The following is a 72089-nucleotide window of genomic DNA, read 5'->3' as shown; positions in this document are numbered from 1 at the left end:
CAAACCCTTAGCTTCCTGATGCAGAAATCAGATCTATCTCTCTACCTACAATAGAATATGGTGATAGATACCCCCGCCCCAAAGTCAAAGCAGATAACCGGTTACTTCTTCCTTTTTCCTGCCTCTCCCATACTCCGACCCTCAGCACCCCAAAACAGGAAGAGATTCTCTGCAAAGCGCATTGTCCCTTGAACCGTTTCGTATAGCAGATCTGGGCTTCAGTTGAAACAATTAAAACATCCCCGTCTGAAAAACCTGTTATTTGTGCACAGCAGACCGATTTACTATCTTCACTAGTTAATTGGATGGATTTATTTTGATACCTTTACAAAGTAATTAGGTCTTTATTTGTTGGGGTTTGAATTTTTGAACTAAGGGGTGTTTTACTCTCTTCCCAAATTACGGATTGAACTAATTTTGGGACTCGAGTTCATTAGGTTCACATTTTACTAGCTAACATCCCCCCACCTTTTTCCCCAGGGAAGTTAGACAGCTCGGGGCAGATCCATTGTCAAGAGAGCTCTGATAATTGACACCAGATGAGAATCTGCACCCTAGAAATCGGCACCTTAATCCAAGGGAGACGCCTAAGAGCAATGGCTGGGGACCAGACACCAGTTCTAAGGTTCCTCATTTCTGACACCATTAGGTAGAAAACGTACAAACCCCGGGTGCCCATATCTGTAACTAGTTTCTAACTGGAGAATAACAATCCAGACGGTTTGATATGAAAAAAGAACGGCTTGAATTTACAATCTGTTTGGCTAGAAACTTCGACGCAGTTTGGTGCTATCGCTCACAAACTAGTCCGAACCTGGATGCTAGTGTGAACAGGTTTGCTCTGCTTCTCTATGCGCACACCGCATCTTGGACCGCATCTTCTCTTCTTTGGGTCTGAAGATTGATTCCCTGTCTTCTCTAGAGCTACCAGAGGGCAGCTTTTTTCTTTTAGCCATGCAGGACAGGCAGTTTCGGTTATATTGGACTCAGCCTGCTAGAAGCCTTGGATACATATTGCCTAGACTTAGAGCTTACTTTGTAGCGGGAAACTGTTGCTCCTTGGACTGAAAAAGTGACCTTTAGTGGACAATGGGGCTTAATACCAATGGGTCACTTTTCCCACCTGGAGTGGTGGTACAGCCATGCTCATTGACTGTGCAGTATATAGAGATATATGTGTCGGACAGTCAGATTTCAGATCGTTTTACAGAGACAGATACTTCTCAGTGTTTACAAAGTTCCCTCTATAATATTGACAAACACAAACATATCCGCATATTCCTTCGGTTTCGAAATCCTTCCATTCATATTCACTGATTAGCTATAAAACAGATCACAGATAACTAGACAAGCAATTATGAAAATTTAATAACTGGAGGTCATTTCGAACGCACAGAGAGATACGGGTAGCTAGATATGACTAGGATAGATAAACCATAGATAAGATGAGAAGATAAAGACAGATAATAGATTAATAGAACACTCTAGATAACGACACATTTCATGCTACTTCTAAGACAAGGAAGCAGGACAAAAATAGCTATGCCCAAGAAAACTCTGGAAAATATAGTTTTGGGGGAATTCATCAACTCCCTGTCACCAGAGAGAAGATTTACTGTAAAAGGCAACTTCTTTATGCAACGATTGACACTGAATGTTGAAAGGATTCAAATTATTACGATGGTGGAAACTGTAATGGGACGGGAAGCGCATTTCTGCCACCACCCACCATTATTTTTAAAATTAGTTGAAGAGTTTGTTTACTCCGTAAAATACCCACTTTAAGTTATTCCTCTGTTAAGGGCAGTGCATTTGCGTCGTCGGTACTGCGGAAGAAAGGGCGGGGGGGGGTTGCAGTCTGAATTTAAAGATACTTTGAGTTGCTGCAAGTTAACCATGTGCTGGGGATAAAAGAAAAGGAGTCCAAAAAGGAAAGATGGAGCTGATTTTGAAACTGCGCAGACATGCTGAGGAAGATCTTACTTCTAAATAACTATTGTTTCTGTGCTGGTGAAGAATACTAAAGCAAATCAGTCTCTCATTAGACCGAGCAGACAAAAGTGAGTAATGCTTGGTTGTTTTGCCTCTTTAGAATTTTCTTGTTCTCGGAGTTACTCATCAAGAATGCAGGTGGTTAATTTCGTGTTTAAGAGCAAAGTAAAGTAGCCTCGAAACATTAAAAGGAGAATGGCTAGAACTGTGGAAAGCAATTTTAAAAGCAATGGGATCTCTTGTGGTCTGTGGGGGCTTATGTCCCTGCAGGGCTTGTTTCCTTGGGCTAAGCTTGTTCATTTACTCAGCTCTTTCAAAGCACACGTTTCTGCCCTAGCTTTGTCTCGGGACACATGTGTATAGCGGCATGTAAGTGAGAGATTAAATCGATGTTCAGAAAAGCGGTCCTAGTGTTGCGGGATTTGTCCGCACCTCGGCTCAGGGGAGATAGAAAGGAATCCCCTCCTGTCTAAAGTTTCTGAAGACAGGAAAGGAGCCCGCGTTTTCCAGATACCTACTTAGGAATCCCCCCTCCAGCCGAGCCAGGTACCTTATAGAGTGGAGTGGGGGAGCGTCGGGGGGGGGGGAGAAAGAGGGAGTGAGGGTGGATGGAGGGGGAAAGAGGTTACCGTGGTTTCTGCCACTGTAACTGGGAAAGTCACTGGCTCGTTTTCCTGCGCCTGGCTTTGAAGAACTGATATATCAACTCTGTAACCACCGAGATCATCATTTTAAAAAAAAATACTGTCCTGTTCCCAATATGCTCTGATTGCCTGGGCACGTGACCCTAATGCGTGCAGACGGTGCCGTTTGCACCAGCAGAGACCAGGATTCAGTCAGTGGGTCGAGATGGGGGGAGCCCGGTGACCGAAAGAGTCTCCTTCCCTTCCTACAGCAGGGCCAGACCCAGCGGCCCTTAGGACTTCAGCGTAAGTCCGCAGCGCACAGGTAGCCCCCACCCCACCCCTCAGCCTGCCCCTACTGCCCCAGAGCCAGCTGCGGAGGGCAGCAGAGGCCCGAGCCAAAGGGAGCCTTGTCGGTGACGGCCTTAAGGCTTGGCTCAGGCTCTGGGGGGGCTGAGATCACCCCAGGACCTGCAGGCTCGAGGCGCTGGGCCACGCTGGGGCGCTCGGCGCCCTCCTGCTTTTGCCCTTTACACAGACCGAGGCGACGGGCCAGGCGGGCGGCCCGGGTCCGGGTGAGCTCAACTCTGGCTGCCCGCCGGACCACCTCGCCTCCCGAGCGCAGACACCCTCTGCCACGGTACAGCGGGCAAAGGCAGTGCCCGGTCTGGCCTGGAGAACCCGGTCCTGCTGGCCAGGCCTTTCAGGTCAAACCCCAGAGCACCCCATCCTGCTCCCGGTCTGGCCTGGAGAGCCCGATCCTGCTGGCCAGGCCTTTCAGGTCAAACCCCAGAGCACCTCATCCTGCTCCCAGTCCAGCCAATAGCAGAATCCCCTTTGATTCCAAGGGGAGCCTAGGTGCTGGAACTGGGGGTGCTGCTTCACCCCCTGGCTCTAAGTGGTTTCCATTATCTACCGGATTTACAGTTTGGTTCAAGGGCTCTCAGCTCCCCCACCTACAAATTATCCCAGTGCCCTTGAACGGCAGTGGGTTATAGAGACATAGAGTGCAGAGCTCAGGCCTGGAGGTTTTGTTCAGTAACAAATAATCCTGGATTGTATCTATTCGTCCTTCTTCAAGGCATTCTTTGTTTAGGAATCCTGCGGCGGGGAGGCCTTCCGGGATCCAAAGTGACCGCACAGTTATGAAAGGCAGGAGATTTGCTGGGAGGTTTTGTCCACGGAAGCGCCTTTTAAAATGCCTTTGAACTATTTGAAACAGCCCCTTCCTTATTTAAAAGAAAACCACCGCAGAAGGGGGTTTGAGATCTGAAAATTGCCCCTGATCCGAAATAGTCCCCAGCTCGACTCTTTGCCGAGCTCTGGGCCCTGTCTGAGTGGAGCGGGGGAGCGAAATGCACTCAGCTTGGCTGCAGAAGGAGTCCGCAGGGCTGTAAAATAAATAAATAACAACAACCATGAATCTGAAGTTGACAGAAACCTCTTGGGAGAGAGGCTGGCTTCTGGAGCCAAGACACCAAAGAGAAAGGGGTTGAATCCGGATTGATTGATTTATGGAGGGGAGGGCAGGTGGGAAGGCCAGCTGGAATATTTTCTGGACTGGAGAATGACTTCACAATATTGTTGTCCATGTCATGTTGTGCATGCTGTATATATATTTTTTCATTGACAATCGCTTGTGAAGGGAGGCGGAGAGGGCTATCCAGCACTTTTAAGATACATGCTAAAGCTGAGGGCTATTTCCAAGGTATGCCATAGGAAAATGGAACTAGCACTCCCAGCCCTGAAGCCAAATGGAGAGTCCCTCGCCAGGCTAACAACATCACATTCCTGAGCTAGACAAATGATGAAAAAGTTCCAGTTACTGTCTAATGAAAGGCCTCCATCTCCCTTCCCCAGAGGTTTCCGATGCACATATAATTAGCTCTCAATATTTCATGAATATGGGGTTGACTAAATCCTTTTCACTCGGGAGATTTCACATTCCGAGTTTTACCATCCCTGGCACTTTGGATGAAGCCCTGAACATGGGAGAAGTTGTTGTAGTTTGGAACTGTTTCTTCTACCTGGCTTTCAGTCTTCCTTACAGATCACCTCTCAGCCCAGCTAGGCGCAAATGTGAGCTACAAGGTGTGGCAAAGACCCAAAATGAGGGACACAAAAAATGATTCATGCAGGAAACTGCTAGTGTGCTGTGGGATTCATTCCTTTAGCGCAAATAATTCTTTCTCTAGCCCGTGTTTCAAGCTCTTTGTTTCTAGGACATGTGGGTGGAATGGAGCTAATTTCTGGACTAAAAAGAGTGACATCACTGACCAACATGTGAGAGATGCTACAGAGCCTGTTTCCATCAAGACATTATGGAATAAACCTCCGTGTTCTCTTACAGTTTTCCATAGTATTATTTTAAAATTCTTCTGAGTGTAAGTAAATGAAATAATATGAGTGAGAGCGGGCGATGCATCTCTTAAATATAAAACAGGACACACCTCTCTTCTTAGTTTTCACTTGGTCCAATAAAACTAATACATACGTTCTTTGAATCTGTTTCAGTTTTCATGTCTAGCTCACTTTACTTTGACAGGGCCTAAAATAATATTGGCTTTAGGAGGCAGTAAAAGTTTTTTAGTGCTAGGCTCTGATGCTGTGGGCCAAGATTATCTACAGTGACTAGCGATTTGGGGGGTTTCCATCATTCCAACTTGAGACATCTTAAAGAGTGGGTGCTGAGCACTTTCTGCAACCCAAGATGTCTTAAACTGGGTGCTTAAAAATGGAGACAAGCCCCAACTCACTAATCACTTTTGAAAATATTGGCTGATAGAACTTTTCCCTGTTGTGTAGGAATTAAGATCCAAAGCCTATTGAAGTAAACAGAAAGGTTCCCTGACTGACTTTGCATCAGGTCCAAAATGAGTCAATAGGTTCCTGTCTCTGTGTAAAAAGCCCATTCAAGACAGTTGAAAGGTTCCAGTGTACGTCAGAGGGCTTTCGATCAGGCCCCAAATCCAAAACCAAAATAACTATTTAAAGATGGTTCCTTTTGAGAAGGCAAAGATTTCCCTCATGAGCTACTCATGATCTTGTGGTTTAAAAAAGAGAAGAATAGAATGATGATCTCCTCCTTGTGACCTCCAAGGTTCTTTGTATGGATAGTAGGTTGTGCCTGGCATCTTATGTCTACACTGCAATGTAAGACTGGGTTCAGACTTAAGCGACAGCCCAAACCCACCTTCTGTCTACACACAAATCTCTCAGACTCTGGCTTGGACCCTGAGGGGTTGGAGGGTTTGAGCCCTATTGCTTTGCAGTGTACACTCAGCTTCCCCTGCCCCCTCAATTCCCACTCAGGTCCTGGGAGTCTGCCAAAGTCCCACAATCCCATGGGCCAACTTCCTTTGTCCTCTCTATCAGAAGAATCTCCAGTTGACTTCAGGGAAATGGAAGCAGCCCCCCTTGGTGTGGTGCAGCAGCTCATTGAGACAACATTTAACCCTTCCATTGTCTTCTGAACACCGTCAGAGAGCCTGCTGTGTTTGCAAGGGGGCCTGAACCAAAGAGTCCTTTGCAAAGTAACACTGCTTCATGGTCATGGGGGCACAGCCAGATTTGGGTAAACCTCTGGTGCAAGGCCAGAAAAACAGAGTACCAGGAATAACCATGCATGCCAGCAAACAGCAAAGAAGCTGGCGGTGTTGCTAATTTACTCCACCACTGACCAGTGCAGGGAGTGGATTAAGCGGCTGAAGAATGAGTATAGGAAAACCAGGAACCTGATCTGCACCTCAGGCAACTCGCCAATATCATGCCTGTTTTATGAAGAGTCTGACTGGGTGCTGGGCACCGCACCAAGTGCAGAGCCAATGGTGCTGCATGTTGACCTGGTCAGCCAGGATGGTGACCTGCTGGCCCCAGCATCCAGCATGGGGCATGATGGGAGCTAACAGCAGGTGCTGAGTCAGGACATTGAAGTGACTCTGTTGCTGAAACCAGTCCTAGAGGAGACTTTGGAGAAGCAGCACACCCTGGGCCATACTCAGTGGAGTTGTTTGATACCCTCCCCCACCACCCTCCCCGTCTCCAAGGAACTGCCTGCAGCAAACATGGAAGGGACAGAAGCTGCCCCTGAGACCAGTACGTTTCTGGCTCCATGTTAATATTTATTAATACAGTGAGCGTGGGATTTCCATTCTATGAACCAATGCAAAAGTTATTAGAAGCTCCAGCTCCCAGTGTGCAGCTACGAATGGTGGATTGTATGCCACCAGGGGGGCATGGCTCCCTCACCTCGTCACCCCCCTACCAGGTGCCTTTCAAAATAGCGACTGGGAAATGTAAATAATAAAAACTCCTTGAAAGTAAAGTTTGACTCAAGCAGGCACAGATTTTTTGCTCTGGCAGTCCTATTTCTTAAAAATAATAACCTGACATTGCCAGGCCTGTAAGTACGCCACTCTGTAACCACTCACAGGTGTAACGAGCCATCTGGAAACAGTGAACTGATTGGAGAAGGGGTGGGAGGAAATACTTTGCCTTTACAAATCTAGTTCACTTCAGTTAAAGGTAGTCCTTGCAGTCCATAGGTGACAAAATCATGGGTGCCAAATTCGACTGAATTTGATTTTTTTCCAGAAATGTGGCAGGAGAGAATGGGGAGGAAGGAGGCTGGCTGTGGAGTTCTGTGTGTTTGCATTAAGCCATGAGTAAGCTAATGCATCATCCTGTTGATTCCCTCCTGAATTCTGACCCAATTCTGCATTCCGATAGGTGCAAACTTTTCCTGAAGCAGGAACTCCAGTTTGGTAGTCACATTTCAGGGCCTCGGTAGCTGACCAGCCCACGCAACTCATAGATGTGCTGTTCAGTCCCTATACATTTGAATGCTTTGTCTGCGTACACTGCGGGTTTCCCACCAGCAGCTTGGAATAACATCTCCCTCAGGCACCACAAAAACAGCATTGGCCTCCAAAACGTGGAAGGCCTGAAATGATAGAAAAAGCTTTTGCAGCACCGCTCTTGATGGCACTCCCCTTATCCCCAACCCAAAGAGTTCTGCGATGTTTAGAAAACAAAAAACAGCTTTGACTTTTTAACTTACCATTGTCTCTGCACTTCTTTCATTGCGATTAACCCAACTCTGTCTACGGATTTTCTGTGGTCTGAAGTATCCCTCTCACAATAGACTGAAGGTCAGTTTGGAAAAATAACATGTTATCTGAAATTACACAAGGATTTTTTCTGTGCTCCTGCACTGTGCTCCTGCACTGTGCTATTTGAGACAATAACCCTCTGTGTCTTGTCATATTTCAGGCTTGTCGACCTCTACTAGCTGCAGTACCTCCACAGCTCGCCCACATTGCAGCAGAAACCTGGGCCAACATATACTGCCACAGACCATTCCAAGAGGAAGTGTTTCTGTGATGACCTAATGGTTGAAGTTCTGGAGAGTGCCAACAAACAGGCGCAGTACCAAAGACAGAGGGACTTACAGCTAGAGTAAAGGCATGGTAAGAGGCAAGGAAAGGCTCAGGCTGGCTGAACAGCTTAAGGATGGGGTTTCAGGGCAGGAGCAGGCATTTGCTTCATGGTTCCTGGAACAGGAATGGGGGCCAAGGGAGGTGGACAGAGCTCAGCAGAAAACAACTGAGAAGTGGTCATGTCATTCATAAGCACATTGCATGGCAACCAACCTCCCACCAATTCCCCAGCACTGAAACCCCACCCCACAAGCACATCATAAAGCACTATTCCCCCTCTTCCCTTGGGCCATGCAAGTCCATAATGTGGGAGCACAAAGCATCACTGACTTCTGCTGCCTGGGTGCATCCAGCTCCAGCAGTGCTAGGCGGACTTTCTAACTCAGCGTACTGATTCAGCGACCCCTACCTGTCATAGATCTAGTCAGGGAGAAATGGTTCACTTCTGGCTTCACAAAGATTGTGAAGAGCTTAGCAAGCCACAGTTGTATGCACAGTGTTGATGATCCTGGAACTCAAACAGGTCTGTAAAGATCTCCAATGGGATTTCAATCTGCCAAAAGTATATTTAGCAACCAGCTGAGGGTATAATTAAACCATCTTTTGCCAGGGCCTCTGAAACCAGGATACGGATTCATAAATCAAGGGGGGAGGACTTATGGGGGTCCCCCAGGATAACAGTGGGACAGTAACTCCATTGATGACAATAGCATTTGGTGGGAATAGTGTCCCAGCCTTCCATGAATGCAGACGCCCAAACAATGAAAATCCCTGGTATCGTGAACTTTCCCAGTGTGGTCCACAAAGACCCGCATAGCAGTGGAGTAGAGCCCTTTGGAGTTTTCATGTGCTCTTTGCAGAGGACAAACAAGACCCATCCATGGCCCCAGCACCGTTTGGAAACCTCATTCTCTCAAAGCCATGAATTACTTCAGGAATATCTTTTATGCCTGCCACCTTGGGGTAAACGACATGCCTAATTGCCTTGGAAACCTCCACCACCACTTTACCTAGAGTCGACTTTCTAACACCTAACGTAGTCCTGTTTGAAATTCACACCCCCTGCAATTCACATCCCTCTAGTCCACGCTGCAACACAGTGCAGACAAGCTCTTACAGGGCCAGATTCGGTTTTGGGGTTCTGGCAAGTCTTTCTTCTTTTGCTTTTGCACTGACAGAGATGATTCCAGCTCTAATTTCTGGTGCAGAAAATCCATGTCTGTGACTTTTTGTCATCCTAAACAAGCCAATGCGTGTGTGTGTGTGTGTGTAACCTCACAAAGCCATGTGACCCCTATTTGGTTATTTATTGATCTAGTGCATGGCTTATTTGCCTTCACTGTAAGGCAGAAGTTCTTCTAAAGCTCAGTAACCCTGAGATTGTCCCTTTATTGACCACATTAACCAGCGAGGGGCTTCAAGTCCCCTCACCGCAATTTGTTCTGGCAGCTTGTGCCGCCCTAATAGCTCACATTCTCCTATTGGTTTATCAATACAAACATTTTCCCCTCAGAACTTCCTTTACCAGAAAACATTTCACCAGTGTGATGCTGTGGGAGAAAGAACAATTCATTTGCCCATTAGGCCATTTGCTCTATTGATGCAAATTGGTGTAGCTCCACTGATTGCAATAGAGATATGATGATTTACACCAGCTGAGGATTTGGCCCAATTAAGACACACTCCTCCCCATGATCTGCCTTTCTCCTAAAAGTAGCCCTGTTGTCTTAATATTTTGATTAGACAAATGTAGAGAGCTTCCTTCCACCGTTCCTGCCACCTATGCCTGAGCAGGATCCTATGCTGCTACAATGGAGACACCACACGTTACCCTCCCATTAGCGTTCCACTGTTGAAGGGTGGGTGGTTGCTGGTATGAAGCTGTTGCATCTTCTTCTGGCCCCGCTGTCAGAGAGAGAAATAGGGCCAGCCTGGGAGTTGTGGTGGAGCTGGACTGGCAGAAGGTTGTAAGTAAGAAAGAACAGTTGTAACAACATTAGTATCACCGAACAGGCAGAATTATGAGCACAATATTGGAAGACTGTGGGCTCTGTCCTGCTGGGCACAGTCCCATTGTCTTCATGTAAAAGATGTTCTTAGGAACCTACGAGCACCATCTTTAACTGCCTGGAGGGACAGGTGAAGTCATGGCCCATATGCCTCCTGTATGTACCTGAACAGCTACTCGTCCCCTCAAACCGTTGGCAGTGACCTGCAAGACATTTACACATTTCTTACATTTTCGTCTTCTGTGCAAGTCCTATGTGGAAGGCCCTCCCTGAAATCTGGTGGCTAAAATTTACTGATGTAAACATGGGGTGACCTCACGTGTGTCAGCCCAATGGCATTGCCCTGGGGTAAGTGACAGAAAAATGTGGCCCTTTTGGTCATCTAATTTTTAAAGTGTGCAGTAGTACTAATTCATTTTCTTTTAAAGAACACAGCTGCTATTAGTGGTTTAGGTGCCAAGGCTATTCGGCTATTGATTTACTGAGTCTCTTTGTTAATTTGCCTGTCAAAGATCTGGGGCCCACATCCACAAAAGGGAGTAGGTGTTGCAATCCCCACCATCACACCACCTAACTTTTAGGCACCTATTTAATCACTGGAATCCAGAAAGCCTGAGTTAGGTGCCTAGGTTTGGTGTGCAATAGGCACCTGAGATTGGGATGTACAAAAGCCAGCATACTTGGCAGGGAGTTGCCTAAGCTAGCTAATAGGAGAGGTTTATCCTCAGCCCCATTCACCTCAGAGAGTTTGGGGCTTTTTCTGCTTATGAGCCGTAGCCAGGAGCCTTTTGTGATAGTTCAGGTCTTGAACCCAGGCTTGGGAGTCTCCAGAGAGCCACATCCTCCACACAGTGTCTGCTAAAATTTGGGGGGCTGGGAAACTAGTAAGACTATAGCCTCAGCCAAGGCACCACCTATGGGAACTCTGATTGGAGGATCACCCAGCTCCACTGATTGGTCCAACTATGCTCTTTAAGCCAGAAAGAGGCACAGGACATTTGTGGAGCAGCAAGGTGATTCTGATTTCCTGTTGTGGCTGTATTAGATTCTGCTTGTGCCAGCCTCGCCCCTGCTTTTGCTCTTGCTCCATGCTTGATCCTTGCCTCTCCTCCAGTTTCTGCCCTGATACCTTGCCTCCAGTCATCAGTTTCTGGGCTTGACCCCTGGCTCGAGTAACTGGCAGTTGACTCTGGTGCTGACCCTTAGCTTCATGGCCCATCCTGGATGCCTGCTCTGCCCACTAGCCCTGACTCCTGCTCTGACTATTAGGCCAGCCTGCCTACATCTCCTGGAGTCAGATGGCTTAAGCACCTAAACCATTTATAATAATAATAATAATTAATGGAGATATCTCCTAGAGCTGGAAGGGACCTTGAAAGGTCATTGAGTCCAGCCCCCTTCACTAGCAGGACCAAGTACTGATTTTGCCCTAGATCCCTAAGTGGCCCCCTCAAGGATTGAGCTCACAACCCTAGGTTTAGCAGGCCAATGCTCAAACCACTAAGCTATCCCTCCCCTCCATTTCTTGTAAGAATGGTGCCTTCCTAACTTCACACACACCAGCCCAGGAGGCAGCAGCTAGTGGTTGGGGAATTCTTCAGGGTATTGGAGACGTCAGTTCAATCCTTTCTCTGCCTGATGAGAAGGGATTTGCAGAGGGGTTCCTTACCTCTTAGGCGAGTGCCCTAACCACTAAGATGTGGGTTATTTGATGTGAGAATCTCGTCTGTTGAAGATTTTCCATTGTATATTAAATAAAGATTAACTAGGCCAGAGAGAGTAATAATGACGCTATAATCCAGTGTTCCAGGACCCTCACCTGAGAGGAGTTCAAATCCTTTCTCCTTGTCAGACAGAAGGGGGAATTAAACTGGGGTCTCCCACATCCTGGGTGAGTCCCCTAGGCTAAGGGTTATAAGTAGGCTTGGCAGAATTTGGTGGTGGTGGTTGTTTTTTTGTTTTTAGTGTTGATGGATAATGTCAATGTTTTGTTTTTAAGCCCTTTTTTATTTTTATCCATTTAAATGTTCACAGTTGCTGGAAATTATGGGGGGCTCAGTCAATAATTAATGACAGTAGATGTTTATTCAAAAAATAACAGAGTCCTGTGGCACCTTTAAGACTAATGGATGTATTGGAGCATAAGCTTTCGTGGGTGAATGCCCACTTCGTCGGATGCATCCGATGAAGTGGGCATTCACCCACGAAAGCTTATGCTCCAATACATCTGTTAGTCTTAAAGGTGCCACAGGACTCTCTGTTGCTTTTTTACAGATCCAGACTAACACGGCTACCCCTCTGATACTATTCAAAAAATGAAAGCTTTATACACATTAAAACACAATTTGTCATCATCATATGACAAAATATATACAGTAAATATCCTTAAATCAAACTCTAAGTTCTCAAGCAGCATTTTTCTTACTTCATCCATACATTTTAATTATCACTGGAAATATATTTTCATTGGTTTGTGTGTGTCCAGTGAAATTGACACTTACTTACATTTATCAGTAACAATCTAATTCTCCCAAGCCCCGAGTTATAAGGTGGGCCCCCTCTAGCTGTTTTGTGTGCTCAGGCCCTGGAGACAAGATAGGCATTGGCCCATCTATCTTCCCTCCGTTTGAGATCCTGCTGGGCTGAGATAGCTGTCTGGGCACCTGTCTGTGCGTGCCCAGAGGCAGAAACTTAAGGGCCTAGGGGAGTTTTACTGCAAATATTTTGGTGCCCAGTGAGTTGAGGCCCTTACAGGGTTAAGTGTTAGCTGTGTGGGGATTTTGTGGATCGTAGTACTGCCTAAATCCCTTTGTGGATCCATGGAGCATACAAACCTCAGCAGCCAGGTAAAGAATCTTTTGGACCGAATTCTCAGCAGGCATAAATTGTCATAGTTCTGTTGGTTTCAAGGAAGCAGTACCAGTTTACACTAGCAGGGAATTTGGCCCTTTAAATTTATACCCACAGTAATGCACATCTGTGACTGGGGCACCCAGAACTCATTACAAGCTGAAATGACCCATGTTGCAGTTGCTTTTCCTTGGGTTGTTAAGGGCTTGCTTTCAAATGCTGGTTTCCAGCGACATCTTGTGGTTCCCTTTAGGTACTGCAAGCAAACTATTACACTCGCCTCTTTTTATTAGGATTCCTTATACTACAGCAGCTTTATGAAAGTCAGTTTGTCTTTTGCTCTTCTCATGATACTTTTGCCCTTTTAAATGTGGTTGCTGCATCAGACAAATTGGCTCCCATATACTTTTGTGGCTAGGAAGTGAGTAAAAGTCCTAATTTCCCTGCACATGAACCTGAAGAATGACGATATCTCCAACTTGATATTGGTGGGAACGGCCTTTTCAGTGTGTTTTAGTGTAAGGCAGATTTCCTTAGAGATTGCTTCTTGCATTCTAGAATAGTTGACACACACACACAACATCTTGGTGCATTGGTGAGGTCAAGAACATGATCCCATGTGTGAGCACCAGGAATTAACTTCCCCCAGCGGTTTCCTCATGGCTCACTTGAGGACAGGGCTGCACAGCCAGAGAACTGAGCCAACAGAAGCCATCAGTGACAAACAGTGGCAGCCTTGGAAAAGCAAGTAAACATTGCCACATGGAGGACAAAAGGGTATTTTTAACCTTTGATCCATCAAAAAAATCAATTAACAGGGAGAGAAATGTTAGACTTAGAGATGGTAATAAAGAAAGATGGGGCTTTACAATTTTTCAGAAGTAGAGGATTGTGTTCCTTTAAATGAAACAATATTTTTTAAAAATATAAACAAATGTCTATGTTGATTGGAAAAACTACTGGACAGTAATTTAACCCTCGGAGGCAATATTTATAAAGGACCCCTCCCTCCCACAGGTCTTTTTCCCGAATGTATCTATCACCAATGGTGATTTCTTTATCCCAATAATGCAATGGAAAGGCAGGTATAGAATAAGCAAACAAGGTATTTTATTAAACAAACCACAGAACCATAAAACCACTCAGTAGTTCACACCCTAATATTGGCAGTAATCCAGGACCCCAGAACAAATAAGTGGATAAAGAGAAATTAAATGAGTACATCACCATCTCTGCAGAGACACGCTGGACAGGTAACACCACAGACCACGGATCACGACTGGAGCACAGACCACCACTGGAAAATGACAATGACAAGGACCACTTGGAACTTCACACAGGGTCAGGAGGGACACCACACAGGATCAATGGAGGCAGGAACATGATGATAGCAGGGCAGGTAAGTGAAGTCTTCTCCTCTTCTCTCTTGATGATATAGCAAGCATGGCTGCCACTGGGGTGGACAGCATTTGGTGCTGGGCACACCGTTCCTTTATAGTTTCCCATTGCTGGGCAGATTACCCATATTATGTGACTCTTTTCCTGCCACTATTTTCCCTGCCTTAGCTCAAAAAAACCTCGCCAACTAGTCAACAAGAACAGGGGACCAAAATGGAAGGCAAACAACAGCTACGAAAATAAAAATGGTGAACTGGCCCAACATCTAATAGTGCTAGTTTAGGGTTTGATTTGGCCACTTTAGTCACACTGGGTCTAGTATGAAACTGAGTCATACTAGCACTCATTCATGCTCAGTAGGACTTTGTTCCGTGAGTCAATCCGTTGGGACAAGTCATGGAGTAAATTACTACTCAAGGTGAATAAGTCTGAGATACTTTTACTTTAGTGGACAGCGGTGCTACTCAGCGTGAGTAAGGGTGGCAGAATCAGTCCCATGAGGATTTATTCTGTTCTATCCTCTTTAAAATATTCAACCCCCATCACTATGGTATCTGAGCTGGCAATGCTGTTTGCTGTAGTTCATTGTCTAACATGGGATTGCCTTCACATTGCACAGAGAATTCTGTTACATGTATTTTGACACCAAGTGGTTTTTTTTAATGGGTTTCCCATGTATTCACACCAGCTCAGACTGTCTTGCTGGTAGCTACTTCGTCTTCCTTTCCCACTGGCTAATAACTTTCTTGGCACCAACTTTTCAACAGGTGGGATGAAATGTGACTGCTTCATTGCTGACGATGAGGAAAGATTTATGGCAAAAGACATGTTGCTTACAGTTTTATGGAGACTGCCTATGTAAAGACATATAATGCGCTATGGCAAGGGTCCCACAAACTCCGAGAGAGCCTTAGAACAGCCTAACAAATGATTGTCCAACTTGTCATGTATATTCTTAAAATCTGGGTGTAAAAACAGGATGTAAGCTGAGATCACTGAAATGGCTCTGTAGCTAAATTTTCCATGACTTTGGACCATAGAATGCTCCATCACTCATCCAGGATTAGATAAGGTATTACAGATTTTAAAAAATAGTTTACCAGGTGCACCGAACAATGTTTTGCTAGTTGATTAGGCACCATGCTGAGCTGAGTCTCTTCAAGTAGCCATCAGCTCCTTGTCTTTGACTGCAAAAGCATTGTCCAAAACATTACTATAGCTTTTTCACATGAACGGGTCAGCAGATGAAGAAATCTGTCCCAAGGCCTTTCATTGAAGGTGCGCACCCTTTACAGATGGTGTCCAGCCTTTCAGATCCAAATCTTACCTGCTGTATCCGCATTAATGCTTTATATTGCTTTCCTTGAAGTAGCTTTATGTATTGTTACATTTTGGAATATACAAGTAGATGGTAGAAAATCCACTAAGTAGTGGATTTTCTACAGTGGCACATCCTTACAATACAACAAATACTTTTTCCATTACAACCACTAAATGTTATAAAGGCTGATGAACTGTAAAAGACCAAATGAAACATTGTAGTGTTGCCTGTTAAACCTATGGAATCAGTCTATTGTTTTGTTTTGTCAGCTGGAATGAACCATCCCATTAACTCAAAGGCTGTGTTTTTTTATATGTTACTAGATGAACCACTAAAGTTGACTGATGACTGTCCGTGATATATTAAGAATGGAACAACAGCATTCCTTGGGGTGGGAGAACAGATGTATTTCAGCAGAAGTGGAAGTTGGTACCTAAGGGATCCATCTGTGAGTAGTTAAGAAGAATATTGATGAATTTTTGTGTTTATTTGGGAACAGGAAAAATTGTTGGTCAACTTTAACTGGTATCCAAAGGAATTGTAATTTCACTAACAAGTGATTGTCTCCTAAGAGAAGTAATCACTTTGTGCTGGACTGCAAGGTGATGTAACCCCAAATGCTAATGGAAGCTTTTGACACATCAGGGCAAATTAATCCCTGGTGTAACTGCAACACTAAGGATAAATTTGGGCAGGTCTCCCTCTGCAGGTGTGGACTGTCTGTGTATGCTTTTCTTCTCTGAGGTCATCATGTTGCGCTCTGACACTGATCAGAGAACAGAACAAGTAGTAGGTTTGGGTGAATATTTCCACATGTAGCTAAATTTAGGCCCAAACTAAAGATGCTTTCTGTATCTCCCTCTTAATTTATTATTTTGTCTTTATCACGCAAAATTGACAGTGAAATACTCATTCATTTACAAGGTCCCAACTAAAAGCAGAGGCAGTTATTAACCTGTACCAAAAGGGGGGTGGGAACAGAACTCTAACCTCATAATTAGCTATCATGTCTCTTGTAGGAACTCTCATTCTAGGACGGACCAAAATATCTCATGCCCTTTGCTTTTTAAAGCATTCTTTCAGAGACGGCATGTGTCTTCCTTTGTGTTTGGAGAGCAAACATTCTAGCCTGTTATATTTCTCATTGTCCTTCCATTGTTCAGTGTTTGGGTGACATGTATGTTAAAAAACATTTCATCTCTCAGCTGGATCTCAGTCTGAATTTGAAATTCTGCATAAGCACTATGCCTCACTGCAGTAACTTCATATTTATTAATCGCAGGGGAGAGTTGATCTCTATCCTGGCCTATTTAGGCTACCTGCTGTGTGTAGTTCCTTACCTAGGTTTATAGCCAACATATTTTTCTTCTTCATATTATGTTTGCAGTGTCAGTATCAGCATCAGTGGGGGGACTTTAAAACATTGCTCCATTTCCGCAACTGCTGTAACTGCTTCTAACTTGCTAGTAATGCTACAATATAACCCTAGATACCGCATGATAGAAGTGCCTTTGTCGGTCTTTTCACGGCTGTTCCACTTTAGTGCAGCAGGTAGCAGCACCATCCCCATTTCACGCAATGCACATGTGACCTCCCTCAGATCTTGCTTGTTAAAGGCAAACACTGCTCTACTTCTGCCTTCTAATGATCATCTCTTTACTTGTATTCATCAGTCAAATTTATTTCTTTTAGCGATACCGTGACATTATTTACACGGATGTTAGACATTTTGGGGGCCCTAGTACAATTGTCCCTGGCTATCACTGTGGTATTGTATTCCCTTGAGCAAGGCAGCCAAGTCACAATTTGCTACCAACTAGTTAGAAGGTCTGTGTTTAAATCCTTTGGGGAAATCCTTTATTTCAACCTTGTGAGCCCCATTCAGCTCGTTCCGTCTCCTCCAACCTCTTTTCAGATGGAACAGCTGTACTCTGTCAACACAAACACTCCCGCTCACTCTTTCCTTCTAGTCAGATCCCTTCTGAGTGGCTTACTAACCAGTGACAAGTGGGGAAAACATTGTCAAAAGCCTCTTTGGGAAGTTGTGCTTCAACTTGACTTCCTCGTCTGCATCTGGCTGCTTGTTAGAATCTCTGCAGACAGCCCTGGTCAGAATGAGGTTCCAGGGGAATTTGGGTGAGTCTCTTTGCTGGGCCTACAGTCCAGAGAGAGCTCATTCTACTAGTGCTGTGGTCTCTGGAGATGCCAGAGAACAATAATTCATATTATTCACAGCATAGCAGCGGTACGACCTGCTTACGTACAGCCTACCAAAGCGTAGCTCAGAATTATGCCAGTCAACCGATGTCACAAAATCAATAATGAACAGACAAGAAGAGGTCAGACTCTTGGACCCCATGTACTGAATATCTCCAGCTGTGTGTGTGCCCTGCTACAACCTCATCAATGTTCATGACATCTCACCTTCATGCCATCCATGAAAAGGCCCTCAGAAAGGGACACAGAAGTAGCATGCAGGTTCTGTTTAATATTATGGAGGAAACTTTTCTATCTAGTAAGCTGGATGGGTTAAATCTAGGGATGGAAGAAACTTATGGAATTCAGGATTCTACAAAACTCTCAGACTAAAGTTGTGTCTACGTAGTTATATATAGGTCTTGGCTGACCTTAAACCCCTTCCCAAGTGATGCAAACTAAACCATAGAAAGACCCTCTTCTGCTGGAATAAGAGTATCCGCATGGAGATTTTTCTTTCTCCCCATTCTCTTCTCCTTCATTTCACAATCTCACCTAAGTAGAACATGACCCCAATAATGTTCAAGTAAAAAATATCAAACCTCGCAGGATTTGAATGAGTTTGAAATTCAGGGGAACCCAGTTTGCCCATCCATAGATAATCCTTACATTGGCTCCTGAGCATGAACAGCTATTGGTCTAACATGCCACAGAGTCCTTGGGAATGGCAAGACTCAGATGGTACTACTCCTACCGAAAGAATCTTTAGCATATCTTCTTTGGGAATTACATTCTAAACCCAACACTTAACCAGGTTAGTGAACCAACTAGACAGCTGTATCAGTCATTTAGCTCATTAGGCAGTAGAGATAGAAATGCTTTGAAGACAGGATTCGTAATGCACAGAAATGCCAACTAGTTCTTACTCAATGCCACCAGTAAACAGAAGGAATGACTTACCCCATTATTGCTTTGCAGTTGAATGTGGCCCGCTTTAATTCCTTTTTGAGGTATCCTCTTTGGCTTCCATATGAAATATCCATCCAGTGTTCTGTGTTGCTGTTCTTCCCCTGCATTTTTGAGGCCTCTGTTTCACATCAGCTAAACAGTATGGGGCGAAGTAAGTGCCTGAGCAAGTAACGTTTTAAGAGTGCACCTACAGATTGTCACTGCATTAACGGGTCTACCGCTGAGCCACAGGAAGAGAAAGGAAGAAGGAGGTTGCACAGCCTGCTTCTCCTAGTCATGGTTTCCTGCTTAAAATGATTATGAATAAGCTTCATTACTTGATTAACTTCACAGCTTCATACAAACGAAAAGAACCAGGGAGAACGCAACTGTAGGTCTGGTGTCTCCTAGTTAAAGCCGCTGACAGCTTTACTTGATGTACGTTGCTGTGAATCATTTCTGGGAGCTTGGTGGTGTCAAGCCTTAGAAGAATAAGATAGCTGGAAATAGAGTTGATGATGACAGAGCCAAAGTCTGGATTATCAGGGTCTGATCGTCTGCTGGTGTAAATCAGTGTGGCTCCATTATGCTCAGTGGAGCCGGACACTGACAAAAGGTTTGTATTTAAATACAGGTTTGTATTTAACAATGTGCAAAGCTGTATGGTCAGTTTTTAATGTCAACTTTCCTAAAAGAATGAACATTAAACCCATTCCATCCCAGCTCAACAAAGCTGATTTAAGAGTCCGAGGTTGAGGCAAATGTATTATTCCCTTATATTTGTTTGCCTGAATGCTTTGGGCCCAAACCTGTGTGGTATTGGACCCCTTCAACTTCCATTGAAACCAATGGGAATGAATCATCACTTTGCAGGACTGGGCCCCTTAAAAGAAGGGACTTAGGCTTTGTTTACTGTTCCATTTGCCCTGTGGATTTGAGCAGTGATATTTCACAGATGAAGATTAAAAATGATTTCCAGGTTTTCACCTTCAGAAAATGCATTTTTATTTCTGATCAGTTTTTCCATACAGAGAAGTCTCGCTCTTTCACCTAGAGAGAGACACACTTAATTACTGAGAACACCGAGAACTTAATTGGAAGGGTTTTCTAATGGATAGGCTCAGAAAACTTTTGGCACTTCCAAAAACCAGGGGCTACGCACAGCACTAACTGCTACATATTTTACCTGCAAAATATGATTTCTGTAATAATGGCATTTGCCACCTTGATTGGCCATCCTCAGAATGCGTCCCAATAGCAGCCACAAAGGATATAATTTGGCAGGTATTTTTGGCTAGTTAAGTGATGTCACTGACTTTGTATGAAGGTTGCAGCATAGAAAAATTCTATTGTGGTATCACAACTTCAGGGGTAAACTTTTCTGTATTAAAACTTACCAGAGCATCATAGGAACATGGTAGGCATCAACATGCCCACGCTGGGCTTTTTCAGTTCCTGCCAATGTCTATCTGAAAGAAAAGCCAGGACATATCTGCACAGGCCTGCTTGCAATGAAAAATCTAGCTGTGACTAGAGATGAGCCCAAACCAAAGCACTAGTTCTAAGTATCCCTAAACTTTGGGTATGTGGACTGGGGAGGTTTGACATCCAGATCCAAACTGTGTGGTTCGATCCCCTCTATGTATAGCTACAGGTAAACAGCCATCTAGTACTCAGGTTTCAGAGTAGCAGCCGTGTTAGTCTGTATCCACAAAAAGAACAGGAGTACTTGTGGCACCTTAGAGACTAACAAATTTATTAGAGCATAAGCTTTCGTGGACTACAGCCCACTTCTTCGGATGCACACAGAGTGGAATAAATATTGAGGAGGTATATATACACACATACAGAGAGCATAAACAGGTGGGAGTTGTCTTACCAACTCTGAGAGGCCAATTAAGTAAGAGAAAAAAAACTTTTGAAGTGATAATCAAGCTAGCCCAGTACAGACAGTTTGATAAGAAGTGTGAGAATACTTACAAGGGGTGATAGATTCAATGTTTGTAATGGCTCAGCCATTCCCAGTCCTTATTCAATCCTGAGTTGATTGTGTCTAGTTTGCATATCAATTCCAACTCAGCAGTCTCTCGTTGGAGTCTGTTTTTGAACTTTTTCTGTTGTAATATAGCCACCCGCAGGTCTGTCATTGAATGACCAGACAGGTTAAAGTGTTCTCCCACTGGTTTTTGAGTATTATGATTCCTGATGTCAGATTTGTGTCCATTAATTCTTTTGCAGAGAGACTGTCCGGTTTGGCCAATGTACATGGCAGAGGGGCATTGCTGGCACATGATGGCATATATCACATTGGTAGATGTGCAGGTGAACGAGCCCCTGATGGTATGGCTGATGTGATTAGGTCCTATGATGATGTCACTTGAATAGATATGTGGACAGAGTTGGCATCGGGCTTTGTTACAAGGATAGGTTCCTGGGTCAGTGGTTTTGTTCAGTGATGTGTGGTTGCTGGTGAGTATTTGCTTTAGGTTGGGGGGTTGTCTGTAAGTGAGGACAGGTCTGTCTCCCAAGACCTGTGAGAGTAAAGCATCATCTTTCAGGATAGGTTGTAGATCTCTGATGATGCGCTGGAGAGGTTTTAGTTGGGGGCTGAAGGTGACAGCTAGTGGTTGAAGGTGACAGCTAGTGGTGTTCTATTATTTTCTTTGTTGGGCCTGTCTTGTAGGAGGTGACTTCTGGGTACTCGTCTGGCTCTGTCAATCTGTTTTTTCACTTCAGCAGGTGGGTTTTGTAGTTTTAAGAATGCTTGATAGAGATCTTGTAGGTGCTTGTCTCTATCTGAGGGATTGGAGCAAACGCGGTTATATCTTAGAGCTTGGCTGTAGACAATGGATCGTGTGGTGTGTCCTGGATGGAAGCTGGAGGCATGTAGGTAAGTGTAGCGGTCAGTAGGTTCCGGTATAGGGTGGTATTTATGTGACCATCACTTATTAGCACAGTAGTGTCCAGGAAATGGACCGCTTGTGTGGATTGATCTAGGCTGAGGTTGATGGTGGGATGGAAATTATTGAAATCATGGTGAAATTCCTCAAGGGCTTCTTTTCCATGGGTCCAGATGATGAAGATGTCATCAATGTAGCGCAAGTAGAGTAGGGGCGTTAGGGGACGAGAGCTGAGGAAGCGTTGTTCTAAGTCAGCCATAAAAATGTTGGCAGCCATCTAGTACTGTACCACAAGATGGAGCAATTACAATGCTATATGTCAGGCAGCTTGTTAAATGAATCTCTGGTCCATGAGGCACAGAGGAGCTGTTTTCATTTGTCTCTAGCTGCTAATGATCCCAGAATCATTAGTAGGCTTAATTGCTTCTCCCCCCACACCTGGACCCAAGATCGACGTAGTCCACATAGGGGTAAAACCCACCACCACATCCCTTGTGCGAGCGTGTAGTTCTAGTAAGAATAAAGGGCTATGTCTGCACTACAACTGATGTCGGCATACACTCTCTAGTGTACCATGCCCTAGTTCTGACCGGACGTGCACACTGCAAAGAAAAATCTGCGGCACGGAGTGTCCGAGCCTGAGTCAATTGACTTCGGCTCATGGGGCCCAGGCTGCGGGATTACAAATAGCAGTGGAGATGTTCCTGCTCGGGCTGGAGCTTGAGCTCTGAAAGCCAGTGAGGAGGGAGGTTCTTGGAGCCCAGGCTCCAGCCTGAGCGGAAACATCTACACTGCTGTTTTTAGCCCCACAGCCTGATTCCTCCCTCCCCCTCTTCCCCCGAGTCAATGGACTGGGCTCTGAAAGTGAACAAAAGGGTGCTGGGGGAGCAGCCCCACTGTCTGTAAGCTCAGCCACTCCCTCCCCACTGCTTTGCACCTTGTGCAGCCATCCACACCCGAACAGACTGCATGCCAAACAGGAGTACAATGCAAACCAGCATGTCCCCTGTGCACAGGAGGGAGTGACTCCACAGCAGGAAATCAGGCCCTCGTTGGCTGGCAATCAGCAGCTCATGCCCTCACAGTGTAAGGTAGGTTTGGTGACACACTTAGTACATGTTTTTGTAGAGGGCTCGTGCTGATGGCCTGCTAGGTGAATCAAGCAGCACATGGGCTCAATTTCAGGGAGCTCCGCAAGTTCTTTGGGAGTTCTCATCTATATTTGTCAAGTATGTCATTGCTCATATACACTATGACACCATTGGCCAACGAATATCTCCATACAGCTCTCCACTGACATCCAACGGCCCATTCCATTGTCCGAGGATGCCATTCAACAAGTGATGTGCACAGTTGACAGTCCCAGCAGAGAGATGAAGGACTGAATGAGCACAGAGACCTTTTCTCCTCCCTCAGAGATGATCCCTCCAGTTCAGGGGTGAGACATGATGGTGGGCAGTGTGGCGAATACTGCTTTGCCACTGCTGCTTTCATTCAACTGGGTATTTTAGGATAGGAAGCTGTGTATTTGACTCCTTCCCTGGGAACAGGACTTTCATGGAGAAGCTGCTATCTCTTTCAATGGATTCCCTCTAAGTAAATAAATAACAATATCCCAGGAAGGCAAAAAGAAGATATCATGGCCCAGTCCCACCCCTCTCCTGTCCTGTCACCTGCCCCACTCATTCACATTATCTCCTGTTTGCCTCATCCCACTCTTTCTTCCCATCCCCTGTTTTCACTTATCTTCCCTTTCTTAGGTAATATATTGAGCTATACCTATCTCATAGATGGAAGGGACCTTGAAAGGTCATTGAGTCCAGCCCCCTGCCTTCACTAGCAGGACCAAGTACTGATTTTTGCCCCAGATCCCTAAGTGGCCCCCTGAAGGATTGAACTCACAACACTGGGTTTAGCAGGCCAATGCTCAAACCACTGCGCTATCCCTCCCCTTTTTACTCCTCCTTCCCTTCTTCCTCTCTCTACCTTCTTCTCTCTTTTGCCTCAGTCTTTTTCTCCATCTACCTTTCTCCCCAGCAACTGTATGGTTAAAGGTTTTATAAGTTACGGGGGCACGCATAGTGGAGGCCTGAAAGCCGATCCTCAAAATTACCTAACTCCCATGCCCTATCAAGGAGAGAATTAAAAGGAAGAGGCTGGTAGTAGTTGAGAGTGGCGATGAATAGAGAAGACATGATAGAGCTACACAAAGTAATGAATGGTAGAGAGAAAGTGAATCACGTGCTCCTGCTTCTCCATGAAACACAAATAAGGGGACATCCAAAGAAAGGGAAAGGCAATACATTCAAGCCAAATAAAAGGATACACTTTTTACCCAGCATGTAATTGACCTAAGAAACTTACTGCCAGCGGATATTACTGAAGATTAGTAGGATTCAAAAAAGATGTAGACATTATAATGAGAACATCCCACACTTACATTAGATAGAATAATGTATTATTTTAATTTTGAATAAGGGTTATAAACCTTCATTCTTCAGGTCATAAGCCAACCACTGACTGCTGGGGGCTGGAGGGAAATCTTTTCTAGGTGTTGATCACTGCAGTTTCTTGCTTCTTCTGCTGAAGCATCTGTTACCAGCCATTGTCTGATAGAGGATGCTGGACTAGATGGACCACTGTAATTTGTAAGGCAACTCCTATTCTCCTGTGTTCACCTCTTGCTGACACACTCAGGGCAGGGAAGGAATTTTCCCCAGGTCAGATTGCCAGTGACCTGGTAGGGGTTTTGCCTTCCGCTGCAGCAGGGGGTGCAGGTTTCTTGCCAGGATTATCAAGGTATATTTTACTTAAATTCCCTGCTTTTATGGGGGCTTTGGGCACTGGTGCACCTCAGTCCCTCTTATTCTCTGCCTGCAGCACATAATAGTCTGGCCTCTTGTGGGCTGTAATACTTTGGTTTAATTTCAGTTGTTGAGTTTAGTGTGTGGTTGCTGGTTGGTGGCCTATGATATGCAGGAGATCAGACTAGATCTGTTGGTCCCTTCTGACCTTAAACTCTATGACCTCCCCTCCCCCAGGTATCACTCAGCATTTGTCTCTTTCTGCTTCCCAGGCTCCAAGTCTGGGCTTCTTTACAGACCACTTCCCTATCGCTTGGAGACTTGGGTTCTTCATGGCTGAGTGTATGGAGATGTGGCCATCCTCCTTTTACCACCTGCACTGCAGGGTGGACTCCTGGAACACATGCTCTTCAAGCTGGTTGCTTTCATGCAGCTAGTAGCATGTTGCTGCTTGTGCTTCAGGGATGAGTTTTTGGAGCGTATTTTTCACCCTGGATGCCTCTATGAGGAAAAGGCTGCCCTCGCTATGGAGTTCAGGCTCATCTTGGTTGGCCACAAACAGAGGTGATTGACCTGCCATTGCTGCCCTTACTCCAGGAATGGGATCAGAGAACACAGGGACTTCCCTGGCTTTCCCTCATAGCAATTCCCTTCTGCTGCCTTTCCTCTGGGGATGGTCTACTGGAGTACAGATGTGCTTGACAACCTCCCCGGATGGACTCCCAGAGCACAGACTTGTAGATGCCTGGACGGTATCCTGGCTCAGCGATGAGTTGGGATATTATCCAAAGATTGTGTAGGTTTGCAGAACAGCATTAATTGCTGCCTTTGCGGTACCTGCCCTGTGGATAAAATAAGAGACTTCAGCCTCAAGGGCTGTCAAACTGGTGACATCATTAAGGTGCTTGCCCTACTCCTAGTCCGGCATGGAACCTGCTGCCACGCCTTCCTCCGAGGGCTCCACTGTGACTGGCAACTGTTTTATGTCCACCAGAGAGGTCTCCTCTGAGCTGCTTATCTTCTACTGGGACATCCTCAGGACCTGGAAACTTGTCCTCTCTGAAACCAGGGCCGGCTCTAACTTTTTTGCAGCCCCAGGCAAAAATAAAGAGCGCTATCTCGCCGTAACACCTCCCCCCCCCCCCCCGCACTGCGCCGCCCAAACCCCGAGCGCCACACCGCCCAAACCCCGAGCGCCGCGGTGCCCAAACCCCCGCCCCCCCTCCCCCAAGGGTCAGGCCACCGAAACCCCTGCCCCCCCAAGCACTGCGCCGCCACCGCGCCGGGGCGCCCAAACCCCAAGCACTGCGCCGCGCCAACCCCCGCCCCCCCCAGTGCCACACCACAGAAGCCCCCTTCCTCCCCGTGCCATGCCGCTGAAACAAAAACAGACAAACAAAAAACCTCGAGCGCTGCCCCACCGAACCAAAAAAAACCAAAAAACCCCGAGTGCCCCCGCCACCCCAAGATTGGCTGCCCCTTCCCAGGTGCCGCCTCAAGCACATGCTTGGTTGGCTGGTGCCTGGAGCTGGCCCTGGCTGAAACCCTGCTGCAAATCCGCGTTTTCCTGGGCCGGGAGAGACCCCTCAATGCTCAGGAGGTTGGTCCCAGCTGGTATTGCTGCCTGACTAAGGTAAGGAGGTCATGCCTAGTGGCTTGTACAGGAGTCAAGCCTACTGGTTAGAGCAGGAGTCAGGCCCAGTGGTTACAACAGGAGTCAGCAGCCAAGAATCAGAGCCCAGGGTCAGAACTAGAGTCAGAGGGCAGATGCCAGAACTGAAGCCAGGAATCAGAGCTGAGGGTCACAGCCGGGTTACCTGGAGTCAGGTATGAGGCAGGGGCAAGGCTGGAACAAGGCAGGAGTGGGAGCTATTGCAGCTGTGGGCAAATGCTTTGAACAGCTGCTGAGGTGCTGCTGCTGGACTTAAGAGCTGGTCTGCTGACTCTTCCCACCAATCAGATGGCATAGCCAATCAGGCAGCTTACTTCAGGGCAGCTGTGCTTGTTGGGTTGTCCAGAGAATGACTCTGCTGCAGGCCCTAATTCCTGACAGGTGTTGCTGGGTGACCTCCTCGACTGTGGCTGGTGGGACTGCCCACCTCTTGTCTCCCCTGCCTTGTGCTCCAGGAGGTGAAGGACACCCTGTCTCCTCCCTCTCTTGCATATCTCCTCTGAGGAGGAAACTCAATGGGGAGGTTTTCTGCTATGGTGGAGCCATTGTCTGTTCCGGGGTCATTCCATGTCTCCAGGCAGAGGTCCTCCAGGCAGCATCCATGGATTCTTTGGGCTCCTTAGCAGAGCAGTGACCAGTGTCCGGGGTTCTCTGTTCAGTGTCCCCAATGCATTCCCTTGTTTCACACCTTGGATCCCATTTCTGTTTTATCACTGGCTGACCCCTTGTTTAGCTGGTTCATGGCTCTATGGCCCTCCCGCATTTGAAGGAGTGGGCCTGTGATGGACTCCACCCACCCTTCCAAGATTTCAGATAGGCTGGTGAAAGCACTACGGCACAGATCCTGCATCCCTGCAGTCAACAGAAGCTCTGCTGCTGACTTCAGTTGTGCAGGATCAGGCCCTAACTGCACCAACGCCCCCATTCAGCAGAGCACTTGAATATGTAGCTAAATTTAAGCATTGAGTAATCCCATCCCGATTCAGCAAAACGCTTCAGCACGTGCTTAATCTTAATTGGCTTAACTGACTTCAGTGCCACATAAACATCGTGCTTCAGTGCTTTGCGGACTAGGGATGGGATTACTAAAGTGCATAAAATTAAGCACGTGTTTAAGTGCTTTGCTGAGTGGGAGTTCAAAGGCCCATGAATTGAGATACAGATCACCTCCAGAGGAGGGCTGAGTGGGAACAAAGGGCTCGCAGGATTGGGCCCTAAAAGCGGAAGAAAAGAAAATGCCCTAACATGCGCATTGAAATGATTTGTCATTTAGTATATTTGTGGACAAATTCAATGTTGTCAGTAATTTTCATCCTGACTCAACAGCTCACAATTGTTACCCCGCGTTAGTCAAGTTGTTTATCTACACGGCAGCATTTTGCTAGAGAAGAGAATGGAATTACATTGCAGTCACATAGAGCAGCTACTTAATCAGACCACAGATGTCCAGTCAGTTTGAAGTCACCAAAGATAATAGGGGTAACCGTTGGGCAGAAGCAGCAAAGCAATGCATATTTTCACACTGGTAAAGTGGTAACTTTTTTTATTTTAAGAATGTGATAGAAAAGTGACAATCAGCATCAATAAAGAAAGTTTGCCCTACATGGCATTCTATTTATAGATCGCTTAGGAGATGAAAGCATTCACCTGTGACTGGTTTATTACTATCCCCAGCCACCCCAAAATGAAACATCACATACAGCAGTTTCTTCTTTATTGCTTTACTATGCACTCACTCGTGTGGTGTGAAATGCTGGAACTAATGTCAGCGGCAAGGGCTGGGTTTTCTTTGCCATGCGGCTACAAAGCCAGCCTGTAAAGTTTATTGACTCGGGAAACTTAAAGACACTTTAACGGAGCTCTCCCCAATCCCCACAAATACTGTGTATTGCTGCAGAGAAGGAACAGTTTTCCTGGATGTGTTGGTTGGTCATAAAGTCCTAAATGACCTGGGTCCTGCCTTAGAGACCAACTCTCTTCCCATGACATACTGCCACAGTAGCCAGCGGAGGCGCTCTAGGTAGATCTCCCTTGTTATCAAAGAGACCAGGGCTGCCATGGGGGGGTTCTCTGTGACAACTATAGGCTCTAGAACATTCTACCCGCTGCATCCAAAATAGTCCACACTTGACCTTCCAGGAATGCTGTAAAATTCTTTGACCCAGGCTTTTGGGGAAGGATGAGGGTATGTTCCTGTGAAGGATGGAGGCTAAAGGGCTTCTCCATTTTGATTAATCGGCTGTCTGAGGTAAATTGGCTTATTGACTGCTGTTTGCTAGTGGGGTTCATTTATCTGTATAGTAGTATTTATGTCTGCTGCGTGGTTATCGTTGGTATTATAAGTTTAATTATCATTAAAATGCTCAGAGCTTCTATATGGACTTTTATTACATCTACAATAAATTAGATAAATAAATGCATATGCAGCCTCTGTGACGTTGTGCAGTCTATATGGTTTTATAAAAACTTGATAATAGGTCAATATAATGTAACTGAGATAGTTTTAGAGAAAATATGGTAATAAGTGAATGTAAGTAACTGGGATATGCCTCATGCAAAAGGTCTCTTGTAAGGTATCATTACAAAGCTTATAATCTACTGAGTGTGATCATCTGATTTGTATAAATGTACCACTCTTGTATCTAAAACTAGAAATATAAAATGTAACTCTGAGGGCCTATTGTAATTGTGTAAAGTGTGGACCATTAATGATGGTTTGGAATCTTGATGACTCCCATTGTCTGCAGATGGCTGTATTTACCTGTGAGTCTTCCTGTATATGTGTGTGCTGGCAAGTGAGTAATGAAGTCTTGCAGTGACATGTGATCATGTCACCTGAACTGGAATCCATCTTTAACCTGGTGCTTTTCCAGTGAGGGGGGGTGGAAACCCAGAGAGACAAAGAGTTCCCGCCTTATGCAAAAGATATATAAAGGGGGGAAGAGAACAGAGAGGGGGAGAAGCCATCATGAAGAATCCCCTAGCTACCACCTGAGCTGCAACAAGAGCTGTACCAGGGGAAAGAATTGTGCCCAGGCCTGGAAGGTGTCCAGTCTGAGAAAAACTTACTGAAACATCTCTGAGGGTGAGATTATCTGTATTTAGTTTGATTAGGCATAGATTTGCGCATTTTATTTTATTTTGCTTGTGACTTACTTTGTTCTGTCTGTTACTACTTTGAACCACTTAAATCCTACTGTCTGTATTTAATAAAATCACTTTTTATTTAGTAATTTACTCAGAGTATGTATTAATACCTGGGGGAGCAAACAACTGTGCATATCTCTCTATCAGTGTTATAGAGGGCGAACAATTTATGAGTTTGCCCTGCATAAGCTTTATGCAGGGTAAAACGGATTTATCTGGGTTTAGACCCCATTGGGAGTTGGGCATCTGAGTGCTAGAGACAAGCACGCTACTGCGAGCTGTTTTCAGGTAAACTTGCAGCTTTGGGACAAGTGATTCAGACCCTGGGTCTGTGTCTGGAGCCAGACGGGAGTGTCTGGCTCAGCAAGACAGGGTGCTGGAGTCCTGAGCTGGCAGGGAAAACAGAAGCAGGGGTAGTCTTTGCACATCGGGTGGCAGCTCCCAAGGGGGTTTCTGTGATCCAACCCGTCACAGCCTCCACTAAAATTAAGCTTCTACAACTGAGTCTGACTCGATGTGCTTTCCTTGTAAATGCACTTCACTAGAAAACATTTCGAAACCTTTAATTTTCTTAAAGTAAAAAAGACACCAGGAGGTAGATTTTCTAAGAACCAAGCATGGAGTTATCTGACAAATGCAGTCAGCATTAATAGGATTTATGTGGATAACTCCCCACACACTACAGTGGGAAATGTAGCCCGGAAAGCATATTTCCTTTCAAATGCCACTCTAATCCTATTTTCAGCCTTTATTTTATTAACTCCATATTATTTATTGTGCCGCATCCATGCTGGGATAGAATCTATATGATAGCTACATTTGACCAGACTGTAAGGGTGTCTTTACCCCCAGTCCTGCTTTTATTTATGTTTCTCTGAAGAAATCACCTCAGTTTGATAAGCTCTCTGCTAATCAGTATTGGTGTTATTGCATTGCAGTAGCATCCAGAGTCCTCAAGCAGGGTCCGAGCTTTGTACTAGAGACTGTACAAACACGCTGTAAGAGACAGGATGTGTATTCTAAAGGCCCGCACATACACAGTGCAACATCACTGCACACCTGCAACATCTCCACACAAACATCACGGCACTGACCAGGCCCATTGTGACGCTGTGTCTTTTTCATGCTGTAGAGATACAATGCTCCGCAAACCGTCCTAGACTGATGAATAGCACCTTCCTTCCCAGGCTTACAGATTTGACAGAGAATTATTAACTTGTGATTTTACAGCTCTTTGATTTATATGATAGAAAATTATGGGACTGGATAGTTCAGGGGGCCTGAAGCCTTTTACCTCGAGCTGGTCATTTCAAAACCAGCCCAAGTGGTCCACAGGGGCTGAAAGTTGTTACTAGCGTTTAGTGTGTCAATTGCAGTGAATCATTTATTCAGTGAATTCAGCCTCTTTTTCAGCTCACGGAATACCCTCAAGCTGATAGCAAGCTGTTATTTGAAGGTTTTGGGAGCGTGTTTTTAATCCAATAATTGGTGAGAAACAGTTCCCCGTGAGTTTTCAGATACCTGAGACCTGTAATATAAGATGAGCTGCTTAGTTGTGACTGGCCATGTACATCACATGATATCATTTCTGTTCCCTGGCTGGGTGAGATTCAGGGCCTGTAACAAGGAGGAGGGTTTGACTGAAGAAGCCATGATGGTTTTGAATCTCTCAGGGAAAGGCAGCGGTTTAGGGAGACTGAACAGATAAGCCAGATTGGGGAATTTTAGCAACTTTTAAACCTTTTTCGGTCTGGATTCCTTCTCCCGCTGGCCCCTAAGGAATTCCCCAACACACAAGCCAGCTGCATAGGATGTTCATTGAGGCCAGGATTTATCCAACAGTAGAACCGTCCCAAAGATAAAAGGCGACACGGTGTGGATTAGCCAGGTAACATGCGAATACTGTGGGCAAGTATCAGGGCCAGTGCAAATGGCACCATGCTCCCCACACAGCACTCTCAGCCTTATCATGGCTGCTCAGTAACAACCCGGGATAGGGCACTATTGTGTCCTGAGCGCAAGGACAGGCGGGTGACATGCTCCTCTTTCAGACTGATCCTGGGCAAAGAAGAGACATGCAGGGGTGGGGAAAAGGTATAAATATTGTCCTACCTCCTCTGTGCTGCACCGGCCAGCATGTAGACAGGACAGCACATGCTGCATCCCCTTAAAAGGAGGAGCAGCAGCTGGAGTCCTTATGCCTTCACAGGGTGTTGCTTCTCCATCTTGCCTCCAGCTCAGGACAGCAGCTTGATGGCATATCAGAGCCCTTTGTCTGGGGGAGGAAGAACAGGACAATGGGAAAGTGAGCAAATGACTAACAAGACCAAGCTGCTCCAGGTTTTTGATGTCACCTGATATTTCTCCTCTTGTTATTGGACTAAATCTTTCTATTGGCATGTAGCCTTCAAGTGCTGCCTGCTGGCAAGTTCCCAGGCCCCACGTCCAGGCCTGTTTCCAGCACATTGATTGGGAATCATTAGAGAAACAAAAGAGTGGCTGATGGACATTGATGAGAGGGGAAGAGAAAATGATCTCATGTCTGGCCTGGGAAGAATTATAATTGAGTTTGCTTCTGAATGATAAAAAACGGGTTTGCAAAAGGAAAAAGATAGTTATGTGTTGAATATAGCTGAGGTAATGCCAAATGCTAATTGAGACTTAACTGCCACGGCCTGTCTCTACAACATCTCTATTTACAGCGGGGCACCGATTCTTTGATACATCCATAGAATAGCTGCCAGGCACAAACAGGTCACATTAGATTGGGCAAATAATAGGCAACTTTTTTCCCCGATATATTAAGCAGAGGTGAGCGGGACACTGGGTTTGCCATTTTGTGAGAAATGCTCTGATTCTGAAAAACCGGTCATTCTGAAATGGAACAAAACTAAAAAAAAGAATAAAAAAATTGAAATGTCCCACAAAATCAAATTCTGAATATTTGTTTGTTTTGGGTCACTCAAAATATTTTGTTTTGATCAAATTAAAACATTTTGTTCCGATTTCATCCTTCTAAAATGTTTGTACATAAAGAAAAACCAACGAGTTTCATTTCAAAAACTCAAATCTTCATTCTGAAAATGTCAAAATGGGCTATTTCAACATTACTGAAATGCTTTGATTCATTTTTTTTCTAAACAAAATGTTGTCAATCTGCAAGTTTTTCTAAATGTATCAATTTCAGTGAAAAGCAATTTTTGACAAACAGTTTCCAACCCAGTCTAATAAGAAACATTTCATTATCGTGTAATATAAACTCTGTGCCAGCCTAGAGCCACTGTTGTACTATTTGACTAGACATGTTTGTTTCTACTTATTTTTTATTTTATTAATTTTGTCCTAGCTTCTGTAAAATTGCCAGTAAAATATAGTTTTGTTTAAGAGCACTTACACTGGGTCCCAAAATCATTTGGGACATTTATGGACAGGTGTCTGAAAGAGAGGAACTGAACCTTGACATGAGGAGTAGGCTTGTGTACTGTAATGATGTGTTTAATTACAGTGAGTTATTCAGCAACTAGTTGTCTGTGGGTGCTTTCCAAGCAAAGTGTACTCTGTTGTAAACCAAAGAGATAAAAGCTAGAACACGAGTTCTGTGGAAGCCTGTTTCTTATTGACTTAAGTGAAATCGATATAAGCCAATTTAAAACTGCTTTAAGAGGGTCCACACAAGGGTTTGCACTGTTTTAACTAAACCAGTTTAAATCAGTGCAAACCTAGACAAGACTTCAGATTAAACTCAGCACCGATCCCCATCAGGAGGTTTTGGGTCACTGGATATCTGTCTAGAGCAGTGGTTCCCAAACTGGGGTTCGTGAACCCCTGGGGGTTCACGAAATGTTACAGAGGGTTCTCGGGGGAAAAAAATCCCTAATGGCAGACAGAGCTGTCCATAGGACCCCATAGGGCCAGCAGCCCAGAGCCCCTGGACTTCCAAGAGCTAAGCAGATCAAAGCAAGCATATCTATCACACTGAGATTTAAACTTCAAGACTCCTTATAAGAAATGGAAAGGGAAGTGGATATTTTTTGCTGTTTTTAAAATTAAATAGGCAGCTAGTTTTCTTCATAATAATTTTAAAAACCATAAGTTTAAGCTTAGTTGTAACATGCGTTGTTTGCCTGGACTGCTCAAGACCTGAATGCTTGTATAGGAGGAACTCTTCAAGTTGCCTTCTTAAATACCTTCATGTTGTTTCAAATCTGATACTCCTTGATGAAACATAGGAGTCTTGTCTTATAACAGGCTTATTCAAAGTGATACAAGCTACGAAAGGAAAGGGAGATCTTGGAAGACTGTTGCTGTTTTCATAATGTAATAAAATACTGTAATGATGAATAATAATTAATAATAAATAGTGTGTAATAAGCATGTTATAAAAACAAATTTTATATTTCCAAGATCACTGCTTTTATAATTTATACTCAGGTAAAGGAGAAAATCCCTGGATATATTCATTTTTAGGAGGGGGTTCGCGAGACTTGACATTTTAGTGAAAGGGGTTCACAGGTTGTTAAAGTTTGGGAACCACTGGTCTCGAGCAAATGGACAGCAAAAGTGACTATAGAAGTGTGGCATTAAAGCATTTAAGTGGCCTCTAATCTAGTGTCTCAGGTTGCGTGTGCAATCGAGGTACACAAAATGAGTGCACACTTTTGAAAATTTGAGTGCAAATCTTTATAATGGGCTGAGCTAAAACCCTAGATCTAATTTCTCAATCAGCCTTCCCCTGAACGCATGAGTGTTTGAAATCTAGATCAGGGTCTAAGTTTGTGACTTGAGCCTTACATAAGGTGTTTTTTGGGGAAGGAGAAGGGGGAAGTATATCTTCTGTGAACGATTTGGCTTTATGTCCATACAGAAAGAAAGTCTCTCTTTTATTCTCTGTGTTTAGACAGTCAGTCTGACATTGACTATATTTATGTCTGGCACATACATTTATTGGCATGTTGACATCTCTCTTTTTATTCTGCCTGCACTAGGGCTACTCCATCAGTCTGCAATCATTATAACAGAACATGTGAATGCTTTAATTTATAGAAGGGGGAAGGGAGATCACAATCACTTTTTTTCCCTGAAAGTGGGACCACATCTTACAGGATTATCTGATTTCTCATCTCTACACATTTCTTGGCAGAGATTCACTCCAAGCAAATCTCAAGCTATCCATTGAAAATCAATCCATTTTTAATGGGAACAGCATGATTTCATAAGCAGACTCTTCCAGCCCGAGATTTAAAGGCATTATGCAGCCAAAGTCCTGTAATGATTAACACCTGTTGCGTTGGTCATACTCCCTCAACTACACACCAGTGAAAGCTGCTTACTGGCCTGCTAGGTTTCTCTGCAATTTAATTAAAATAATTAAGGAGGCACAAAACAGCAGATAATGGGCATACATGATAGTTGTCTGTCTAATAATTTGGTCATTAATACCCACTTACAGCCTGCCCCTGAATTCCTTGCAAACCCATTTGGGGTGTGCATGCAAAAGTAGTAAGAGTCAGGCTTTTGGCATTCTATCCAAGTGACTGCATTGATCCAGATACTCCATTTATTTAGGCCTGGATTCAGCACAGGACTTGCGTGTATGTTGAACTTCAAGCACACGAGTGGTCCTATTGATTGCAGTGTTTAAATGCTTGGCTGGCTCAGGGAGTTCACTGTGGTGCACAGGGTGCTGGCCCCTCTGCACCATTTAGGTCCTGCAATGGGCTGATGCGGGAGATGTAGACAGAGCAAGTGCAAACAAGATGCCTCTTGCACCCCATGCAGACTGCAAATGCGGACTATGCAATGGTGCTGAATAGGCTGGTGTAGAGATGGCTTTGTAGTGGGACGGAAGAGCCCGCAGGAACCACCACAGCTATGTGAATCTAGTGGCCCAGTCCCCCTCCTCACACATAAGGGATGTAGAGAGCATTCTGCTGCCCTTCTATCCAAAAGGCTGGAATAGCCGCCAGGAGCCCCAGGTTCAGGGGAGTGTGAATTCTACCCCCCCCCACCCCACTGAGTCCCCTGCACCAAGCCAGACCACTTGGGGTTTGCGTGTGAAGAGGTGACTTCCACTTAAAGGAGATCTGCTTCACCAAGGAACTGATCTAAAGTCCACCGAAGACAGTGGAAAGTCTCCCGTTGACATCCGTGGGCTTTGGATCAGGCCCTGAAGCCTTGGGGCTGCACATGACTTGGAAAGGTTAAACAATGTGCAGTGCAGGTGTTTACATCCGCTAAATTAATTTAAACACAACGGTGAATATAAAGCAGCTACTTCCGTATCGGATTTCTCGATCCCATCAAGAGCGCTGTACTGAATCACAAATCTCAGACTCCAGTTAATAAAGGTAAATAATGACAGTCAGGTCTTATTATTTTATGGGGCTAGAGTTAAATATTTGACCAATAATGAAAACATGATTCAGCACCCCTATTTCTTTAATGTGTCTTTTTAAGTCTTGCTTTCTTTGTTAGAACAGAGGGACTTTATTTGGATTATTATTTTTTTTAAGCGATCAGCCTCTCTGTGTTGAACCACGTTTTTATTTTATTTAATTTATTTATTTATTACTGGATTACTGGAGCACCTCGGATCTGCAGCCTTGGACCCCATTGTGTGAGGTGCTGTCCAAACCCAGCTCAAAAAGACGGTCTCTGCCCCAGAGATCGTACTGTCTAAATTATAATCAACTCAACAACAAACATAGGTTTGCTTTGCCAAAGGTGCCTAAGGGAATTACAGCCAATGGGTATTGGGCACCTGCCTCCCGTGGGTACTTTTGAAAGTCCCAGCCTTCAGCGCTCTACATAAGTTCCTCTATTTAAGCTGGGCTTTATTTCCATTCACAGAAATCAAGTTTTGTACAGAGGGATGTAATTATAGAAGGTGCAGGGATGCATTGCAACGTATCTTTCATTCATTGCTGGCAGGTTAATCAGAACAACAGGAGTCCGACATAGAGAAAGGATGGGGGAATTATACATTGATCAGCTAGCTGCAGGCAGAAAATGGAAGATACCAGCTGGCAAAGATAGGCCCAGGTGGAAATGCCCAACTCTGACTAGTACAATTAATTACCTTTCTCTACCTGACCTGCTAGTGGCAAGATTCAGCGTAATTCATTCAGTTGAGAAAGGCCAGCAAGAAAATAAAAATGGGTGTATTCAAGTGTGTGACAGAGTGCTGAGAAGCAGCTGCTGAACTCTCCGTTGTAAATCCAATAAATCCCTGTAGCTGGGTAGTTACCCCGCTCTGGTGAGAAAAGGCTGGGCTGATTGGGGAAGCAGCCATAGCTGGGGCCACGCCCCAATCAGGCCACACCTGGCCCTGTTATAAGGGCTCAGGGAGGAGCTGGGTTAGTCTCTCTTGAGCTGTGGAGAGAAAAGGAACTGGCTGCTTGGGAGTGGAGTGGGTCTGGTCTGGGGCCTTGCCAAAGGCCAAAGCAAGTACTGGGGTTGCAGAGGTGCAGCTCGGGATTAGGCAGAGGCAGCTGGTCTGACTGCCTTGCCAATGATGAGTGGCCTTTACAGACTGCAGTTTGCCCCAGTCAGCTTTGCCCATTATCTGGTGGGTGCAGCTGAGAAGGGGAGCCACTTGCATTTCCCCAATCCAGCCTCCGGATTGGTCCTCAGCTTCGGTTACAGCTCGCTGCTCTAAACTATGCCTGTGTTGCAAATGGTCCCAAGTCAGCTACCTGCTATGTTCAGAATGAGAGCTGAATGCAGAGTAGTATTAGCCTGTTTGAGTGTGCTTGTTGCATACACATAACAGTGATCTGATTTCAGCTAAATGGGTAAAGGGGCATAATTTGGGGGACAGTTTGAATTGTGGCTCTGGCCTTTGCTCACAGCAGGAAGCCGCAAGATAGTGGGGTGTGAAGCATGTTCTTTGAATTCCCAGCATTCAGTAACCATGCACACTCAGTTCTTTATGCTGTCCTTCATACAGAAGTTTAAAGCATTTACCACTGGATGAAATATTTCAACTTTGTTCATGCACATATCTGCTTGCCAGACAAGTGACATAGGACTGGAGTAGCCAGAGGTTCATGGTGGTTCAAATTGAAATGTTTGCCAGTAGCATTGAGGATGTGGGAGTGAGGCTGGTGGCTCTTGAGAGCAGCACTTCAGGCCAGGATCCATAAGAGGACAAGTTGCTGAGTGGTGCCATTCATCAAGCAGGAGACCATGTGTTAGATTCTTACCTTAGTTACAGCAGTGTAAATCCGGAGTCTGATTTAGGAATCTGACAGTTGCGGGCCTTCCTGTATGATGCAGTAGTGCTTAGGGAAAACTTGCTGAGCTTCTTTATGAAATGCAAAGGGGGGCAGTTCAACAGCCAAGTTAAACAAGACACAGTTAGGGATCCGCTTACTTCTCCTCTCCAGCTCAGAGCTCCCGTGTGCGGATTTGAACTCAAAAAGATGCATCATGCCAGCTGTAATTGTTGTTTCTAATAGCCCATTAGAAGAGAGGAAACCATTTTGAATGTGGCTGATTTTTATAGAGCTCATGTTTTTGTGTATCTCATGATCCTATTTCCAACTTGGCTTTTATACCCGGGAAATGTTTGGGCTCAGATATTACTTGTGTAGGGAACAATTGTGTGTTCAGATGGGAGGGACCAGATGATGTATAGGATCTTTGGAGAACAATGTTGCTTGTCAGAGGTAGCTCTTTTCTTACAGAGCATGTTTTTTTCTCTGAGGGTGGCCCTCTTAAGCAACCCTGACCGTTTTACTGGGCTGAGGGGGTCTCCCTGGTGTTAATTCACCTCAAAGAGCAGGTCTGAGTCTCCAAAATACTTTGCAGGTGGTTCCTTGAATTCATGATGCAGCAGGGCCTAAAGATGGGTTGGAGGGGAGCAGGTTCTGGTGGCGCACAAATTAACGTAGCTCACCACAGAAAAGAAATCTGGTTTCAATCTCTACACGCCAAAGCTAGGGAGGAGACATGTCAGCCCTCCAGCATCTGAGCTTTTATTGCTTTAGCACAAGTGCTTCTTCATGAATCCCGGGGGAGTCGGCAGGTGCGTGCTGCTGCCCACAGCTGTGGAACCTGTATACACACACGCAGACTTTCAGGATGTGCCTTGTCAGGTTGCACAGCAGTGGCAGGCTCGCTCTCACACACACACACACACACACACCTCTCCCTACTGCTGCTGCTACCACTCATGTACTCCGTGCTGACTCCTGGCTCCCTTTGGGGAATAAGAGAATCTGCGTCCCGGGCAGGGGAAGAAGAGATGAGCAAAGCAATGTGTTCATTTCATGGCTATCCCCTGAGAAAAGTAAAGCTGGTGGTCTCAAAGGGAAGCAGGGAGGCTGGTGCCAATCCATAATCAGCCCAAGGAGATTCAACGCAAATGGTCCCCTCCCTTGGGCATTGAGACGCTCTTTGGAGTAAGATATTGCGCTGTAAAGGGGCCCTGCCTGCTGCAAATATCTCCTGCTGATAGACCTCCCCAGTTCTGGGGAAATTGCCAGGCCTCGTTATAAAAAATGGGCCCGAACAGGAAAATTTGGATCTGAATTTTGAAAACTCCGAGTCTGACGATATTTGAGTCCAAGTGTTTTGTGTTAACACAAGGGCCAGCACTGACCCACTGGTGTTCAGATCCAGGGGTTTGATTCAGTCTAGTCTTTTCAGTTTCCCCTCATGTGAATGTCTCTGCAGGGCCTTTAATGAGTTCTTTCACTCCTATCTGGACTCCTATCCTCCTTCTGCTGTATCGCTTTTGAGATGGGGTACTCAGAACTGAACCCAGTACAGTGTAGTCTAGTGAATGAGGTGTTCAACTGGGAGCCTCGAGCCTGATTGATAGTGTTCCTAGCTCTGCCAGTGACTGGCTGTGGACCATGGACGAACCACTTAGGACCCGATTCAATGCCCATTACCATTGAACTCAACAGGCTCCCAGTGACTTCACTGGGCATTGCGTTGGGCCCTTAGTCTCTCAGTTACTCATGTGCTTACGTGCTTTCAGGATGAGGCCCCGTGTTTGTAAAATTGAAGGCTGGACATGTGTTTGATACTCATTTCCATAATAAAATGTTTTTGTTTTGTTTTTTAAAGGGAGAGAGACAGGAAACACACTGATTAGATGAATCAGAGGTTAAATAAGCCAATTTATCAACAATCTTGTAGCTACACTATTGAAGTTCAGGCTGAGAGTCTGGTGTAAAGTTATTAGCATACAATCAGTTATCCGGGCAGCTCTCATGTGCCTCCTATTTTCTATAAAACTCTTGTTTCCCACTCTCATGGCTTTCTGTGTTTCAGGATCGGTTTATACTAGAAACCTTGCCGATAAAGCAGTGTTGCTTAGGGGTATGAATTTTTTTGCACTGTTTTTATACCAGCAAAAGCTCTAGTGTAGTCACCATTATATTGGCATAAAAGTACTTTGTGTGTGTAGCTTATTTCGCTCAGGGAACCAGCATAAACCATACTGCCAAAAGAACTTTTTTTTCCCCCTGGTATAAACTGAGATTACACTAGGATAGTTTGCAAGTATAGCTAGAGTGGCAAACCTTTTCTGGTGTGGATAGGCCTTCACTCCCAATCCTGCCTGGAAGTTGAAAGTCAGAAGGCAAAGGAGTTAAAAGTAAACCTAATTTTTTTTATTTTTTTATTTTTTTTTGCACCGGAGCACATAATTTGCATAAAACTAAGGCCAGATTCCGCCCCCTTTGCTATCTTACCTTAGGGTGTGCTGTCCATCACCATTGTTTCTTGGCATTTCTCACCTTGAGTTGCACCTTATTCTTCGAGTAATTGCACTGAAATCAATGAGATTTCCCGGTGAGAGGAGCAGAATACTGGTGTAATATTGTAAAGCCAGTGCCGGGGTATTACTTTTGAAAAGGTCTGGAAGCAAATAACACTTAAGCTTTTCAGGTTTCTGGATGCAATTATCTTGGTCAGAAAGCTGTGCGGAAGCTGTAGTGCGGGGGCAACTTGCTTATCGAGTTTCTTAGAGAAGTTTAAAGAAGTGTTGGTTGTCAGAGCAAAGCCTAGCTAGGCAGCGCATTAACAGGGAAATGCAGACATGGGGTTGCTATCAGGAAGCAGGAGACATTACTGAACTAGAGGGGCTCACACTTTGTTGCTTCCATAGGCCAAACGCATTGCAGGCACCAGGGGTTCCTTGCATTCCTCCATTCCCCCCCACAAGTTCCCCGTGTGCCACCCTTCTAAGTCTCTCTATTTCAGGGACATCCCCCGCCCCCGCAATCCCCTCCTCCTCTCCATGCCCAGGGCTCTGTATTCCCCACCCTCTCATCCAACATATGCCAGGGATTCTGTGTATTCCATGTCATCCTCCCGCACACCATTGTCTCCTGTTCTCCCCCCCATCCCATGTTTCCCCTCTTCCAGTTTCCTGATTTTTCCCTAAAATCGGTAGGGTTCCACCTACTGATGCCTAGAACATTCTCTGCAATGTTGGCATTGGTCTGATGGGGCATTAAAAAGTTACCGTGTTACAAACAGAGAAATGTCATCAAGTTGAGCATAAGACCGTACCTCACTAAGCCAACAAAACGCAGGAAAACAAACATAAGAACAAAAGAACGGCCATACTGGGTCAGGCCAATGGTCCATCTAGCCCAGTATCCTGTCTTCTAACAGTGGCCAAAGCCAGATGCTTTAGAGTGAATGAACAGAACAAGGCAAATATCGAATAATCTATTCCCTTTCATCCAGTCCCAGCTTCTGTCAGTCAGAGGCTTAGGGGACACCCAGAGCATGGGCTTGCATTCCTGACCATATTGGCTAATAGCCATTGATGGCCCTATCCTCCATGAACTCATCTAATTCTTTTTTGAACCCAGTTATACTTTTAGCCTTCACAACATCTCCTGGCACCGAATTCAACAGGTTGTCTGTGCATTGTGTGAAGAAGTATTTCCTTACATTTGTGTTCAACTGGCTGTCTATTAATTTCATTGGCCAACCCCGGGTTCTTGTCAGGTGAAGGATAAATAACACTTCCCTATTCACTTGCTCCACACCATTCACAATTTTATAAACCTCTACCATATCCTGCCTTAGTTGTCTCTTTTCCAAGATGAACAGTCCCAGTCTGTTTAATCTCTCCTCATATGGAAGTTATTCCATACACCTACTCATTTTTGTTGTCCTTTTCTGTACTACCACTTAGCCAGTTGTTCTCCATTTTGTAGTTGTGCATTTGATTTTGTTTCCTAGGCGTAATACTTTGCACTTGTCTTTATTTAATTTAATCTTATTAATTTCATTGATCTAGGACATTTTGAATTCTAATCCTGTCCTCCAAAGTGCTTGCATCCCTCCCAGCTTGGTGTCAGCTGCAAATTTTATTAGCATCCTCTCCGCTCCATTATCGAATCCATTAATGAAAATGTTGAATAGTACTGGACACCAGACTGATCACTGCAGTACCCCACTAGATACATTTTCCCAATCTGACAATGATCCATTGATAACTATTCTTTGAGTACGATCTTTCATCCAGTTATGTACCCATCTTATGATAGCTTCATCTAGACCACATTTCCCTAATTTACTTATGAGAATGTCATGTGGGTGAAGTCCCTGGAGTCAGTCCGTTCAGATCAGTAAGACTTCACTGGCATGACAAGCTACGTAAGTGCTGACAAAGTATAAGGATTTTCTCTGGCCTTGTTGGTATGCCCCACCGAGGATAAAGCCAGGCTGTCAGCTCCCTCTGAGAGGGAGGCTTTCCTGCTTGTTTGGCTACACTGACCCCTGGCTGGAAGGAAAATGATGTCCAAGAGGTGACAGGTGGTGAAGGAGAAGAGCAGCAGTTGCTGGTGCTGAGAGAGAGCCCCTGTCTTTAAGGCCCTCCTGTTCTTCTGGAAGGGATGTGCCCAAGGATTGAAGATGGTGAGCATCCCAAATGAGTCCCTTTGCTTACCATCAATGAAAGGAATCACGGGTGTAGCCGCTCATCCTCCTCCTGCCCCTACAATGTGCTGGAAGCTGCTCTTCTATTAATAATCACATTGCGTTAGCAAGCCCTCCACCCAGTCGGGCACCCTGCTTCAGCATTCATGTTTTCCCCTTATTTAATAACCCCGTTGCACAAGCAAAGTCAATCAACTGGTGCAGCCAGAGATGGTGCAGCCGGAGATAGCATAGCAGGATCTGAAGCATCACAGAAGGAGAGGAGCCAGCAGCTACGGTGAATGTGCAGCGGAGGCTAAGGAAGCAAATCCAATAAATGATCGCTCCTTCGTCCTTACTGTGATATAAATGTATATTAGAGCCGGGTGAAAGATTCTTCAGGGAAGATTTTGTCATTTGTTTTGGTTTACACCCTGTTGGAATCATGTTATGAAATTTCCAAATTTTTGATGGCATAATCTATAAAGTAGCTTTAACAATATAACTAGCATAGAGAGACCCCTTTTGCCAGAAAATTGGCACTTATGAGTGATGGAACAGGGCCTGCCCCCGGCTTCCGAAAGTCTCACATGCTAGTGAATGGGGATACTGGATTAAGCACAAGGGGTGTTGAATTGTAGTCTCTATGCATCCATGGCACTTACCTGGTTTGCATTACTGCAGTATCTGAGCATCTTACAATCTTTAATATGTTTATACTCACAACTAGGGAGACCAGATCGCAAGAGTAAAATAGCAGGACCCAAGTGGAGCCATAGGGGAGGGGGACGCACAGCCCGAGGAAGCTGCGAGGGGGGCGTACAGCATAGGCGCCAACTTTCTCCAGTGCCAGTGGGGGCTCGTGCCCCCTCCGCCCCTGGCCCTGCCCTGACTCCACCATTTCCCCACCCCTGCCCCCGCCCCCTCCCTGCCCTTATTGGATCCCTTCCCCAAATCCCCACCCCGGCCCCGCCTCTTCCCCCAGCGCACCGCGTTCCCCCCCTCCCTGCCCCACAAAACAGCTATTTCACGGTGCAAGTGCTGGGAGGGAGGAGAAGAAGGATGTGGTGGCGCACTCATGGAGGAGGTGGAGGTGAGATGGAGCAGGGGAACGGGGCGGGGAGCTGCCGGTGGGTGCTCAGCACCCACCAATTTTTCTCCCTGGGTGCTCCAGCCCCGGAGCACCCACGGAGTCAGTGCCTATGGCATACAGCCCCTTCTGCAGCCCCCACCACAAGCCACGGGATGGGCTTATGGCCCCAGCTCCAGCCCCCTGGCAGAAGCCACAGGGCAGAGGCTGCCAATTAGTGGGGGAGGGTGGAAGCTCCCTCCCAAGAGTTTCTATACAGGTGTGGAAGCTCCCAGGTGAAGCTCTTAATTACAGCACGGCATGAGTGTGAAATGTAAGTTCTGCAGAGGAGAGGTGCCCCTGGGGCAGGGAGTCAGTGTTTTGTTTACAAACAGAGGCAGAGTGATTAAGATAAGAAAGGGCTGGTGATTAAATTAAAGATATGGAAGTTTAGCCTGTAAAAGAGGTTTCAGAGTAGCAGCCCTGTTAGTCTGTATCCGCAAAAAGAACATTCATTTGAACATAAGCTTTCTACAAGAGGAATCCCTCTGTGGAGGGGAGAGAGGGAGGAGCGGTTGTTTTAGAGAGAACTCAGGAAAAAATACAGCATAGCACAGACCCTAGGTTACATTCAGAAAAGGGAGAGATTTGGGGGCGTAGGTGAAAAGAAGGGGTCAAACCCTGGGCGGGGCTAGCAGTTTATAGAGAAGTTCCCACTCTACCTGTGGTACATTCAGATGAGAGGAAGTATCAGGGGGTAGCCGTGTTAGTCTGTATCTACAAAAACAACAAGGAGTCTGGTGGCATCTTTAAGGTGCCACCAGACTCCTTGTTGTTTTTGTCAGATGAGAGGAGAGCACTTAACCGCCAAGTGTGGCAGGTTCTGCCCCAGGTTGAGTTGTACAGCAATGGCTGCTGGGCAATTTTACATTTAAACTGCAAACCATTTTGTTTTGTCATTTTTTGTTCAGAGTTTGAGAAAAGGTAGGAATGAGAAAGTGTCATCTAAGTATCAAATGTGTTTATGCCTCAGTTTCTTAGGGTTTCAGCTGCATTCAGGACAATTCCAGAACAAAGAACAGAAACTGCATCCACAGAGTCTGTAAAGTCGACAATTATTGTCATGATTTGCATTATTCACTATCTGTGTGCTCAGCACTGTTGAGAATATGCCAGAAAATCCAGTCCCTGAGCCAGTGCATATAAGATGTGTAACTGGGTAAGATGGCTCAGATATTTAAGTATGAAGTGTATAGTTATTGACCACACATGTTATCACATGTTCACTGTGATGTTTATATCTATGAGTGGAGGCACTGATGGCAATAAAGGTTTAGTTGATTAAGGACTAGAAGATTTGACCCTCCAACTCTCTTTCAAGAAGAAGAGCTGCCCAGAGCTCCTGGGCCTGTTTATTTTCTTTTCCTGCCTGTAGTGTCCCTGAGATACCTCAGACGTCTGTTTTTTTCCTCAACTTTAAAATATAGAATTTTCTTAGTGTTTGGTTTTAAATATTCTCCTGTGAGAACTGCAACTCAATCGCCGTAGTTTTGTGTTTAAAAGCCTTCTGGCCAGTAACTAGCCTTTAAACAGAAGTAAAAGCAGTGTTGCCAACTCTCATGATTTTGTCATGAGTCTCTTGATGATGATCGTTTTCCCTAAAGCCCCAGCCCCTGGAGTCAAGTGGATAAATGATGATTTCAGCCTTCATTCTTAAAGAAAAATGAGATTTCTCGTCCTCATGGCTGTGGAGAAAGCTTCAGAATGTGACCCCAGTGCACCTTAAAGGCTCAAAAAGCAGAAGGTAAATAAAAAGAACCCCAAATCTGTTATTTTTACATAATTTCACGATTTTAAAGCCAATCTCATGATTTTTGGTGAGCCTGACTCAGGATTTTTGCACATTTGGGGTTGGCAATACTGTGAAAGTGTCAGTTTCCCTCCTGTTTAAGGTCAGTTTCTAGTCTATTATTTGTAGTGAGGTAACGCCTCTAGAGCCCCAGGCAGGTGCAGTATAAACTCATGGGGCCTTGCCCTCGTAGGATGTTTCCAAAGTTAAATGGTCTATTCCAAGCTTGATGAACTGCAAAAAAGTGATAGAAAGTCATCTAGATTTTTCTACAATTGTTTCAATTGTATTCAAGAGTTAGTGACAAAGAATGTACATTAAATGTTTCAACCTAACCAGTGTTCCTTAAGTGACTTGATGCAAGATGAGAACATGTTAGTATTAGAGTTGAGTGGATCTGATATTTATTAACTCCTCTTTTTTTACATAGGAATTAGATACAATTCTCCTGTCAGCTAATTTCTAAGCCATCCTCAAAAAAAACCCCTAGAGTTTTCAGGAGTCTAAGGAGCTGGAATAACGGTTAAAGTTGCCCCACACACACACCAAAATCTGAAATGGCGTGCCTGGCAGGGCCCCGGCTCCAGCCCACGACTTTCTAGTTCCAGCCCCGGCCGCGCTGCTGGCTGAGCCCAGCTGAAAGTCACCTCCCCCTCAGCAGGGTGGGTGAGTGTGGCAGGAGGAGGGGGGCAGGGTGTGGGGGAGTGTCTGTGAGGTCTGTGGGGGTGGGTGGTACTGGGCTGTAATGGGGTGGAGGATGCTGGGCAGTGGGGGAGGTTGGTGTGTTTTGGGGTGGTAGGCAGTAGGGAGCCTGTGGGGGGCGCTGGGCAGTGGGGGAGATCTGTGTGTGTCAGGACACTGGGCAGAGGGGGTCTGTGTGGGGCACTGTGTAGTTGTGGTGGGGGGGCTGTGGGGAAGGGCACTGGGTTGCGGGGGAGGGGGAGATCTGTGTGTGTTGGGGAACTAGGGAGTGTGGAGTTGTGTGGGGGGTTCTGGGCAGTTCTGGTGGTTTCAGGGCACTGTGCATTTGTGGGGAGGTTTGTGGGGGGGCACTGGGCATAGCAGGTCTGGGGGCTGTTGGTGGGGGAGCTGTATGGGCCCGCCCCCAACAAGAAGGGCCACGCTGGCAGCACAGGGCCAGGTGGACCAATGTGCATCTGGCCGTGCCATGCATGCCCCATTGCCCCTGGCTGCCCCGCCCGCCGCTTGCCTCCTCACCTGAGGGCTGGAGCAGGGGACAGGGTCTGGTCGGCGCTTATCTGGGGTGGCTCCCAGGAAGAAGCCAGCAGGTCCCATTGGCTCCTAGGGTCAGGGGCGGCCAGGCGCCAAATATCGTGACAAATTGCGGTCGGGACGTGGGACAAACAGCTAAATATTGGGACAGTCCTGATTTTATCGGGATGTCTGGTCACCTACTCAGAACACCCCTGTGAGGTAGGGGAGGGCTGTTATCTCCATTTTACAGCTGGGGATCTGATGCACAGAGAGACCAAGGCCCACATCCTCAAATGTGTATAGGCACTGAACTTCCAGTGATTTCAACAGCAACTAGGTGTCTAAATACCCTTGCGGATTTGGGCCTACGTGCCTCAACCATGTACCCCTGATTGAGAACCACTCGACTTACGTTCCCTGAGAGAGCACAGTGTGTGTTCCTCCTCCCTACGGGCTGCAGCAATTCTCAGAGCAAACCGGCTGCTGTCTCTCCATGCTGGCAGGCTTCTGAGAAAGGTGGCGATCAAGTACATGGCATTTTAAAAAAAGGGGGGAAAGCATCATAGTTTCATGCTACATATCCCACAATTACCATATGCAAAATGTTACTAATAGGTTGATTACTGGGATTCTAGAATAAAGACATCAGTGACCAGGAATACTGCAAAATCTCATCAGGTAGTTGGGAATCCTATAGCAATGTCTATCTTCTAGTCCTGTTTTACAGTTTGTTTCTTAATTGTGTGCTTGTGTTTTAAAACATATTGTTAAATAGCTTGTTAGATGATAATGAGTTGTAATGCTCTTGAATAATGGAAGGCGTAAGCATTTGCCATTCATTTGCTTTCAGGATCCACTTTTGTAATGTTGATTCGATGAGACCTGGTGTATTTGAATTTGAAAAATAGGGAGTTTTGTGATTCTCAGCAGACGCAGCCTTTAGCAAATCACTTTCTTATTATGTTTCTCTATCACTGTCATCCCAGTTGCAAGGTTTGATCAGCATTCTCCTTCATCTAAAGATCCGTTTGTGCCCTGTGGCCCTTCTCTTATTGTCATTTCTTATTTAAGTAATTACTTAAACGCCTGATGCTGCTCCCATTAGGCCAAACTTTCACAAAGTAATGTACTAATGCATTAGTCCTAGCAGAGATGATGTGAACTTCCTTGGAGTGGTTTGGGTGAAGTTCAGTAAGTAATCAGAATGCCTCAGCAGTTTCATATTTGCCGATAAGATTTGTCCTTTTGTAGGTAACCAGGAGCCCTGTTTACCTAACTTAGCTCTCAGCACAGATCAACCTAGTCTACACTAAAGAGTTTTACACTGATGCTGCTATCATCAGTTCACCGGTGGGGGCGTGACTGTAAATAAGGTTCTCATGGCCAGACACATTTTTTATCCCCATGTTAATTAACCCTCTGTTCTGCATTGTAGAGGGGAGGGGAGAAAAGGAGCAAAGAGCCTGCCCCAATGTATCACAAAGGCAGGAAGTACAGCCTGGAAGGCTACACAAACCCCCTCATAAATGCAATTGGGCGGTGGATCTGGAAGGTTGGGAGGGCAGAGCCAGACAGCAAGAGGGAGCTGCCTCTTCCCTTCCAGAGCCTTTCACCACCTCATGTAGCTACACACCACAGTGTAGGTGCAGCCTGCTTTTCACTGCAGCGTGTAGCTACATGTACCCTACATGCCGCTGCAAGTGTAGACGAGGGCTAAAAGGAGTGTATAAGAGAAATCAGCCCTCCCAGCTTTCTCTACATACTCCTTTTACTTGAAATCTACCTCAGTGATCTTCAGGTCCCCTGCTTTGTTTTAGGGTATGTCTACACTGCAAATAACCCAAGTTAGGAACACACCTTTTAAAATAGCAGTGGAGAAACAGCAACTCAGCTTTTAACTCAGGTTAGCAGCTTGCGTTCAACCCCAGTCTCCTCTATAGTCTTATATTCAAGAGGCTAACCTTAAAGGAGTTAAAAGGTGAGTTGTGATGTCTTCACTGCTATTTTAACCTGAGTTAGCTAACCCGAGGTAAGAACATATCTTTTATTTGCAGTGTAGACATACCCTTACATGTTCCTGTTAGTGCCTTCCCCAATCATGCTCATTTTGCGCACTTACTAAATGTCATTTCAGTGCAAGCTACACTATTGTGTTAACACTCAACATTTAGCCTTCTGTCCCTAAGGAACTGATCCTGAAGTCTGTGTTCAACCAAACATCATATTGGCTTCAGTGGGAGTTTTATCTGCATATGGGCTGGCCACTTAGGCTTCAAATGCTGCAAAGTGCTAAGCAAATCTGAGGCCTAGTCTTCACTTACCGGCTGGTCCGGCGGCACGCCATCGATGTTCTGGGATCGATCCCGGAAGTGCTCACAGTCGGCGCCGGTACTCCAGCTCGCCGAGAGGAGTACGCGGCGTCGACGGGGGGAGACTTCCGGCCGCGTCTGGACCGCGGTAAGTCCGGAGTAAGGTACTTCGAATTCAGCTACGTTATTAACGTAGCTGAATTTGCGTACCTTAGTCCGAAGTCCGGACTAAGTGTGGACCAGCCCTGAGTGATGTTGAGCATTCACTATTCTTATTGAATAGTGCATCTGATGAAGTGGGCATTCACCCACGAAAGCTTATTCTCCAATACATCTGTTAGTCTTAAAGGTGCCACAGGACTCTTTGTTGTTTATTCTTATTGAGTTTACCTTGCAGGATCAAACTGCAGGGTCCATCCAGATTGTGTTCTAATATAAGCACAAGGGAGAAGTTAAACATCTTAGTTATAGGATTTTTGAGGAACTGATCAAATTACCACATCAGAAGTATCTTGCAAGTCTAGAAAAATCAAGTTAATCGGAATGCATAGCAGATGACATAAATTCAGCAGATGAATTAGAAAGTTCCTTATTTCCTCGGTGTCTGTAATCTGACAGGACTCTAGGTTAACTATAAAAAATTCACCATGGAAAATCCAAAGAGTAACAATGAAGATGGAATTTCGAATGATACCAAAATACTCACAATGTCAGACAAGATTAGGTTTGCTTCATCTGGTACCACCACATTTGAACTATATGGTAAAGTACTTTTATTGTTTAATTAAATTGATTTATAAGTATTTAGGCTGATCTATGAAGAAAATAGCTGATCTATTTGCGTTACATATGCAATGCCTTTTTACTGTGACTTTTGCTCCTAAATGTATCTCAACATTAATCAAGAGATGTATCTGGGACACATCTCTTCCAGCCAAAAATGCTGAGGACATAGTCTCCAGCAAATACTAATAATTTTTTCTTCTGGTGGTTTTTAAATAACCTAAATACATTTCCATTGTGTAAAATTTCAATGTCTAAAATATTTCAGATATTCAAATCACCAAAAGCTAACCAAAAATGTAAATTTATGAATTGCAGGTGAATATAAAAAACACTGTTGCTGACTCAAAACAATTCTATTGTAATATTAATGAAGATGATGCTCCTTTTAATCATTATGACTCAGCATCATACACTTCGCTAAACTCAATTAAGGGCACCTGACATTGGCCACTGTCAGAAGACAGGTTACTGGGCTAGATGGACCTTTGGTTTGACCCACTATGGCTGTTCTTATGTTCTAAGTTTGCCTGGACTTACAGCCTGTACAATCCTAGCACTCACTGCATGAAACTCCTGTTTAACTAAGAGTTTGTAAATTGCTCTCAGGATCACGTGCTTCTGGATCTTTTAGTGTGTGCAGATGGGGACGGAATAGCTGTTTTGAAGAACAATTCTTCAAAAGTTCGGTGTGGTGTTTTTTAATACTGTAGCTTCTAAAATTAAAGCCCTTTCACAGGACTTCCTCCCCTTTTAGTACCAACCGAGTTCTCCTACTGTAACTCTGTGGACAGTGCCTTCTATTACAGGAATCTTCCTGACCTTATGTTCTTATGTTGTCAGAGCCTTGCCCCCGCCACAGTGAATGGTTTTTGCAGTGGGGAAAGGCTCTGGCAGGGGGAGGCGGTGGAGAAAGACTCCAGGAGCTCCCCCCTGCCAGACCCTTTTCCTGCTACTTCCCCGGTGCCAGAGCTTTTCACTGTTGCATGTAGCTACACACTGTAGTGTGCACACAGCTTGCTTTTCCCAGCAGCTACATGCCCCTGCAAGTGTAGATAAGGCACGTGTTTCAAGAATGGTACAAATACTTTATTTGCACAGAATTGGCCAAAGAAATGTGTGTGCTGTAAATGAACAGAGGATGTCACAGGGAACACGATTTGAAAGGAAATTTGTCTTGTTTCTGCTGGACTTTAGAACCGCAAAGCAAGAAGAAGCCTTCTGCATGCTGTGTTTGGACTGCACTGGCAATCTACTTAATGACGCTAACTCTAGCTCTGGGACTATTGGCGATAAAAGGTAATTACCCCAAGGATACAGTAAATAACCATTTACTGTAGCCTTGAAATCCAAAGATGCTTGTAATGATTAGCAACATATCTGCGCCTGATGCTTTTGCAATACGCCATCCTAGAGGGCTGCATGCTTCAATAGGCTAAGCATACTGTACAGACCAGGGGCTCTGTGCATCCCTCCAGTCGCTGCCCCAGCAAGCTCCTGTGTGCCACCCTTCCACCCCTCTATTTCATGGGACTCCAGGTTCCCCTCTTCCCCATACCTGGGGCTCTGTGTGCCCCCATACCACTGTTCCTCATTCTCCTCTTCATTCTCCCCTTCCCCACCATGGCAAGGGCTCTGTGTGCCCCCCATTCCATCTCTGCCATATGCCAGGAGGCTCTTTGAGTCTCTCACATGTCCCTCCTCCATACCATTGTCCCACATTCCAGAGTGCTTTGTGTGTCCCCCGTTCCTCAGTTCCCCCTCCTTCCCACCGTTCTCATATCTTTTTTTTCTTCCTGCCTGGGAAAGTCTCTCTTCGCTCAGCCAGTTAAGATACTGTGATGATCAGTGCATTATAAATAGACATCCAGGTAGACTATTTAAGCATTACCCAGCTAATATCCAAGAGCAATCCATATCACTCCTATAAACAGTTGTTCTGCCCATCTGTCACTCAGGGCTGGTTCTTAAAGAGGACACACAGAACGAGTGTGTTTACAGGGTGGGGAGAGTTTTGTGCACGCTCTCTCCTCATGCCAGGAAGCTGATCTCAATGTTTCAGGGGGGTAAGGGGTGAGTGCCATGAAGAGCAGAGGATAAGTCCGCCTTCCTTCAGTTCCTCAGAGAAACTTTTGGAGGACAGTAGATGATACCGAGCACTCTAAGAATGAAGGCTCCCTCTATTAGAAACTGTTTTTTTCCCCCCCCAGATGCACATTAGATATGTTGCATATCTGGCCACATATCCAGGCATATGTGGCACCTGGATACAATAATGAAGGGCGTACTAAAAATGCCTACATAAATCAATGAGAGCCAATGGCTCTGTCTGCACTAAGTTAGGGGTGTATTGCCCTGCTCAATGTACTCTCATTGAGCTAGCATGAGTATAAACACCAGTGTAGCCAGATTAGCAGCGGAGGCATGGCTGAGCTGTGCCCAGTACATACGCCCCGGTTTCAGGTTACATTCTACCTGTTGTGCAAGAAAGAAGTGTCTGTTTTACAGGAATTCAGGGCTAGTCAATAGAAATTGCCCTGTAGAGCAGGAATTTCCCAGGATGATAGAAGGAGATTGAGAATATTTATTCCCTGATGCCTTCCATTTTCCCAGTGTTTAACATGCAGGAGGAAATACGCAAAATCCAAAGAGAAGACGACTCTCATTTACCAGAGGAACTGGTCATCCCCTTCTACAATGAAACTCTTCCAGAGAGAAGCTTTTACAGAAGGAACACCAAAGATGAAGAAACATTGATCGAAAGCTTAGAAGAGGAAATCAACACCATTAGGGTCAGCAACCACAATTTATTGATGAGGATGAACAATATCACACTGGCTGCAGGTATCTCTCCGCTTCACCTTATCTTTTTGACTGTCATATTTTGTTCATAATCTCAAAGCCTGATAGTGCTGTACAAGAGTCAAAGCCTTCTTTAAATAGAAAATGCACAATTCAGTGGTCCCTATGGGAAACTCCAGTTTCCTTCTCTAAGGTTGAAGGGGTGGGGGGAGATCCTCAGCTCATGTAAATGGTGTAGCTCCATTAACTTGACTCATTATTATGGATGGTCCAGTGGTTAGGGCACTAGCCTTAGGACATGAGAGACCTGGATTCAGTTCTCTGCTGTGCTACAGCCTTTCTGTGTGATCTTGGGCAAGTCACTTAGCCTCTGTGTGCGTCAGTTCCCCATGTGTAAAATGGGGATAACAGTCCTGCCCTGCCTCCCAGTATCCTGTCTACCAACAGTGGCCAATGCCAGGTGCCCCAGAGGGAATGAACCTAACAGGTAGCTATCAAGTGATCTCTCTCCTGCCATCCATCTCCACCCTCTGACAAACAGAGGCTAGGGCCACCATTCCTTACCCATCCTGGCTAATAGCCATTAATGGCCTTAACCTCCATGAATTTATCCAGAGAATAAGAAGAATTGGATAAGATTATGCATAGGGTAGAAGTATGGAGCCCAGGCTGGCATATCCTCTTGTGGTCCCACTTCGTTGCAGCTAGATTCTATTTCCTGTGCTGGAATGGGCGTGGGCTGCCTGTACCCAGCCCCTCCCCCTCCCACCCCACCCTACCCCCAGCACACCCACATAATGTTGCTCAGACTTTTTTCAGGCTTCTCTAGGACTTCTAGTCTTCCTGCAGGGAGGGTGACATTTTCAACCCAGAGCTAAATTTGTTAACGTACTGTTTAATCAACGATTGAGTGCTGACCATTTAAAAATGCACATCAAATATCCATTTCAGGGCAACTTGGAATCAAAGGAGAGCCTGGTCCTCCAGGTAAGTAAATATTTGGGCAATGAACAGCTTCCCCTCTCTCTCATTCCTTCTCCCTTCCCCTGCTCTGTACAGAATCGGAAGTTAGATTTTGGAGCCCTATTCAATAAGTCATTTGGGCCCCACTCCTGCAAAGATGTAATTACCTTGCATAATTTTACGCACGTGAATGGTCCCATTGAAGTCAAGCTTCTCCCACACCCCCTTGCATGGCCTGCTGGGAGTCTGGCTTGGGTGCAGAGCGTAGTCCCTGTTCTCTGGATACTCCCCATTCTGAGCAAGTGGGTGAGGAGAAGCTGGGAGCTAGTAGAATCTCAACTCTGTCTCCCCTCCCTGCCGCTGTTCACTAGCCAGGGAAGCTGGGCAGACATGATGGGAGAAGTAAGTTGTATTTTATCAAGAGCTTTATCAGTAACTTACTCCCCCTCTCCTCCCTTCTTGAATCTGGATGGGACCAGGGGAGGAACTGATGGGAACCGGGTGGGAGCCACAGCTGCAGAGTAATTTCACAGCACCTTTTACTCAGGGTTGAGCCTACAGGCTCAATCTAGTCCACAACGAGTAATGCAACAGGCCAGTTTTCCTATGTGGTTAAGGTATGATCCTACAAAGTGCTGAGCAGCTCCCACATGGCACTAGGGGCCTCAGCCTTTCATAGGATTGCACCCCACATTCTGGCACTTGTTCTTGCAGTAGACAAGCTGAATAAGGTCCTCATGCATTGCCCATTGAAGACAATGGAAATGCATCTATTGACTTCAGTGGGAGCTGGATTGGGCCCACTGACTTGAGGGGGCGGGGTTTGCACATGTTCCTAAAATTCCCCAGATGTGAAGATTACTTCTCCTAGATGAATTCACATGGCATTTTAAGAGAGACCCTGCTTCCCTTTTCTAACATTGACTGTCTGTTCCTCAATCTCCCCAAGACTTATACTTCAAACTGGTGTCTAACTAGTGCCTATAATTGCAACCTTTTTTCTTAGCCAAGTTATCTCTGCTTGCCTGAAATGAAGGCTTTATTCTGTTGAATTCAGGTGCCAAGGGGGAGCAAGGAAGTCAAGGTGAAAAGGATTTCAAGTTTTCAAGTGCTTACTTCTCCTGTTGGTTACATGCTGAAATATACACAAGGCCAGATTCTCATTGGATGTAAATTAGCATAATTCAATTGCACTCAATGGAGCTATGTCAGCTTACACCCAGCTGAGGATCTGGTCCTAGTTATGGCCAAATCCTGGTCCCATTACAATCAATGGAAATGTTGTTATTCAATTCAGTGAGTCATAGCCTTGTTCATTATGCTGTCAAATCCATCTTCTAGGAGGAAAAGGTGAGAAGGGAGACATGGGTCTCCGAGGACCAGCTGGAAGCAAAGGAGAACCGGGGTCAAAGGGTAAGCAAATAACATAAAACTCAGAGAGGGGTGGGGACATATTTAACAATGTAGACAAGCAGAGGAGAACAAAAGTGGATGTATTTGTATTTTAGGTATTGGATTTCCTGGGGAGAAAGGAGAGAAGGGTAAGTTGTGGAAATGAACCCTCTCTTGCATCATCAGAACAAATAGAAATAAAAACACCCTGATTCTCAGACTTCCCATTGGCACTATGATTTTGGTGCCTAACTATGGATTGAGATACCCAAAGTTCAGCACTTCGGATGTGAACATTTTGGCCACTGTTTTTAAACCTGAAACGGTTTTTAAGCACATGCTTCCCACTGCAAACTCTGAGAATGTGAATGTATCCAGTGGGGCCCCTGGAAAAATGGGCACCCTGCGCACCTGTTCCGCCCGCTCAGCGCTCCTGCCAGGGAATGGGGGAAGTCCCCGCACTCCAACCCTGCTCCTTGGCAGGAGCACGGGGGGATGATGTGGGAGAGGCCACTTGCTCTGGCCCAAGGCCCCTCAAAACGGTAATCCACCTCTGAACACATCCCGCGCATTGTCCTTTATAACGCCTCTGATATTCCCTGCATTTCACCCCATTCATTTGTAGAAAACAAATAGGAAGGTGTGACGAACTTCTGTAGCTGCAGGTTTTGTGTGTGTTTTTCGGTTAGTTTACTGGTTTGGGAGCTGTGGTTTCAGTCTTCACAAAAAAATCCATGTTAATTTTTTGCCAATTCAATTTCAAGGTAATCCTGGAGAAAAGGGTGCTGGAGGTCTTTCTGGCCCTGGGGGTGCTCAGAAACAGGAAAAAAGGTTCATCTGGAAAGGATGGAACTCCAGATACTGAGTTACTAACCTTTACAGCCACTGTACAAACGTTATCCTACATAATGCTCAAGCCACATATTTCCTTTGATATTTTAGGGATACCTGGAGGAGTAGGAGCTCCAGGTGCCAAGGGAGACAAGGGAGAAGCAGGTAAGAAAGGATTAGTAGCAGCACCTCCTAAAAAGTAAACGAAGAGCTAAGCAAAGAACTGAATACACAAAGTTTGGTAAAACCAGGACAAGCAGCAGCAATCTAAGTGATTTACATGGTGTTTTATGGGTCATAAGTCGTAACTGGAGGGTAACTTAACTTTCTGTCTCAGAGATGACAGTCCTACTGATAGAGCCACACTGATACAACATAATTTGATCAGCCACTGCTCTATAAGATGCACACTAAAATTTGTATGTTGTAATCAACATACAATCCAGTTGTCCTATGTGTCCTGTTCCTGGAGACCCAGTCTTCAGACCAGATTCTGGTCTCATTTACACTAGGATAAATTGGGAGTAACTCCACTAAAGTGTATGGATTTATTCCCAATTTTTCACTAGTGTAAATGAAATTGGAATGTGGCCTTTCATTAGGACTAAATCCTGGAGCTATTGCACAGCCCAAATGGTACATGCTGGGGAAGGAATTATCCCGCAGGCTGTGCTTTGCACTCACAACATTTGTAGTCCCGTGGTCGCTGCCCTGGTTCTCCATTTAGGACCATGGCAAACCATGGATTGACCAGGTTCTCCCTCATCCCTCCCTTCTCCCCAAGGCTCCTCGCTGGGGAGCAGAATGCTCACGCACATCAGATGTTCCTGAATGCAGGGAGACTGCTACCCCCCCGGCTTGGGGACCCCAAGCCTTTCTGAACTGGTACCTCACCAGTCTCACTAGGTAAGGGCCCCCACAGCCAGTCAGGCAGCAAGTCCGCTCTGCTGCTCTCCCATCTCATCCATCCGTGGTGCTTGTCTACGTTTATGCCAAACAAGCATTTTAAACATCAAGCATCCGCGTCTTCCTTGCTGTGCAGCATGATTTACAACAATGAAGTACAACTTCAGGCCAAATCCTGCAGTTCGCTGCCTATACATTTCAGTGCCTTTTCAGGGAAAAATTCCCACTGACCTCGGTCTTTGAGCCAGGATAGCAAGATTTGGCTCATAGATAGTTGGACCAGTTTCAAAAGCTAGTGTAAATCAGCATGGCTCCATTTACGTCAGTGGAGTGACTGTATCCATTTACACCCGCTGAGAACCTGGCCCAATACCGGTGGATTGCATAGGCTCAAAAATATCTGCCTTTCATGTCCATTCATCATTATTATTATGTACGTATTGGGATTTCAGGAATAGAAGGACCAAAGGGGACAAGAGGAGTCCAAGGTAATGCATTTCCTTCATTGTGTTGCTACTATGGATTTTGCTCTTGGTCACACCTGTGTTAATCAGGAATAACTCCATTGAAGTTAGCAGAAATAAACCCAAGTAAAACCAGTGAATGAGAATAGAATCCAGCGGACAGTACTGAATTTACACAGAGAGGCCCAAATTTGGCCCTCAGTGACAGATATCTATTTCAAAAGTAACTGCATTGGCATCTTCGGAGTCACTCTGGATCTACAAGAGAAGAATTTGACTCTTATATTGGTATTGCATTTTGTAGTGTGTGTAATGGGTCTGTTATAGGATGGTCAAAGCAACAAAGCAATAGAAGTTTGGTATTTTTCATCCAGGCTTTAGAGGACCACCGGGTGAAGATGGAAGTGAAGGGGACAGGGGCTTTGTTGGTCCAAAAGGTGAACCAGGAATGAAAGGGGATAGGGGGCCTACAGGTAAGACAATTTGCTTATTTTTTACCTATGCAATTTTAATAATTTCACAGGCCTTCCTAGTTAAGTCTTTTCCATTTACAGTGTAAAATGTATTATTACTCTGAGTTGTTTCCACAAAGATTCAGATATCTCTGACCGTGGGGTTACCAGTCTATAAAGGGATTGGATGGATGGAGGTTATTTGCCTTATTTGTGGGGTGCCATTTTGTTTCTTGCTATGCCAGTGCACCAACCAGGGTGGTCCTCCAGAAATGCTGACTCATTACTCTGAGCTTTTATATTCTCTTTTGGGGATATGTATGTGTAATGAAAGAAGCAGGTATTAAATTATCAGCACATCCCTGATTATAACAGTGGTGTTTACAGAAGGATTTATATGGTATAAACGAATACAATTCAATTTAAATGCACAATCATGTGCAGGTTTGGTTGGTTAGAGTGATAGAAAAGCCTGCCTCTGAGTGGTTTAAACCCCATATAAGCTAGAGTTTTGTGTAAGTTAAACAGAAGAATTAGGCAGTGTTTCTCGCCTGTGTAACTTGCATTACATTGGTATTCATCAGCCATGTCTGAGATGTGGACAGGGAGAATGAGCCGAAAACAGGGTGGAGAGTGGAAACTAGTGGAAGTGGTACATATGAGCGGAGAATGATGATTATACACAGAACATTTGTAAATGTAGCATTACTGCTCGGCTGGGTGTACATCAGTAGGGTTCTATTTATTTAACAGAATTCCACTGATTTGCACCAGCTGAGGGTCTGGCTCAGAAATGGCGAAACGGATCTTAAACAATTCAAGGAATCTCAGGAAAATGCTGGAACAGAACAGGGAAGGAGGGGATTGCAATCACTTCTGAAATATTTTGTTGCATTCTTTTGTATTGTGTCATAAGTATCTTGATTACCAACTGGAAATGTCAGATCTAGAAAGGCAGTCTCAGGGCCAGATGCTGATGCTGTTAGAGCCAATGGGAGAGAGAGAGAGACAGATTTGACTCCAACCCTTTGATTCACACACATTCATTGTATTGTTAAATAGGTCTTCAAGGAAGTAAAGGTGAAGTGGGTAAGAAGGGAGAGATGGGCCCCAAAGGATCAATTGGTGTTCCTGGAAACAAGGGAGATGCAGGTTAGTCAGGTTAAATGGTAAGTTAATAAGGCAGAAAGCCAAATCTGGCAGGGAGCTGGTGGAGGAAAGGGGAGATGCCATGTTTAATGATTTGTACAAATATCACTAATGCTAACACCAATATTGTATTGTAGGTAGAGTGGGTGCACCAGGGCTTCCAGGACAGAAAGGAGAGGCAGGTAAGCCAGTCAAAAAGAAAAGTTGGTATGACACTGATCTCCCTTAAAGGTGCATTTCATTAAAAAAGGGCAGGACCACAGCTGGTGTAAATCGGCTCTAACTTAACGAGGTCAATTAACAGCCGTAGTGGATTGGCCCTGAAAGTCTAATTTAAAAGAAAATCAAACCCACCATCATTGTAACTGAGAAATGTCCATTTGTCCCAAGTACCAAGGAAGAGTATTATAAACACAACATCTGCCCTCCCTCCAATCCCGCAGCAAGCTACAGATTCAAGGCCTGTTGTCTCGCATACACCACTGGACTTGAAGAGTAATTCCACTGAACTCAGTCGAGTTACACGGGTGTAAAACTGCTGTAAATGGGTGTAAGTGAAAGGAGAAGTCGGATCTTTTGTTCTATATTTTTCATAAATTTTTAAAGTCAGGAGATCCCATTATGACCATCTTTTCTGACCTCCTGCATATCATAGACAATCACAGTCCAGGGCAACTGCACCTCTGTCTCCCCTCGATGGTTCAGCAAAGGCATCCACTCTCCGGCTTCCAGTTCCCCAGGCATTGCCTGTCTGGGTGGAGGCCATCTGACTCGGGTATTCCCAGGCTGCATACTTCCTTGCCTTCACTGTGTATTTCCCAGCACAGATAGATTGACCAAGGACACCTGCTTGCTCTTTCTTCAGAGACTGATAACAGAATGATTGTTGATAGTTATAAGTTACCACACAGCACTTTATTCTTAAGGGATAACGCATTGCAGGGATAACGCATTAAAACAATAAAAGAACCAACGTGCATGCTAATAAATTTAACAGAATTAACCCCAACCCTAACATGGATTCTGCAGGGCCAGTCCTTCCAACCCTACCCGAAAGATTGGGGCCTACTGTGGATTAGGGTCCAGTCCATTTGCTGGATCAGGAAAAAGGCCATGTGCCAGTTTAAAACTAGGCTATTTATTCAAAAATCCTTCCTTTGTTGGTCAGTCCCTGGAGAATCTAGGTTGAATTAGTATATGTATCTCTCCTGGGGTGGGGGGGGGGGGTTCTTTACAACCTGAGTGAATTTGTGTAATTACCCCCAGCTGTATGAAAATACATACAATTCCACAATAACACATGCACCATTGCATTTTTAATACAAGGAATTCAAAGATTTTAAAACTAATTCAATAAGGTTTAACTTCATTCAATAAAATTCATTTACGATATTGCAGGAAATTGTCAGTCTGTTACACGGGTTCCAGAATTTCACCCAGTAAGTCCCTTTCTAATCCTCTAAGGCCTGGTTCGCCATTGTATTACTCCACTTTCACACCAGTTTCACTCCACTGAGGCAACACCGGTGTCAAACTGGAATAATGCAGTGGTGAATCAGGCCCCTTTTGTCTAATTCTAAATTCGTATGGTGTCTCCCCTGCTTCATGGCCTGACTCATCATGGCATTTAGATATGTAGATACTGATACTGAGTATCCTGCTAGCAACAGTTTCACACTGTAGTAACTCCATGGAGTTGTTCCTGATTTAGCTCAGTGTAAATGAAAGGCAAATCTGTCCCATAGTACCCTGGAAAAATTGCAACACAGGTAAATGCTTTCTGTCTATGAACATTTCCCCTGCAGGTGCATATGGATGGAGTGTTCTTTACCCCTATGGAAAAGTCCTCGTAGATGCTGCTATCCTTTCTCTGGGCTTTGTGAACTATCCTGCAGAATTATATCCCTTCTCTAAAATTCTATGGGATGACTTAGAAAGTCTATAGAAAAGATCTTCTTTTCTGTTAACATCTATAGATTTTTAGGCAATTTATATAGAATCCTATTCAATTTCCATAGAGCCCTAATTTATTTGTGTGTGAGTTTACAGGGCCATATTCTGTGTGTACAGGGCCATATTCTCCTTTTGGCTCTATACACATCACTCCCATTGAAGTCAATGTGACCCATGTGTGTGCATCCCAGGGCAGAATTGGACCTAAATTTTGGAAAGTGCTTTGGGATCCTTCAGACTGAAATGCTGTATGGACCTGACTCTCCACTGCCTTTCACTTTGTATGTTCATTTCCACTCTGCAAAGTTGGTTATAAAATGATACCACTAGTGAAAGCGAGTGGAGGATTCCAACGTGGAAGCAGTTTACACCCACTTTGCTCTCACTCTGCACAGGAATAGATGACTACACAAGGTGTGGGGCAGTAGAGGATCAGCCCCTGGAGAAATGTTATGTTACTTTGGTTCCTTTATCCTTTATAGTTCTTTGTACTTCACTTTTGTTGTTGTTCAACTTTAAGGTCTGAATGGAGAAGTTGGTGCCCGGGGACTTCCTGGTTTAAATGGCATGCCTGGTCAGAGAGGGGAGAAGGGCACATAGTTACCAGCATTTTTAATTTAGTAAAATAATATCCTGCTAGGTATTTTTTACCCATGCACGCTTTTTTTTTTATTAAAAAAAAAAAAAAAAAAAAAAAATCAGGAATCCCAGGAGAGAGGGGACCTAAAGGTGCAAAGGGACAGAGTGGAGTAGCAGGTAAAGGAAAACAAGACAAGTTCAGCATCAGCAACGCAAGTTATTCGAATAGGGGGATGCACGGGAATGAATGACCAGCTCAAGCCAGGAGGCAGTATGCTCAATCCCATGCATGACGGACTCATGGAGTATGGACCTACAGTAGTGGACATTTGTTAGTCTCTAAGGTGCCAAAATTTGTTAGTCTCTAAGGTGCCACAAGTACTCCTGTTCTTTTTTTAGTAGTGGACATGGAGCTCTGCCAGGCTGCCATGGCAGGATACTTATGTAGCTGTGCCAAGGGTCCATAGAGGCACCTTTTGATATAATTTAAAAACATAACGTGCAGCAGGTTAAGATAACCCATTCCAATTCCCTTTTGTTGACATTAATGGAGCTACTGTGACTTACCCCAGCTGTGTATCTGGCACATAGGGTCAATTTAGGTATGTTAGCAGTGAAAGGTCCACTTATCCTCTAAGACTTGGATCTGAAAACCCAATCTTCCTAGGTTAATAAGTTCTTATTTTAATATATTGTACGTGCCTTATCCACTTCATTAACCATTAGCTGGAGAACCAACGTGCCTTCCCATCTGCATTAATTGAAAAGTTGACTATAAATGTAAGCTTGAGGAAGCTTAAAAGTGTGAAAATATCTAGTTGATTTATTTATTTTGGTTTTGATGACTTTAGGCATTCCAGGACCAAAGGGAGAACAGGGAAATTCAGGTAAAGCACTTGCTGTATTAAATTATGCAAATAGATGATTACACAATCGGGTACTTTACATGGAAAGTTTCACTGACTTTTGAAGGTGATTGCATGTAATACGTGTCATGCTCTTTTCTTCAGAAATTGACAAAGGCATCAGCTCTCTGATATTTTCCACCTAGGGTTTAGAGGCCAATATAGTGAAAGTAGTAGGCATTTTGGCATTCAAGGTCCAAAAGGTGAACCAGGAATGAAAGGATCCAAAGGAGACATGGGACCTAGAGGTAAGATTATCTATCAAGGTTTCTGATGATTAGCTGGTATGTTTTGCATTGTGTGTGTATTATAAAGTTGCAGTAGTTGTTCCATGGTTAAGCTTGCTGCTAGCTTTCCATTATAAACCTGATTTTCAACCCCACTACCAAGTTCCCACACAAAGAAACCAATCTTCCTGAAATTTTGGATGCTACCTCATAGTATCATCTTTCTGGAAACTTTGGAAAAAATTATGCAAAGGGTTTTAAAGTCATGAGGCCGGATTCTCTGGTCCAGCCACCTTTGTCCCCCTGCCAGTGCAGTTCATTTCTGTTCCCTTGTATCATTTCAGCAGAGACACCTTGCAATGCACCTCTCTTCTGTAACTTATATGAAATTAAGAATTCAACAATATCTATTTATCTGCATGCAACAAGGAGTGAACATAAAGGGATGCAATTGTAATAAGGAAAGGGAAAGATTGACTGACTGGAAGAAACATTTCAAAAGTGCTTAGTAAAGTTAGGTGTCATCATGAGACTGGCCCATAGACACCCATAACTTGAGGACCGACAATTGTACCAGCATTGCAGTGGTAGTATTTTGGCAATAATGCCCAGTTCTTGAACAATTCCTATGTGACTCTGTATGAGAGACAAACACATTTTCTTTTAATGTCACTCATCTATGTCATCTTGTTTCATAAATTTGCCTTTTGGACAAGTGCATTTCAGTGCAGTGATGACAGGGAAAATTTCATTCACTGCTTGCATCTGAGTTGAGATATTTCTTTTGGATGCTACATTAAGTAACTGATGCAGCATGGGATTCTGTGCCAAATGTCTGTCTTTCTTTGTTTCCTTCTTTCTTTCTAGATTCTAACTGGCCCCTGCAACATAAGGGGATGTGACCCCCCTGCTTACCTTTCCCAGATCATAACTCTGTATACAGGGGAGGAGGGAGGAAGCAATGGGCAGGGAGGGTAGGTGGGCAGGTAATGAGTGGAGATCAGGGACTTGATAGGGCCCTGATTCCAAACCCCAGGCAGCCAGCAGAGCTGGCCCAAAAAAGGGGGAAACCCTGCACCCTGTGAAGTAAATTACTCCCACAACCCAAGGAGCAAAGGGGAAGCCTGAGGAGGAGAGTCTGTTCCTCCCTGGGCTGTTTCTGCGGTAGTCCAGCTACACTATTAGTTTACACAGGGCAAGATGTAAAGGCTCAGTCCAGCCCTTATTTATTCTGGTGGTTCCAGCACCAGTGCAGCTACTAATGTTGGAGCCTTCTTTTTATCAATAACTCACGCTTTGCACAGGACTGAAGTAATATTTTCCTCCTTGTGTGAAGCTCCGAGGTCCCCAGTTGCCCAAAAGTGGCCGAGACAGCAGCTTACGTGGCCCAGAAGTAACAACACAGACAGGGTCGGCTCTAGGTTTTTTGCCGCCCCAAGCAAAAAAAATTTTGTCTGCCCCCCGTTCCAGCCCTGGGCTCCTCACCGGACCCCCCTGCTGCCCCAGCCCTGTGCTCTCTCCCCACCCCACCCCCACCTGCACCCTCCTGCTGCTGCAGTTCTGGGTCACTGGTAACTTGATCCCATGGCAGGTCATTCAGCAGGAATTTTAGATGTGCACAGAACACAGACAGGATTGGTTCCCATATGGTTACAGAACTGCAGTAAAGTGGAACAATTTTCAGCTTGTGTGATTGAAGGATATCTGGATGCATATTATAAGACGGACCTACATAAATGAAGAAAAGTTGAGGTGCCTTTATTATTCTTTTGTTCCTCTCTTTCTTTCTATGGCGAATTTGCCAATGCAATATCACTGTCTTCCTTTTACACAAACAAACAAACAAAAAAGGCAATGGCTGTTGAAAATAGCAATTCCAGTCCTAATAACCACTGGGAAGCATTTCTTGCTCAATTTTATCCTACTCTTTCTACAGCAAGTTACAGTGGATCAGTATATTTGATTTGGGAGAAATGAAGTAACAGCCGCCCAAACTGAGCTTGAGCACTCCTGAATTTTGAGGTGTTCAAACCTGGAAGGCAGGTGCTGGGGGCGGGGGGGAGGGGGCTGTGGCTCTGCGGGGGAGCACGGCAGCATGTATGCAGCAATGTGTCTGGCGCTGCGTGGAGCCAGACACGCTGGTCTGAGTGGCACGGTAAGGGGGCTGGGAGATTGGATGGGGCGGAGGTTTGGGGGGGCAGGCAGGGGCAGGGAGAAGGGGGGGTTAAATGGGTCAGGGGTTGGGGGGGGGCAGTCAGGGGACAGGCAGCAGTTGGATAGGCATGGGAGTCCCGGGGGTTTGTCGGGGACAGGTAGGAGATGCGGTCCTAGGGGGGGAAGTCTCAGGAGGGGACGGTTGGGGACAAGGAGAAGAGAAACTTAGATAGGGGGTAGGATCCTGGGGGGCAGTTAGGGGCAGGGGTCCCGGGAGGGGATGATCAGGGGACAGGGAGCAGGGGGCATTGGATGGGTTGGGGTTTCTGTGGGGGGAGTGGGAGTGGATAGGGGCAAGGTGGGGCTACCCTCCCTCCCCGCGGAGTGTCCTATTTTTTGAATGTTAAAATATGGTATCCCTACCTTCCCAGTGCAGCTCTCCATTCACTGCAGCATGAGGTCTCAGCTACCTCACTCCCTCCCCCTCTTTCCTGTTGGCAGTGGCCAAGGGAATGCTGGGAAGTGTAGTTCTTTCCCTGCTCGAGGGCTGGCTCCATAGGCAAGGAGCTCCCAGGGCCCCTTGTTCGTTCTCAGCTCCCATGCTGGATCCCTGCCGCCCCTGCAAATGGGCTGCCCCAAGCACGTGCTTGCTTTGCTGGTGCCTAGAGCCGCCCCTGGACACAGAACATCAACATGAGCAGATAGCCCTATAGTGAGACATCACTCCACTTCACTGTGACACTAACCAGTCCCTGCCCACTACCACTCAGACGGTGGCTGCAACTTTGCTGATGAACTAGATATAAAGTGGCCTCATCCAGCCAGCTTTACACATGCAAAACTCCCACTGAGCTCAAATTGATTTGGCCCCAATCAGAACAGTGAGACTGGATCGTACGTTAAGAATTGATTTTGAATTCACTCCTGGCACGTATTTGAAATCTGCTTTAGGCCACACCCGACTCAGATGCCAATATGCAGCCAGGTAGTTTTGGATTTCTTCTGCATCTAACTCTGGTTAATGATGCAGAAAACACACCTACTAGATTACAAAATAGGTTGTGTATGTCCATTTATATATTTATCCTTTTTTAAAAGGAAGAGTTGTATATTTAGTGCTTTTAGCAAAAGAAAAAGGATGGGAAGATTTTTTTTTTTAAGTCCATTTGGGATTCCTTTGTGCATTCCAACTAAACTACCCTTTAAGAGGGCCCAAGTGGCATTGTGGTATCAAAAGACCCAGCTCCTATTCCTGACTCTGCCACTAACTTCTTGTTTGACTTTGGATAAAAGTCACTTAGACCCAGATCCTCAAAGGTATTTAGATGCCTAATTCCCACCTTTCAATGGGAGTTAGGTGTCTAAACACCTTTGAGGATCTGGACCTTTCCCTCTCTTTGCCTCAGTTTCCCCATCTATAAAAGGAAGGTGGTAATCCTTTATTCGTGTAGGTTTTTTTTTTTTAAATTAAGTCATTGAGGTCCTTAAAGCATTTTGCAATCTTTGGATGGAAGGCACTATAGAAGTGCAAATAATTATGAACGTTTATTGTTATTGTTGGGGTTTTTTAAATTGTAATATAGTAGTGGCTGGAGATATGAACTGAGATTGCGGCCCCATTGTGCGAGGCTCTGTGCAAACACATAGTGAGAGACAGCGCCTGACAGCAAGGAGCTGGTCAAATGAATTGCTGTAGGCCATTTGACCATAAAATAGAGAAAGGGACTTTTATATTTTGAAAAGCACATAAGCAGCTGGAGGTTGTTTGTAAATGTATTTTTAAAAAACAACATTTTTAAAATGTCTTCTCTGGAGCTGTTTTTTTTTTTAACATTTAAAATACGTATTATATGCATGGCAGCACCAGTAAAATCCTGTCCACTTAATATTGCTGGATTCTGCACACTGATGTATATACACCATCACAGGACCTTTTCACCAGTGTTATGCATTGCGAATACTCTGCAGTTCATAATACTCCTGCTGCTTTTAACATGCTGCTATCATGAGTTCCAAAGCTGTCCCAGGGGCTTAACCGCATCAGGGCTTTAATTCCAGGAGTACATTTCAAATTCTAAATGTGCGAGGGGGGCTGGAGTTTTGTTTGAACATTTGCATGCATCCTCGATCAACACAAGTATAAGACATAATAGTAATCATTATACTTTACCTTGAAAGTGTGTCTAATGATTGCTTTTTTTAATTTGGAACAGGACTTCCAGGGAACAAAGGTGACAGGGGTGAACCAGGTACTAGACCTTTATCTCATCTTCATAGCTTGCCCTGTAACACCAGTACAATATAGAACCCAGCGTATACCCAGGACACATGCTTAACTTTGACCATTTGCATAGTCCCAGTGATGTCAACAGAACCTCCCACGTGCATAAAGTGAAGCAAGGGTTTAAGAGCTTGCAGGATCAGGGCTGTCAGTGACGCTTCTGAAGTAACTGCACCTCTGAGCCCTTCCGGGTCTGCTCAAGGAGGCCTTTCACCATCACCAATCTCTGGGCAGGGACCTGCATCAGTCTTCCTGCTGAGCAGGGTTGTTCGGTTGCAACCCACCTCCCTGCAGTGCCCTTGCTTATCCCAGCAGGTCTGACTAGTGTCCAGCTTCTGTGCTTTGTTTTCTCTCCAAGGGCTATGAACGGCATGTGCCAGTGGTTACGGGTAACCAACAGCTCTCTCAGAGCTGTACAGAAACAACGTATAAAACAATAAAAGGTCTAAATGCATAATTAAGCTTACCAGTGGTCCCCCGTGACATCCCGGCATGTTCCAGTACTTCCATGGGGTTTGATACACCGCCCCCTTTTTGGACAAATGGTCAAGCCCATTTGTTGCCTCAGAATAAAAGCCTGTCTCTTTATACCCCAATCTCCTGGGTCTCTTGAACACAATCTGAACCAGTATATGCAAACCACCACAGAGAGTGGTACTTCTCTGGAACTGTTTACTGGTCCCAGGGACTGCAGTAATCACACCCCACTGTTTTTAGTTCCTGGAGGAGCTGCAGTAACCCTCCCCATTGGAGTAGAATACAATCCCGAGCCCACAATAATGCATATAACCAGTACGAATAACAGGCCTAAAATTGATTCAGTAGTCTCAAGCTATGCCTGTGTTCATCATATCTACCACAGGGTCCTGAACTGATCTGATTTTTGCTACAACAGCAACCTGTTTCCATGTAGCCATGTTCATTTAGGTGTGGCCATTCATTTGTGTTATTGGGTTTAACACTATTCTTCTGTCATTTTTTCTTATGCAAACATCTTATTTTCTTTGTGTATAATTGCTGCAATTATTTCATAACCACATAATCCATCAGCGGAACGCTACTCCAACCCCAACATAAGGCTCGTTGGAACAGCTAAGGAGGGCCGTGTCGAAATTATGTACAAAGGGAAGTGGGGAACAATATGTGATGATAAATGGGACAAAAAAGATGGAACCGTGGTCTGCAAAATGCTGGGATATAGTCATGCACTTCGCACCATAAAAGTATCTCCAGGTAAGTTAATAACTAATCACCCAAATCACCAATTACATTCCCGATCCCAAATTGTGATCTGTGATTTTATATAGTGTGGCTGGTGTTCAATGCAAGATTCAACCTTTACAGGAACAGTATTCATGGCCTCCTGGCACCCAAGCCACTTACAGCCAGGTATTCAGATAGCTGGAATTTTTTCAGTCCAGGGTGCCACACTTGTTTGGTGCCGCTCTTGTTGCACGGGATTTTTGCTCTTCACAGTAGGAAGTCCTAAAATTGTTTCCAAGTGCAGGATCACAGTCTAAGGTTGTACAAAGTATATGGTTTCTTGATGGTGAATACTGAGATACTTGCATTCACATGTGAGCTGCATGGGCTTTCCAGACATGCCGCCTCAGAGGATAACTCTAGAATTTCCATTTGTCCCTTTTATCCCCTGCTATTTCTATTTCCCGATTGTCAAAATACCCACCCACCCCACTGGCCTCCGAAAGAGAAATTATGATGGTCCAGACCAGAGGCAACCCATCCCTGCCGATGGCGGGGGGCGGAGTCAGGGCAGCCGGCTTCAGCAGTGTTACTGAGCATGCACAGTCCGTATGAGCATGCTCAGTATAAGCCAAGCAGCAAATCTGGGGATGACCCTGCCCCATGTGTCCCCACTGGTCCAGACCCTGCCACTCTTACCGAGACAAAACTCCTACTGAAGCGAATGGGTGTTCTGCTAAAGCAGAGAGGGCAGTATCATAACCTATAGAATAATTACCCAGCAATCAAGAACTTACAGAACAGTTGAATGGAAGTGTTCTGGGACAACTGGGCACAAGCCATTCAGATACACGGATAGTCAACAGAAGCAAAGTTTTTTAGAGAATTCTCTAAAAAAAAATAGGATTGCTGGGATTAGTGCACATATCCCTGATTGGAGACGATCACTGGGGTGAATCATTATAATTAAAATGAAAACCCTTCTATCCTCCACCCACCCTCAAGTTTTACCCACAACCTGAACTCACTCAACTTTTCCAAAGTTCACAAAAGTTCACTTAATATTGTTTCCTCTCAGATCTCTCATTTCCATGTGCCCCTGCACTTCCTACTTCTAGCCAAAGCTGGAAGCAGAAGTGCCACAATAGTACTAGAAAGTCTGTTCTTGCAAAATTTCCAGCTCAGTTTTGCAGACCCAAAGAGTAGAGATTGTTTGGATGAAACCACCTAACCTAAATCTCTGCACTGTCTTAGCTATGCCCTATATTAGTGGCAAGTGTAATTCTCTGCAGCAGGGTACCCAAAGGCCTCTTAAGTAAGTGTTATCCCTTCCATTTGGAAGGGACTATGGGCAATATGTGCAGCAAAGTGCATGAGATTCAAGCTGAGAGACAACCTCCAACATGTCAGGTGACAACTTTGATTGCAATCCGGCCAGCTCCTTCCCCTCCTTTGTTTTGTTTTGTTTCAGGAATTCATTATGTATTCCCTAGGGGGAGGGGAACTTGTGCTGTTTTTCACTGGTAACAAAAGACAGGATTGTGACCTGCTCTTACCAGGACACACACGGTGGTAAAGGTGCACCAGGGGAGGCTTCTTCCTCACTCCGTGCTGTGAGCCAGAATGGATGTAACCTGTACAAAGAGTCCTTTCCTGCCAGTGCCATCTGAGTTAGCTGCACTGCAGGTCACTGACCGGGGTGGCTCCAGGCACCAGTGCAGCAAGCGCGTGCCTGGGGCAGCAAGCCGCGGGAGGTCGCTGTGAGGGCAGCAGGCTGGCGGCTTTCGGCGGCATGCCTGCGGGAGGTCCGCCGGTCCCGTGGCTTCGGCAGCAATTTGGCTGCGGGTACGCCGAAGCCACGGGACCGGCGGACCTTCCGCAGGCATGCCACCGAATCGGCATGACCAGCGGACCTCCCGCAGGCGCGCTGCCAAAAGCCGCCTGACTGCCGTGCTTGGGGCAGCAAAACACATAGAGCCGCCCCTGGTCACTGAGCACTGGGAAGAGCAGCCTTTGCAGGCCCACTGTTCCCATTCGCCTGCAGATGGGTGGAGGGAGGGCCGGGAATAGGTTAAGTTTTGACTCCAGCCCCCAGTGCACCAGCCCACAATGCCAAGCTGGTGTGAGGGGAAGTCAGCTACACCCATTAAAAGGCTGCAATAAGTTACTTTCTCTTGGGAGCCATGGCAAAGCAGGGAGGAGAAATGTGACTCAGTCACAGTTCCTTCCCAGGCCGCCTTGTGGGGTGACACAGGTACCCGCTCCTGACATAGAGCTGTGCCTTAAGGCTCAGTCTAGCCCTAAGGGAAGTGTGAAACCTAAAGAATATCTTCTTTGTGATTCACATTACAGATTTCTTTGGGTGACTGTATATTTGTTTCCCATGCCGTACAGTGACTTATTTTACTTTTTTTTTTTTTTTTATTTTTAACCACACCCCCCCAAAAAAGGTTCTAATCCAATTTGGCTTGATGACGTGGAGTGCAGTGGAACAGAAGCCTCCATTTTTGACTGTGAAAAAAGCGACTGGGGGGAGCATAACTGCAGCCACAGCGAAGATGCTGGTGTGGAATGTGCCTAAGACGGTGTAGAAATGGGCACGATACACTGCTGTCTGGCACAAGATGTCTTAATTCCATAAGTTCCAACAGCCTGTGCTGCTGTTGTCCATGACTGGGACTTGCTTCTTTGTTTCTGGGTTTGTAAAACTGTTGGTTTCTTTACCTATTTTAAAAATATGCATTAATGAGGCATGTCATTTTTCCTTAAATCTTTAATAACCAGTAAGGCCAAAAGTAAACCAGGAAATCCAGTTGCCACAAAACAATGAAATACCCAAGTCATTCAAACACTCGTAAATCTTCAGGTAACCTGGCCGGTCTGGTATCCAGCAATCATGTACTCTACACAGAGTGGAAGGATAGTGGAAGTTAAGGCATAGACATAAGAGACTATGCCCTGCACTCTTCCTAGCTCTTCCCTGGACCTCCTTCATGACCATGGACAAGTCACTAAGGCCCAGATCCTTAAAGTGAGGAGTTAGGCACATGAAAATCTTTGAGGATCTGGGCCTTAACCTCTCTGTTTCTCGGTTTCACAGTCTCCCAATCTATTAAATGGAGGTAATGATACTGACCTCTCAGGAGTATTCTGAAGACTGATTCATATTCAAAAGTCCTTTTAGATCCTCAGACATAAGGCTCTATGGAAGTATAGAAATATATACCAATATAAAGCAGGAGCATGCATTAGCCACAGTAATATTCTGACAGGAAGTCAGCTTGCAGAGTTAACTGTCCTATATGTAGACACATAATGGCTTCCATCCTTTACTGTCTGTTATACAGAACCATGTCTGATGCATTGATTTTTATTTGTACTGAGCACTTTCTTTCTTTTTAAGGATCCACAACACACCCCTGCACCATACATTTACATATTGTAATGTGGTGGATGAACAGTAGCCCATACAGAGCTGTGTACAATATATCTTGCTTACAGGAATGTTACTTTAAAATAAAAAATAAGTTTACCAAAACCCCTTTTCCTATGCTTTGATATTATTGTGCAACCCTGTCTACATTTTTTTCCTTAGTGGACTGTGGAATTTTCTTCTCTGCAATAATACAGCGTCACATACAAAGTGAAATGTGTCTGGGCCCTGCCACAAAGTTTAAGGACTGGGCCACACTACATGGTTAGGCAGTTTACATGGACCCAGTTATGTCCGTGTCTACACTACAGCATTCCTCTCACCAGTGGAAGTGCCCTACTACACCGACATAAATCCCCCTCCACAAGAGGCACAAGGCTTATATCAGTGTAGTTAGGGTGATGTGGAGTTGTGAAATTGACAAGAAATCTGGGCAGCTAGAGGCTAGCTGCCCCTATGCCCCTGGAGAGCTGGGTGGTTGGACCCTGCTCCCGGCTGTGAGCCGGGCAAGAAGCCCAGGTGGCCTCCCCTCCCAGCTCCCGATGGGGAATGGGTTGGGGAGGAGCCCTCCAGGAGCCTGTGGGGTAGCCGGACTCCCAGCAGAGCTTAGAGACCAGGCTTTCAGCTCCCCACACTGCCCCTCTTAGGTCGGTAGAAGCGCTACTAGTGAGGACGCGCACCATTGACCCAAGGAGAGTAGTGTGGACATGCACCACCTCAGTAATTACTGCAGTGGCTGCAAGTCGACCTAATATAGGTTGACTTACGTTTCTAGTGTAGGCATCCCCTGAGAGAGATCACATCACAGAGGAGGAGCGGTTTCTGAGGCAAGGGGGAGTTGGTCCCCTGAACTCATGTAATAAGATTCTTTGGACCCTGATTCTTGAGTAGGCTCAAGCATCACCGGTAAGTGATCAGAATACACAACTCATTTCAAACTCAGAGTAGATAACTGGAGAGAGGGATGAGCCTTATGAAGAG

At 45.3% G+C, this 72089-nt stretch overlaps 1 protein-coding gene across 2 annotated transcripts; it reads left to right on the top strand.

The window, feature by feature from the left end:
- Positions 1–14152: 14152 nt before the first annotated feature.
- On the top strand, positions 14153–71171 carry MARCO (macrophage receptor with collagenous structure). Of its 2 annotated transcripts, none has more exons than XM_034785041.1 (15): positions 14153–14311; positions 50612–50713; positions 52028–52258; positions 53168–53203; positions 54521–54592; positions 54688–54720; positions 55514–55567; positions 57147–57245; positions 58287–58376; positions 58511–58555; positions 61757–61792; positions 61957–62058; positions 66405–66440; positions 67523–67705; positions 70126–71171. In XM_034785041.1, the coding sequence occupies exons 2-15, from the start codon at positions 50674–50676 to the stop codon at positions 70254–70256; spliced, it is 1188 nt and encodes a 395-aa protein (XP_034640932.1). In that variant the 5' UTR covers positions 14153–14311; positions 50612–50673; the 3' UTR covers positions 70257–71171. The 2 variants fall into 2 exon arrangements, with proteins under 2 accessions (XP_034640932.1, XP_034640931.1); XM_034785040.1 differs by lacking the exon at positions 14153–14311 and adding an exon at positions 49287–49393.
- Positions 71172–72089: the final 918 nt, after the last annotated feature.

Source organism: Trachemys scripta, chromosome 11 (assembly GCF_013100865.1).
Source record: "Trachemys scripta elegans isolate TJP31775 chromosome 11, CAS_Tse_1.0, whole genome shotgun sequence".
Lineage (NCBI taxonomy): Eukaryota > Metazoa > Chordata > Testudines > Emydidae > Trachemys > Trachemys scripta.
Note: the sequence above shows the minus strand (reverse complement) of the source record. Positions and strands in the feature narration are given on the sequence as shown.

Coding starts and splice junctions, on each gene's coding strand:
- MARCO (XM_034785040.1), top strand. CDS start 49,339: ATGTCAGACAAGATTAGGTTTGCTTCATCTGGTACCACCACATTTGAA. Junction 54,593..54,687: donor AGGAGAACCGGGGTCAAAGG/GTAAGCAAATAA, acceptor TTTGTATTTTAG/GTATTGGATTTCCTGGGGAG. Junction 67,706..70,125: donor CACCATAAAAGTATCTCCAG/GTAAGTTAATAA, acceptor CCCCCAAAAAAG/GTTCTAATCCAATTTGGCTT.